Source organism: Magnolia sinica, chromosome 3 (assembly GCF_029962835.1).
Source record: "Magnolia sinica isolate HGM2019 chromosome 3, MsV1, whole genome shotgun sequence".
Lineage (NCBI taxonomy): Eukaryota > Viridiplantae > Streptophyta > Magnoliopsida > Magnoliales > Magnoliaceae > Magnolia > Magnolia sinica.
The window spans coordinates 34746039-34816266 of NC_080575.1; the positions used below are offsets into that span (position 1 = coordinate 34746039).

The window sequence follows — 70228 nt, forward strand, 5'->3', positions numbered from 1 at the left end:
ACTGTTATCATTTCAATTGCAACCGGCCAATTTAAGAAAGCTTAAAGGTCACTATGGGGGACTCATCACCTCGCATAGGCGGACAACTCGAGCATAGTGTCTCATACCACCATCCCCGGCTCATGAGACTCCAACACTAAGATGTTTAACGGTAACCTCCTCAACTATTGGCCAATCAAGTTCAATAAGTGGAACTTACCATCGCATGGTTACATAAAAATAATCCATCAAGCCACTTAAGGCAAATATCAAACCGAAGCCACATATGGCCAATATCAAATCAAAGCCACAGAGAGTAAATATCAAATCAAAGCTAGATAGGCACAAACATCCACAAATGGTAAGCCCGCATCAATATTCCATTTAATCCATCAATCAAGGAGCCACTAGGTCAATGGTCCATTATCATAATACTCAATCAAGTTACATCCCAAGTCTGGACATACATGTAGTAATTCGAGTTCAAGAAGCAATCCACGAGTATGAGAATATATTCAAGTGCAACATATAGATGTTTATACAAGATACATGTTAAGTATATAATTCAAAGATCAATTCCAATAACTAGTATCAGTATTCATGAAATATAGATATCAATTATCAACCAAAATTAAAATAGAAACTATCACTTAAGCTAACAGGAAAGTGGAAAGCTCAAGGGAAAGAAGTCATTACCTCACACGTGAAATCCCTTAGACTGGTATATCCTCCTAAACTCAAACCAATTTGGGGGTCAACTCACACGGCTTAGGTGATAGTGTATGTAGACCAATGCCACCTCTATGATCTCTGGCTAGAATTTTAATTCAAGGATCGCCCAATGGGGACCAGCTTTCTTTGATGACAAGAATCCTGGATCAATTCATTTGGTTTAAAATAGCCTACTACTAATGAATGCACTAATTAAAATGATTTTGGGTGAATTAACTAAATCGACTCACTATTGACTCGGCTAACGGTCTTCAACACCCTCTCACAAAGACCAGATATCTTGATTTCATGATGGTACATGGTCGTTCACCCTGAACTCACCAACCATGGTAGCAAGAGGAGCTACCCAGCGAGTTGACTTGGTAACGAGTCCTTGCGAGGGAGTGCAAGACTCAACGTTCATTCAAGTCTGTGCCACTGGGTGGGATTAATAGTTACTAGTTGACAGTAGCAGGGCTTCACCAGCCTCGAACCCAGCCCAATTCAGCATCAGTTGGGGTGAGTCAACTTGGTTTGGGCTAAGGCAACCCTCCTTTAACTTCCTACCTCTCTCTCTCTCTCTCTCTCTCTCTCTCTCTCTCTCTCTCTCTCTCTCCCCCCCCCTTCTTTATCTTTCCCTTTCTCTCAATGTCTCTTCCTGTGGAGGATGCTCAATAAAACCAAGGAGTCCAACCAATGAGTCGGGAGGCTTATATGAGTTAGGCTCTGATAGATTTGGAGTCCTCTCTCTCTCTTCCTTCCTCTCCCCTTCTCTTTCTATTTCTCACCTGCTGGTTTTCGCTGTGAAGGGCACCCAACCACTGTAGTGAGTCGGGAGGCTGAGTCGCACCTTGCAGCTCGGCTCCCTCCCTCTCTCTCTCTCTCACTGTAATGCCCTGAATTTTGAGGGTCGAGCAAAGCTCTACTCCCGAGATCCAATACATCACTTATGCAACATGGATAATGATGTTCAAATTTCATCCATATTAATGAGTTAAACATGAGTGAGATTATACTAAAATAGCATATCATACTGTAGACATAATTAATTTAAGCAAGCAACAGACTGAAACATATATATTTGAACAGGGAAGTGTTTCAAAACCTCTAGAGTATGAGTATGTAACCGAGATGAATATACACATGTATTGTTTCAAAATATACAAAATGTGAGAATGTAAGATGTCCAACTAAGCCAAGTATCCCCGTATTCCCGACGAATCAGTATGAGGTCTACATAGGCCTGCCTAAGAGCTAGAAATAGGAGCTCTTCCTCCCATCCATGAAGTTGTGCTCTGCCGCATAGACTTTGCCAACACCTGCATCTAAACCAAAGTCTGGTTGGTGTTTTAAAATACCATCCCGGGGTGGGAGTGAGTGATCAACTCAGTGGTACTATAAGGCAAAGGTTAACATATTATCAAGTCAATCAAGCAGTAATGATAAAGTAACTTAGCAATCACTTCATAACTACTCTTGTTAATGCAGGAATAGAGTGCAAGTAATGATGTATGCCCTCGGATCAAAGCTCCCTCAAATAAAAGCGATTCTGACAACCAATTTCACATATGATAGCACTCCCTCAAAACAGTGCAACTTCAACACCAAAAGCATGCCTAACAAATGCAATGCAATGCATAGTCGTGTTAGCCGAGTACTTAATTAAGCTTATTCATATAGCACATTCGGGAAGCTAAGGTGCATCCCTTTATATCATCAACCCGAACCAAAGGATCCATCTAGGGTCGTCAATCCTAGTTAACCACATAAGATAGGCAAGTTGTAGGGCATCACTCTTAATGAAAAGCAGTCGATAAGAAAATTCAAATTTATACTTAGTGTAGGTTGATAGCACGAACACGGTGTCCCATACCACCATACTCAACTCACGAGTCTTGGTTACTAGGGGGAGGCTCATCACCCTAGCATAAGCCAACAGCTCGAACACGGTGTCCTGTACCACCATGCCCGGCTCATGAGTCATAACAGATTGTGGTACCATGGTTCGAAAGAGTCTTTACATTGGGAAAGGGTATCTTAGATTCAAGCAGTGGTGTCCATCATGGTAAACACACAATAGGCCAATTGGTTCATTAAAAAAGTTTGATTGGTGCGAGCGCACACTGACTAAATCGACATGGAGTGCATAAGCACTCCTCGTGGCCTAACCACTGTTGACAATCATCGTGCAACTCGGATTCATCGAATATATCCAATGTGGCGAGACTAATTCGACCACCCGAATGAGAACTATTACCAATTGCTTGGACTACGTTGTAGCCCCAATCTTACTCAAATGCAATAGGTGGACACATGTGATAATCATGTCAACATTTAACAAATAATCTAAATAAATTCCTCATTTAAGCATTTCATCAAACACATTGATCGTATTACCTAACACTTGCATTTTATCCTTAAATCACGTAGCAGCAAATATGATTACATGTAAGAAACTATACATATGATTAAGATAATTGAGAATCTTATCTTAATACTCTTAATAAATATAAATCTTTGACATTTTCTCATTCAGACAATTCATCAAACACTTAGGCTACACTTCATCAAATATATAGACTAGGTTAGTTACAACATGTATTTTTGTAAATCTTTATACAAAAAGGTCAGCATGCATATGATAATGATGAATCCTAAATTAGTAGCCATGGCAGGCACGAATTACATTTACATGCTCATTCAAACATTTCAACAAACACATGAGAGGCATATTTTGTTCAACATAGTTCACACATGTATATTATATCGAAAGCGGCGTATCTAAGACAATATGGCAGCAATCAAGTCAGACATAAATCATTAGCTAACATTGAAAGCATTGATAACCATAACCTAAACGTTTATAGTCCACACCTTTTGTCAGAATACTTTATTCGGACTCGGTTCAAACTATACGTTTTCGAAAACGGAACGTCGAGTACTTAAATGGTGAAACCGGTTAGCTACGTTGACAAACAACCATTCTAGATCTCAACTACGGTTTTGGGTTAGGATTTCTTACCCAAATCATAGCCGAAACAGGTCGTGTAGCGAAACGAGAAGGTGATTCAGTGCATGGAGTCGTGGGAGAGAATCACTGCAACGATCTCCCAAAAGCCTTCCACACTCTTTCCTCTTTTCTCTTCTTTTCTCTCTCTCTCTCTCCCTTAGGGTTTTAGAGAAATTCATATACGAGAGAGGTGGGGAGGTACAAGGGTATAGGCCCAGAAGTGATGCAAACGGCCCCAGGGCCACTATATACATGGGTTATACCCTTTGGGCAGCCGTTTTTGACAAACATGGCTTACAGGGAGGCCTACTACTCACTTACATCATAGGGTAAGTTCCCTGACAATGGATCTATGTCAGGATGTGGTTTCGGTTCGATCGAATAGGCCGATCAACCGTGGAGGACCTATGTCAGATCAACGGTCATACTTACTCGATTGGGGCCACAGTTATACGGATATGTGCAGGGAAATTTTCTTTTTCCATTGGTAAAATTTGGTCAAAAATTAACAGTCCGAAATCCTCAATTTCACGTGTGAGCAAATGGCCCAATTCACTTAAGTTCCATTACGTTTTCTAAAGATATTTGCGTTTCTCACACACTTCACTCAAAGCTCAAGTTGTGCATTTTTGGATACCATCTGGGCTCAATTCCCACGATGATTGTCAAGCCCAGTAGGATGGACATAACCTTATAGTTTCGTAGTCATCGGACTCTCGACGTACAGTCTAGGTCCAATACGGAGTTTCAATGTGTTCCCGAGAGTGACAGGCTCTGGGGATTTCTCCTAGGTCTTTAAGGGACGTTGAGTAGTTCTTAACTAAATTTTGCCTAAATTACAACAGGATACTATCCTTAGGTGATTCTGCCTGAGGTGATACTCGGGTCTTTGTACGGATTTTCATAAGACGTTATAATTAACCTCCCCTTAAAGAAAAAATTTCATCCCCGAAATTAGTACCTTTTCATACTCCTCAAGGATCTGAGGGTAGTTCTTACGGATTTCGGCTTCTGTTTCCCAACTTGCCTCTTCCTCAATGTGGTGTGTCCATAATATTTTCACAAGTGCGATAACCTTGCTGCGTAGCACTTATTCCTTCCTATCTAGGACATGCATTGGTCACAATACATAGGTAACATCTTCATTTAGTTGCACTTGCTCTCATTTGATAATATGGTTAGGGTCAGGAACATATTTCTTCAACATCGATACGTGAAATACGTTGTACACGCCTACAAGTGGTGTGGGTAAGGCGAGACGGTATGCTACCACACCCACTCGGTCTAAAATCTGGAACGGGCCAATAAATCTTCGCATGAGTTTTCCCTTCTTACTAAAATGAAGTACTCCTTTCACTGGGAAAACTTTATGGAATACATGGTCCCCAACTTCGACTTCTAACTATTTCCGTCTCGTATCAGCGTAACTCTTCTATCTACTCTGGGCTGTAAGGAATCAGCGCCTGATAATATCAATCTTTTTTGAAGTCACCTGAACCAGGTCTAGGCCAACTAAGCTCTTCGAACCAACTTCTGCCCAATAATGTGGAGCTCAGCAAGGGCGCTCATACAAGGCTTCATAAGGAGCCATGCCAATGCTTGCTTGGAAGCTGTTGTTATAAGCAAACTCAACATAAGGGAGACAGTCATCCTAGCTGTTCTTGAAGTCAAGCATGCACGCTCGTAACATGTCCTCAAGTATTTGATTTACCCGTTCCGTCTACCCATCTGTTTGTGGGTGGAACATTGTACTGAACTTCAGTTTCACTCTCATTGCTTCTTAGATTCGAATCCAGAAAATAGACGTGAATTGTGTGTCTCGATTCGACACAATCTCTATAAGAACCCCATGCAGTCGCACTATCTCCTTAATGTACAGCTTAGTCAGGTCATCTGCCGAACTAGAAACTCTGATCGGGAGGAAATGAGTCAATTTTGTCAACCGGTCCACAATCACTCAAATGAAGTCATGCCCCTTTCTTGTCTTTAGTAACCCAAAAATAAAATCCATAGATATGAAATCCCACTTCCACTCAGCTATGGGCATGGGCTGAAGTAAACCAGGGGGTCGGTGATGCTCGGCCTTGACTTGCTGGCACGTGAGACATCGGGATACAAAGTCTGCTATTTGGACCTTTATGTTGTCCCACCAGTACAAACGCTTCACGTCTTGATACATCTTTATACTACCTGGATGCATTGCCAACTTCGAATTGTGTGCGGCTTCTAAAACTTCTCTCCTCAAGTCGTGAAGGTTCAGGACGCATAGGTGACCACGATATCGCAAGCCTCCATCCAAACCAATCCTCCATTTAGATTTTCACTATTGCTTGCACATTCTCTCATCTTTACCAACAGTTTATCTTCTTTTTGGGCCACAATGATTCGGTTATCAATAAGTGGTTACACGTGGAAGTATGCAACGCTCTCAAATGTCTCCTCCACTGTCAGCTTCTGTTCGAAATTTCTCACAAACTCCACCATATTCCACTCTTCTATCATCAGTGGGGCTGCAAATTCTATAGTTTTCTTGCGGCTCAACGCATCGGCCACAGGGTTGGCCTTGCCAGGATGGTAGGAGACTTCAAACTTAAAGTCTTTCAAAGTCTTCATCCAATGTCGTTGCCTCATATTCAGGTCCCTCTGCATAAAGATGTACTTAAGGCTCTTGTGGTCGCAAAAGAGCTCCAACTCCTCTCCATAGAGGTAATGTCTCTAGAGCTTTAATGCGAAAATGACTGCCACCAGTTCCAGGTTGTGAGTGAGGTACTTTTCTTCATGTTTCCTCAACTGTCGTGAGGCATAGGCATTCACCCTATCCTTCTGCATAAGTACACAACCCAAATCGACTCAAGAGGCGTCGGTGTAAATAGTATATTTGACCCCTTGCTCAGGCAGTTCTAGCACAGGTGCAGACGTTAGCTTGTCCTTTAATTCCTGAAAGGCTGCTTCTACTTTCTCGTTCCAAGCAAACTTAAGATCTTTCCGAGTAAGTTGCGACAACGGTCGGGCTATCTTGGAGAGGTCCTTAATGAATCAACGGCAATAGCCGGCAAGTCCGAGGAAACTCTTCACTTCTGTAACCGAGCCGGGCTGCTCCCAGTCTTGTACTGCAGTCACCTTGGCAAGGTCCACGGTGATTCCTTCCTTGAAAACTACATGCCCTAAGAACTTGACTTCTTCTTTCCAGAAGTCGCACTTTCGGTACTATGCAAACAATTGGTTTTGCCGAAGAGTATCAAAAACTGCTCGCAGGTGTTCTTTATGATCCTTCCGACTCTTCAAGTATATCAAAATGTCATCTATGAATACAATGACGAATCGATATAGATACGGCCGAAATACCCTGTTCATGAGATCCATGAATACGACTGGTGCATTTATAAGTCCAAACGGCATCACGAGGAACTTGTAATCACCAAAGCTGGTTCTGAATGTTATTTTTTGCACGTCTTCATTCCTGATGTGCAATTAATGATACCCAGATTGCAAGTCTATTTTAGAGAAATACTGTGCCCCCTTCAACTAGTCGAACAGGTCATCCATCCTAGGAAGAGGATACTTGTTCTTTACTGTGATGTGATTTAACCTGTGATAATCAATACACAACTGCAGCGATCCATCCTTCTTTTTCACAAACAACAAAGGCGCTCCCCAAGGAGATATGTTTGGCCGTATTAAACTCGAATCCAATAGGTCATCAATCTGTTTCCTCGGTTCCTCCATTTCACATGGAGGCATACGGTATGTCGGTAAAGAGATAGGTGTTGCGCCTGGCATAAGGTCGATGGTAAAGTTGATCTCATGCTGAGGATGTAGTCCAGGGATCGTTCTGAACATGTCCGTGAAGTCTTGGACCACTGAGGTGTCCCTAAGTGACGGACCATCATAATTCTCAAACATGGAAGCGTAACAACTAATGCGGCAGGGCCAACTAACCTGAACTCAGAAAGTGAAAGTCATGCCCTCGGGCCCATGAGCTGTCACTAATCTAGTCTCATAGTCGATCTCTACCTTCATTTTGGTGAGCCAATCCATGCCGAGGATGACGTCGTAATGATATATCGTGGTGACAATGATGTCAATGCACGCCACTCTACTCCCTAAGTCTATCAGGCAATTCTTACAAAACTTTCCCTGTTGTGGCGATGACTCTCACCCCAACCATAGGTGTAGTGTCCAGCCCTAATTGCTTGACTGTAGAGTATGGTATCATTGTTATAGTAGACCCGGTGTCCACCAACAGAAACACTGGTGTACCTTGGATGTAGACAGTGACTTCAAAGGCTAGCGGTACTGCAACTGCAAATTCAGACGCTTCGGCGATGAGTGCATGTACTCGAGCTTGTTGTGGACGGTTGGGTTGAGCTGCCATGGTTCGTGGAGGCGGCCTATTTCAAGATACGTGAGGTTGGGAGAATGGTTGTGCCGGTGGTGCAAATCGTAGGAGTGAAGCTAAGATAACATGTGGTTGCTGGCGGTTGACCTTCTAAGGCGGCGTAAAGTCATTGTCCTTCATCTTGGTAAAACAAAAGGGGTCTGTATGGCCCCCTTTGTTACAATAAGTACACCAACAGTCAATTCGCCTTTGCTAGGCCGACGGAGCCATTGGTCTGGGAGGCGAGTCCATACGCAGCCTCCTACCGAGAAAGGGCCGGTTCTGTAATTCAGACCGAGGCCTTGGGCCCATTGGCATGCGTGTCTAAGACACTCTTTCACCATCCTGCTCAGCTCGCAGGGACATGTTCACTAACTCAGCATAGTTGAAAATGCTAACTTGTAATACCCCGACTTTTCAGGACCCGAGTATATGACCCGTGTCCGAAAAGCCCGAGTGTTAACTTTAAAGGATGGTCAAATTGGAGTGGACATTTTTTTTCCTTCATCAAAGTAAGCAAATGAGCATAGTGTGGACAAATCGACATAAAGAAAAATTTTATTATCGTTCAAATATACAAGAAGCTGCCCATAATGACTTATACAAACCAATGTCTCTGAATTTAAACAAGTACAAGATTTACATGATTTAATACATGAAGAATAACAGAAAGCATATAAACATAAGCCGTGAGATCACACAGCTCCTCTAAGCAAATACAGTCATGCATCCCTGGTGATCGTACCCTACTCCTCATCAAGTCTGAACAAGCATATTACTTAAGCTACCTGTATTACCTGTATGGTTGTATATTTGATGGATGAGTGGCTAACTCAGTGTGAATTTTCCTCAAGATTACACACCGCCGCATTAGGTAAGAAATAGTATAAAATATTCAGACAACCAAAACAGAGTAAATGCAGTCTTATTAGATGCATGGATGCATGAATGCAATCATGGACCCGGGAAAAACATCCAGATGGTCTGTGCCCCGAAAAAACATCCAAATGGACTGTACCTCGGGAAAAACATCCAGACAGGCAATGGGGTCGTCACCCAAGGATGTGACTGGTCATCAGCGCAACACTCGGCGTAATCGCATGGGCATGAAGAACCAAGTCATCATCATAAATCGATCAGCTAGTCATTAGCGCAACACGTGGCATAATCGTATAGGCATAATGATCTAAGCCATCGTAGTATGCTATGCGTGCAAGATTTGCTAGCCCATTATTAGTCCAATTGTAATCAACCATTTTAGAATAAGCTCACGGTCACTACGGGGAGCGCAGGGCCCAACATAGGCCGACAGCTCGGGCATAGTATCCCATGACTACCATCCCCGGCCCATGAGGCTACCATCTTGGGTTGTTTAATGGATACCTGTCGACTAGTGGCTAATCATATTACAGTATATGGGGCTTACCATCACATGGTTGCAAAGTATAAAACATTGAACCCATATAGGGAAAATATCAAAACAAAACCATATAGGGTGGATATCAAAATATACCACAAAGGGCGAATATCAAAATAAGCCACGTAAGGCGAGTACCAAAACCATGCGACAAAAGACCATCCTTGAAAACCATTTAGACACAACAACACTGGATGGTAGGCTCACATCCATAATCCATTTAGACCATCACTTAATAACCACTAAGCCGAAGGTCCATTTTAATTACAACCAGTCAGGTTACATCCCAAGTATGGGTGTACATTTATAGGTGGGAGTTTTCCACTAATGTATCAGTTTAAAGTCTATAAACAATACATAAATAATCTACAAGCATGAATAAATATACAGGATGAACATTAAGCAGGCAATGTGACAATTCAATTTCTACCAGTTAACACATGTGATTATAAGAGAGAGATATCAATTATAAATTTAAATAAAAACTATAACTTAAGCTAATGAGAAGATGGAAAGCTCAAGGAGAAGAATCATCACCTTATTTGTCGACTCACCTTACAATGTTATTAGGAAGAGCGCACACCCTTAGACTTAGACCCTATCACAAATTGTAAGTTGTATGGTTAGATCCATGTTCTATGTACTATTTATGGTTGTGATTATAACCTAGGGTTTGGATTACTTATTTTTGGAATTTTGGTGTAAAAATTAGGGTTTTATCCTAGAGCTTAGTTGCAACCTTAACTCTAGGGTTTGAATTGTAGTTGAAGTGTAATAGTCTACAAATGTTAATTTAATAGTTATAAAATATTTACTAACATTAGTATTATAGTTAATATTAGTTAATAATCATTATGATGATAATTAATATTATGATATACTATTTACGATTAGACAATGCATTAGCATTTAATAATGATATCACTGTAATTTATTTTATATAATAACTATTACTAGAATAGATAATTTATTAATGGTCATGCATCCTAATATTTAACAATCCTATTAACAATGGAAATGGTAACAATGTTAACCTAATAATTAGAGAATAACTGCTACGTTGCAATTAATTACTAGTTAATGTAGCAAGGTAGTCATTATGGTGACAGCAATGACCATCCAAAATGAATATTTAAGAATGATAGATAAGATGCTACTATTTAATAATTACATTTTGTTTATAATAACTTGTTTAACATAATGATCTACTAATGGCTAATCTTTGCTAATATTAATAATCTTAATAATAACGACAGTAACAAATAATAACAGTGCATCGAAACAAGGCTAGAATGGGAGGAAAGTTGACTCACCTTAATAACTCGGTTCGAACCGAGTTGACTCGGTTGCCACCAACACATCTTCTTTTCTTCCTCTCTCTTACTTAGACCCATGCACCAGCAGGGTTGCTAGACTCAAACACCCAATGGATAACGATCTAACTCGGTCCCAAACCGAGTTGATTCGGCTCAACCCACACTTCTTCCTTCCTTCTCTTTTTTGTTTTCCTATTCCTTTCCTTCTACTTTCCACCTGCTGGAAATCCAGTAAAATCTGGGCCATACTAAACCCAACTCGACTCGGCGACAAGTCAGCCCACAACTCAAGCTGAACTCTCTCACTCTCTCTCTCCTTCTCTTTTTCACATTTCCTTCTTCTTCTCTATCTCTCGTTCTCTTATCTCTCACCCTCTCTCAATGCCATCTTCTCCTTTCTTTCTCTTCTCTTTCTCCCTGGGATGAACCGGACCGAACCAGGCCCACCATTACTTTGGTCCAACGGTGGCCGATTTTGGCCCTGATTGTTGCCAAACCGAGTGGGCCTGGCACCGTGAATCTCTCCCCCATCTCTGATTCTTTCTTTCTCCCTATAGCGTTGCCCCTGGCCCGCACTGCCCCAACACACTCCGTTTCCAAACGGTTGTCTTGGAGCAGTGCAGCACCGTGCCTGGCAACAGTCGCACTCCCCTACCGTTCTCTCTCTCTTTCCTCCCACTCTCTCTGTATCTTCTCACACCTCTTGTTCTCTCTCTTTCAATGGTGATTACGGGCTGCACTGACCCGTCTCGATCTGATTTAGACGGCTTGACCCGGTGCAGTGCGGCACTAGAAATTTCACCCGCTCGGCTGTTTTCTCACTCTCTCTCTCTCTTTCCTTTCATTCTGGTGTGGATCCCAAGACACAGCAACGGCTTTTTATAGCCGAGAGAAAACCCTAGCTCATCCTAGCCAACGGTTGAGCTTTAAACGTCCTTTGCAAGGGCTGTTTTTGAGAGACCGCTAAACGTGGGGTCCATCCAATCACGGGGATGGATTCTGGGTGTTGAGGCCCACAGGAAAAGCAATCTGGATCAGTGGATGGTGTCCACATAATCATGGTGGGTTAATCAGTTTAACGGGGAAGATGACGTCGCCTCTAATGGCGTTTTCGTATTGGTCGGCTAAAACGGCCATCCAATCCATCTGGATGGATCAGATGGGGCATGACATCAGTGTGGGGCCCACTTTTGGGCCTTAGATCGTGTGTTTCGATTATCTCGTGAGAATCTCCGTCGACCGCTCCTTCTCACAGGATGAGAATCTTTATAAAGTACGTACACTTCATAGTGTATATATATTTAGGTTGTATTATTCTTTATATTTATATTAAATTAAATTACCTGGTAACATTCAAGTACTGGAAAGTACGGGGTGTTACATAACGTAACACATCTTGGTGTGGATATCAGCCCGCAACTCTTTTAAAAATTGCTGCATTCTCATCGGTTTGTTTGCCAAAATCAAAGGAGCATATCTAGCCGGCTCTATGAAATGATTCTCATATTCTGCCATAGTCATTCCCCCCTATCAGAGGCGAAGAAATTCGCCCTCCTTTTCATTTCGGTAAGTGAAAGGGAAATACTTCTCATGGAAGTGTACTTCGAATTCATCCCACGTTCACACAAACCCTGCGAGAATGGTTCAAAGAACACTGTTCCACCACAGGGTAGCTTCTTTCTCAAACATATATGTGACTACCTCAACCGGTTCCACCTTAGTACAGTGCAATGGCCTCAACATCTTGGAAATGCAATCCAACCAGTATTCAGCCTCCTCGGGCCTATGAGTACTTGCAAAAGTGGAAGGACGAAGGTGCTGAAAGCGTTCAAACGAGCTGCTCGTAGTCATAGCCCCAGTAGGCTGCACGGGTGGCATCGGTGGGGCTACACTCATGTTTTGTGCGATGGCCCCGCTATAGTGGCCAAAATCGGTTGTTGTTGTTGCATTAGGAGCATCATTTGATCCAACCTATCAGGGGGAGAGGCCACCTGAGGCATGTGTGGTGTCGACAAAATTGCACGGTTCTGACCTAAAATTGGTGGTGCACTCGGTGTTGGCCCATTTGTGGGGCCAGTGGCCGGTTGTGAATTCAGCATCATATTGCTACTCGAACCCAAATTAGGGTCCGCTTGGCTACCACTTGGGTGAGGGGCCTCATCAATCATTCTGCCAAGTGGGAGATGTGTCTTGTTTTGAGTATTTTTAGGAGGCATTCCCTATATACAACATAAGGTGCAACATTTATAGGATTAGGATAACATCATTCACTTTTTCCAAACATTCTATACATTTCTAAACAAAAGAAGCTTCATGCATTTCATTTAACCAAAATTTATCACAATACATGTGATGTAGCATTACATGAATTATGACAGAGAATGCATGTGAGCTAATTTAACAAAGGCTTCATCACTTACTAACCTAACATCTAAACTAAGCCTATTCAAGGCTATATAGAAAGCAAGAAAAACAAACAACTACAAATATATGACTAGTCCTCCTATTCTGGTGAAGGTAGAGGCGCTCCCTTATCCTGAATATAGCACAGGAGGGCCTTTAGGGTGTGAGACATTTTTTAAAACTTTTATTTCAGGTGGGCCTAGTTCTCCTTTAGCTTCTGCTTTAAGTGGGCCTGATTTTCCTCAATCCTGGCCATGTGGGCTTCTAGGGCTGCCCGGTTATGGCGGTCCTCAGGAGCGGTAGGAGGTCCCCCGTCTAAGCCCTGGGCCTCCTCTTCTTCTTCCTGTCCCTCTTCTTCACTACCTTCCTCTTCTTCACTGTCTTCTTCTATCTCATCCCCGTACTCATCGATTCTGACTTGGCATTGCCTGAGGCCTATCTTCATATTATTGAGTGTAGTCTTACTGATGAAGTGGATAAGCGCAAGGTTATCCATGTGAAGCCTAAATATGAAATTTCGGGCGATCTTGCAGATGAGCCGTCCGAATGGGAGGAATGTGTCCTCCCATGTAGATCGTGCAATATTGATTATCTGAGATAAGGCGAGAGCAGGCAAGCACACTTTCTCTCCCTGTCCAACTCTATACAAGAAGTCCACCATAAATCGAGTACATTCTGTGCAGTTACTCCACCTAGGATATACGTTGACGTGCATATATGGTGGAGTAGGCGAAAATCTTCCATCATACGAGTCGATGCGAGACTGTTCCCTCACCTCCAACCAACAAGCTGGCCGCAAAGGAAATGTGTGTGACGATTCCTCTCCCGTTCACTAGCGAGATGTCACACCCCAAACTCAGAAACTGGGCTCATAAAATTCCTGATCGCCGAATCTAGCGCCGACAGCCTCCGTAGTACCCCATTCTCGACTCCCAGCGCCTATTCGCCAGGTTCCGATCCTGGGATGGTATGAGGAAGATTTTCAACATCAGTTTGATTCGTAATGAGCATAACCAAAGGCATAACCCACAAACAACAACCAAAAACTCTATCACATTTCCATTATGATTAAAAACTTTACAAGTACAATGAGTATAAAGGGAAATACAATGATAATGGGCAAAAAGCTCCAAACTGATCTAATATACACTCCTACCTCAGCACTGCTGCGATCCAATGTCACCTGCACGCAATGGTCGTGCATAAGCTTATGGAAAGCTTAGAGGGTGGTGTAAATGTGTGCGTAAGGTAGTAATACAATTATGCAGTATCAGACGAGATTAGTCTCACTGACATACACCACACCATGTTCTATCCCCATAATACATGCCATGAAATCCACATCGACCCTAGTTTCAGTTCTTCCCAATGGTACGGTAAACTGGAGAGGCTCGAGGGTTGGGTCTCGAATGTGTGCGTAGAAGGCTCGTACAATGCCCTCACTAGCATGAGTTTTACCTTCAAACATGGGACCCCACCCCTTCTCCAGGAGAAGGTCGATTATTAGATACAACCCAAATAGCTTCTCATTAATGTGAGCTTCAAATAAAACCTTGTGATCATGGAACTTACCAAGTTTGGCACCCACTGGTAAAGACCTCTCTATCAGGATTTGAGGGTAGAGATCCCATTTTGACCTTCGCTCGGCGCTTGCACTTATCTCAGCACTCGTCTTCTTCTTAGAACGGCTTGGACGGCTAGGCCCAGCCTCATCCGGGGCCGCTCTCTTCTTTCCCATAAGGGAAAGGAGCATTGAGATGGAGAAGATGGCAGTCACAATCTCAAAGAGAGACATTGAGATGGAAAAAGCTTTAAGGATGAAGGGGATTTGAAAGTTTGAAGGTTATGAGAAACAAAAAGAGGATTTTGTGCTTAAATGGGTGAGAATAAGGGAGATTAAGAGATGTAATAGATGGTTCTAGAGAGATAGAAGTGGATGGGTGGAGGATATAAAGGAAAATGGAAGATTTTAGTGTAGGGAAATGGAGATTTGAGAGAGAAAGAGAGTCTTTGGAAGGTTTGGAGGTGTTTGTGGGATAGGAAAAGGGTAGAATGAGGGGTTAGGGGTGTTTAGAGGGTTAAAAGGGGCCCCCCACACGTGGTAGGGACCCACCTACGTTAGCCTATGACGGCGCGCCACCGCGTCCCTTTGGACTGGCCGGCGGTGCACCGCCAATCCCGCGGTGCCGCCGCACCCCTCTAAGTTGTCCGACTGTGGCTCCGCCCTAGGGTGGTGGCCACCCCCTCGTGGGGTCTTGTTTTGATGCGTGGGACCCCCTGGGCCCCACCAAGTCCCGTGCTTTAGGGTCTTAGGCCCACACAGTACATTTTCTTGATCCAATGCACGTGTATTTGTACCTTTTAGATCCATTTCGAGTTCAAAAAATGCTAAGAATGACTCAAACCTGTCAACTGACGGCCTAAAGGTAACTGAGATCAATTCACGTAATTTAAAAATACGTGGTGGACCCCGCAACTACGTTTGGTCTTGCCTGTCGGCAAAACATTGGGATCCTAATGTGGTTTCTAAGTTTCATCGCCCCCTTCCTATGTCAGAGTGCGTCAGAGTGCATTGTGTTACATATAACCCAGGTCCAGTTTAATCCAAATCATGCTCTGATACCAATTTGTAACGCCCTCAATTTCAAGGGTCGAGCAAAGCTCTACTCCCGAGATCCAGTACATCACTTACGCAACATGGATAATGATGTTCAGATTTCATCTATATTAATGAGTTAAACATGAGTGGGATTATACTAAAACAACATATCATACTCTGAACATAATTGATTTAAGCAAGAGAAAGACTGAAACATATATATTTGAACAGGTAAGTGTTTCACAACCTCCAGAGTATGAGTATGTAACCGGACTGAATATACACATGTATTCTTTCAAAATATACAAAATGTGAGAATGTAAGATGTCCATCTAAGCTAAGTATCCCCGTGTTCCCGGCGAATCAGCATGAGGTCTACATAGGCCCGCTTGAGAGTTGAAAATAAGAGAACTCTTCCTCCTCATCCATGAAGTCCTACTCTATCGCATAGACTTCGCCAATGCCTGCATCTAAACTAGAGTCTCATTAGTGTTTTAAAATACCATCCCAGGGTGGGAGTGAGTGATCAATTCAGTAGTACTATAAGGCAAAGGTTAACATGTTATCAAGTCAATCAAGCAGTAATGATAAAGAGACTTAGCAATCACTTCCTAACTACTCTTGTTAATGCAGGAATGGAGTGCAAGTATGATGTATACCCTCGCATCAAATCTCCCTCAAATAAAAGCAACTCCAACAACCAATTTCGTAAATGACAGCACTCCCTCAAAACAATGCAACTTCCATGCCAAAAGCACGCCTAACTAATGCAATGCGATGCAAGGTCGTGTTAGCCGAGTACTTAATTAAGCTTATTCATACAGCAGATTCGAGAAGTTAAGGTACCTCCCTTTATATCATCAACCCGAACTGAAGGATCTATTTAAGGTCATCAATCCTAGTTAACCACATACGATAGGCAAGTTGTAAGTCATCACTCCTAATGAAGAGTAGTCGATAGGCAAATTCAAGTTTATACTAGCAGTCACTACGGGGAGGCTCGTCACCTCAGCGTAGGTCGACAGCACGAACACAGTGTCCCATACTACCATGCCCGGCTCATAAGTCTCGGTTGCTCATTAGTCACTATGAAGAGGCTCATCACCCCAACGTAGGCCGACAGCTCGAACACGGTATCCTATACCACCATGCCCGGCTCATGAGTCTTAACGGATCGTGGTACCATAGTTAGAGAGGGTTTTTACATTGGGAAGGGGTATCTTAGATTCAAGCAGTGGTGTCCATACATGGTAAACACACAATAGGTCAATCGGTTCATCAGACAAGTTCGACTGGTACGAGCGCACGCTGACTTAATCGACATGGAGTGCATAAGCACTCCTTGTGGCCTAACCACTATCAACAATCGTCGTGCAACTAGGATTCATCAAATATATCCAATGTGACGAGACTAATTCGACCACCCGAACGGGAACTGTTACCGATTGCCTGGACTACGTTGTAGCCCCAATCTTACTCAAATGCAATAGGTGGACACATGTGATAATAATGTCAACATTGAACAAACAATCTAAATAAATTCCTCATTTGAGCATTTCATCAAACACATTAATCGTATTACCTAACACTTGCATTTTATCCTTAAATCGCATAGCGGCAAATATGATTACATGTAGAAACTATACATATGATTAAGGTAATTGAGAATCCTATCTTAATACTCTTAATAAATACAAATCATTGACATTTTCTCATTCAGACAATTCATCAAACACTTAGGCTACACTTCATCAAATATATAAACTAGGTTAGTTACAACATGTATTTTTATAAATCCTTATATAGAGAGGTTAGCATGCATATGATAATGGTGAATCCTAAATTAGTAGCCATGGTAAGCATGAATCACATTTACATATTCATTCAAACATTTCAATAAACACATGAGAGGTATATTTTGTTCAACATAGTTCACACATGTATATTATATTGAAAGAGGCGTATCTAAGACAATATGGCAGCAATCAAGTCAGATATAAATCATTAGCTGACATTGAAAGCATTGATAACTATAACTTAAATGTTTATGGTCCACACCTTTCGTCGGAATACTTGATTCGGACTCGGTTCAAACTATACGTTTCTGAAAACGGAACATCGGGTACCTAAATGCTGAAACTGGTTAGCTACGTTGACAAACAACCATTCTGGATCTCAACTATAGTATTACGGTTAGGATTTCTTACCCAAATCGTAGCTAAAACAGGTCATGTAGTGAAATGAGAAGGTAATTCGGTGCGTGGAGTCATGGGAGAGAATCACTGCAACGATCTCCCAAAAGCCTTCCACACTCTTTCCTCTTTTCTCTCTCTCTCTCCCTTAGGGTTTTAGGGAAATTCGTATATGAGAGAGGTGGGGAGGTATAAGGGCTATTTATAGGCCTAGAAGTGATGCAAACGGCCCTAGGGCCACTATATACATGGGTTATACCCTTTAGGCAACTATCTTTGACAAACATGGCTCACAAGGAGGCCCACTACTCACTTACGTCATAGGGTAAGTTCCCTGACAATGGATCTATGTCAGGATGTGGTTTCGGTGTGATCGGATAAGCCGATCGACCGTGAAGGACCTGTGTCAGATCAACGGTCATACTTACTCGATCGGGGCCACAGTTATACGGATATGTGCAGGGAAATTTTCTTTTTCCATGGGTAAAGTTTGGTCAGAAACTGATGGTCCAGAATCCCCAATTTCACGTGTGAGCGAATGGCCAAATTCACTTAAGTTCCATTATGTTTTCTAAAGATATTCGCGTTTCTCACACACTTCACTCAGGGCTCAAGTTATATGTTTCTGGACACCATCTGGGCTTGATTCCTGCGATGATTGTCAAGCCCAGTAGGACGGACATAACCCTATAGTTTCGCGATCATCGGACTCTTGACGTGCGGTCTAGGTCTGATACATAATTTCAATGTGCTCCCGAGAGTGACAAGCTCTGGGGATTTCTCATAGGTCTTTAAGGGACGTTGAGTCAGTGGTATTAATGGTTTTTGGCTTCCTCATTTATGAAAATGGTAGCCCGAGCTTAATCCACCAATTATTTAGTTTAGTTCTTAACTAAATTCTGCCTAAATTACGACAGGATGTTGTCCTTAGGCGATTCTGCTTGAGGTGATACTTGGGTCTTTGTACGAATTTTCTCGAGACGTTACACTCACCCTTCCTTCATCTTCCTTCTTCTCCCTCTGTTCCCCCCTTTCTTTCTCCTTACTCTACCTTCCTCCATTTCACGACTAGACAGTCCAAATGTTTAGACTTGACTCGGACACTGCCCAAATGGATTACTCGGGCAAGTCAGTGTAGTGCGGCACCCACCACGAGCATGAAATTATGGTAAACTGCTAATTGAAGTATGAAATTATCCCCAAGTGTCCTAGAGGGAGTGAATAGCACTTTTAAAACTTTAATCCTACTTAAAATTAATGCTACTAATTTAAAAAGAAGCAAGTGGGATTAATATAAAACTATTCACACTTAAAAGAAAGAATAATGAAATATACAATAGTTGCAATGCATCAAACATGTAGTGAGCGAAAATTAATTATATTATGAATCAACACAACATAGACAAAAGCATGCATCACAAACACAGTGATATATAGTGGTTCAGATACGTGCCTACTCTACTGCCGACTGACGCACTCATCCTCATGAGTGTACCGAATTTAACTATCCAATGGTTTTAAAATTAGGTTAACCATAAACCTTTACAACCTATACAAGGTTAGCTAGGGTGCCTACACAAGACAACCCTATGTGCCTACATAAGGCAACTCACAATGCCTACACAAGTCAACTTCTAGGGCCTACATAAGGCAACCTATAATGCCTACACAAGGCAATAGGTCCTACACAAGGACTTTACACGTATTCTCCTATTAGAGGCCTACGAAAGGTCTTAGTGAGTTTAAGAACCAAACTCTAAATCTCAATCATATACAAGGAAAGGGCTTCAGACTCAATGCACTCTATTACTTGTAAGTGAGTGAGCCCCATTAAACACATGTTAATGATGATCTTCTTATTGATGAAGCGTCTTCAGGTCCCTTGAATCGCAATAGCTTATAGATGCTCCAATCGAGTACGAGATTGTTGGGTTAGGATTTGGTTTGATCTTCTCTAATTTATGATGGGTCTTTAAGAGCTACAAAAGACTCCTAGAAGCTAAGCATTCAAGGATCCCAGCACAATGATTTGCCATTAAAGAGTGTTGTCGGATGATCAATGAATGTCAGAGTTCATTCTTCAATCCAAGCTATGAATATACCAATAAATGCCTTTAAGCCATGGATTGAATGATGAACTCCTATGGGAAAGAGGGCTTGAGAGGAAGGGTAATAACTCAAGTAATAACTCTCTCAAAGCTCTCTTTAATACTCACTCAAAAAGCCAAGAAGCAACCCAAGTGTTTATATAGAGTCAAATCCCAATGGTAAAAAAAAAGGTAGAAATCTGATCAATGTCATTGAAGTTTCATTCGATCGCATCGACTTCTTGCAATAAGGTTTTCAAATAAGTGTAAAACATATTATGTCTGAACCATCAAATGGCCCTTCAATGTCATCGAGAGATGGCTCAATGCCATCAGAATTTTTCTTAAAAATATCACTTTGGTTGCTAGACAGATTAAGCCGAATTTTGTGTCATCAAACATGCTTTCTATGCCATCGATTACATGTCGATGCCATAGTGAATAAAATGATTTTCTTATGAAAACTCTCTGAACTGTTTGGTCCATATTTTGATGTCATCAAACAGCCTTTCGATTCAATCAAAATTTGAATTTTGATGACATTGAGTGGCTTTCGATGCCATCGAGAATATATGATTTTCCTTGAAAGCTTGCTTGACAAACTGGTCCCATTTTCAATGTTATCGAATTGTATTCGATGACATTGATAACTTACTTTGATATCATTAAAAGGGGTTCGATTGCATCGAGTATACTTAGAATTTTTCAAAGCTTACTAGAGATATTTGGCCTTATATCGATGTCATCGAAGTGTGTTAAATGCCATCGAAACTTAAGTTTCAGTTGCATCGAACTACCTTCGATTCCATCGAACTTATCCAGGATTTTCACAGTTTGGTTGCTGGATTGTTAGGCCAATAGTTCAATGCCATCGAACAGTTGTTCGATGTCATCGAAGTTGCTCAATTGCACTTCGATTACAATCGATAGAACATGAAATTTTCCTTTTTCTTCTATCTCCATAAACTTTAAACAAACTCTGATCTAAGCTTACTAAGGGTTTTACAAATATGGTTTTGGGCATTAAGTGGGTCTTTTACCTGATAGAGTTTGGTTGGGAAGTGAGGTTTAATATACCTATACAGCACACTCAACTTCTTCAACTTAGTGAATCTTTGGTCTTGTAGTCTTCATGTGGTGCTCACTTGACACTAGGACTCAACATTCACGTACATTGACAAATAAGGACACTTTCGGAGCAGTGGTTGCCCGATTCTCTCTCTCTCTCTCTCTCTCTCTCTCTCTCTCTCTCTCTCCTGGAATCTTGGCAGTAATCCTGAGACCAATGGGCCCTTTTTATAGGCTTAGGGCTAGCTCCTGACAGTCATTATCTGCTACCGCGAATGGCTAGGTTGGGGTGGCCACACTTCCCATTTTTCGATTGCATGGGGACAATCCACCACGTGGGACGAATTTCTATCATCATGTCCCACAAGACAAGTGCCTAAGATCGAGAAATGGGGCCCACATCATCATGGTGGGTTTCGGAGAAGAAGTTGCAGCCGATCATGGCACTTTACAATCTACGGCCTAACTCTCCAATCCGCTCATTCAGGATGGATCGGATGGGTCCACTGGCCACAATGGGCACTAATCCCATCCGAAATCACCCTTGCACAGCCGCACACTAGAAATTTCATCGCGGCTATTTTATCGTGCAAGAAGATTTCCTCGGAGGATTTGTCCCCCTAACGGCTAGGGTTGGGGTTGCCCTAGCTTGAGTGGCCGAGATTGATCAGCGAAGCTCAGGTGGAAGGCTCGAATTGTGCAGGCGCATGTTTCCCAAAGAGGAAGGCATCCCACCACCTTTCGTCCATCAGCGGGTTGTTTCACCTCCCTTGGCGCTGGATGTAGGGCTGAGATGACTCCCAACGAGTGGCCGAGATTCACAAAGGAAAGACCTCAGTGCGGATTGCCATCTTGGAGAAGAGACATGCTTCCATTCATACTGTCCGACTGCCCTTTTAGGCCAATCATCGTGCACGCCCAAGTTTTTCAATCCATGGTTAGCTTTCATGTCTGCTCCTAATGGATGGTTCCAATCGTCGATCTTGATGGCGAGTGTGGTCCACTAATCAAACTAGCATTTGCACATTGTTTATTTGAACGACGTTCGAGCAAGAAATGTTGTCGACTCGCGTTTGATCAGGCCAACGCGATTTGACTGCCTTCGCCGATTCAGTGTGTTGTGGGCATGCACTCCTCTATGCTCGCACGGCCAAACGTGGGGGCCACTGTGATGGGATTTCTAATCATCGCCATTCATGCTCCTACGAGGCCCCAACCTAGGCCTCTACCTGAGGATCAGTTAGATACAGGGCCCAAAAATGCCACACCAGGTAATCTACATCTAAGTATTGAGATTTTCATCAATCCGACAGTCAAATCTCCCCTATGTTAAACGTTAATGGCTATCAAGGCACCTAGCCCAATCTTGACAGAATTTTTACGGTCATCTATGTAATTAGGCGGCCGAATTAAATGATTGGGCGAAGAATTGACCAATAAGGTGTTGCGGACATGATGAATGGTGGATCTCGAGATCCAGGGTACTAAATCTAAGATGGTTAGTTATATTTATCTACTAGTGAAATTAAAATCCTAGGAATAAGCTTTTCTTAACGATGAGATGGTGCATTTGAATAACGACAGGTGGATAGTTAGCCAAAGTGGATGGGGATTGCCTTCCACGATCGGATCTAGACTATAATGAAGGTGAATGTTTAAATAAGTTAGGTTACATGGTAACACACGAGTACTGAAAAGTACGGGATATTACATGGGTGTATGCTTTGAGACATGCTGATATAAGCACAACAAGTCCACTAGAAACCCTAGCTTATTAGTCATTGATTTATCATAAGGATCCATACAGCATCAAGCATCCCATACATGTACCCTACACTTGATTGTTTCAAACGTATGCTCTGCGGCGCTTCGATATAGTCAGATCCTACTCACTGAAAATTTAGATTAATCAATCACTAATATCATTGCATCGCATTACATTTTCTACGTACGAGATCTACCACTATTCTTCATAAATTAGTCAGATCTTATGAAGTAAAGACCATACATCCATACGGGGAGAATGGGTGCCTAACACCTTCCCTCTATGTAACCACGATCCCTTGGAATCTCTAGAAGTAAACTCACGAGTCATCTTAGGGTAAGGATCTTTGGTCCTCAATCTTAATCGTTTCTAAGGGGTATAACTGACTGTAGAATCGTAACAATTTGTTAGTTACGTGGTCAAATATAACACTTTTACCCCCATCACAAAAGCTCTCGAGCAAAGCAACCAAGTGGAAAGAAGACAATAGATCTCCCGCACCCTAGGGGAATTTGCCCTCTAGAGTCCACAGAGTGCAACCTTGAAATCTGAGTCAAAAAAGAAGTAGAAAATGTAGTGGTTAACCATCTCTCTCGACTTGTCCTATCCGATTCCATAGAGGCAATACCTATAAATGACATGTGCCCTGATGAACAACTTTTTAAAGTCTCCTATGTACTTTGGTATGCTGACATTGCTAATTATTTTGTCATAGGTATAAATCTTATTCATTGGACTGCCCAAGATAAGAACAAATTTTTTACTGAGTTACGTAAGTTCTTTTGGGATGATATATATCTTTTCAAATATTTTCCAGATCAAATCATAAGGAGATGTGTACCTGATCATGAACAAAATAGTATCATCTCCTTTTGTCATTTATGTGCGTGTGGTGGCCAATTTTTTAGCTAAAAAGACCACAACAAAAATTCTGCAGTGTGGCTTTTATTGGCCCACTATATTTAAAGATACGAATGAACTCTGCAAAGCGTGTGAGAGATTGTTAAAAATTAAGAAGATTATCTCGTTGAAATATGATGCCTCTAAACTCTCATTCTAATCATTGAAGCATTCGATTGTTGGAGCATCGATTTCATGCTATCTTATGGAAATATATAGATTCTTCTTACCGTAGATTATGTCTCCAAATGGGTCGAGGCAATTCTGTGCCAGAGTAATGACAATCTCACGATTATTAAGTTTTTGAAAGAAAATAATTTATCCAAGTTCAGAACACCTTCGAGCCATTATAAGTGATGGAGGATCTCACTTTTGTAATAGACGATTCAAGTCATTGATGAAGAAATATGGTATTTCGCACAAAGCGAGCACTCCCTTCACCCACAAACAAGTGGCCAAGCTAAAGTATCAAATAGGGATATTAAACAGATTATTGAGAAAAGGGTTTACCCAAATCATAAGGATTGGGTGGAATGGAATTGTATTTGGTCCCATGCAAATTCCATCCCTCGTTTGTGGAGGACGGGAAGGGTTGGGATTAAGTAGGATGGAATTGTATTTGGTCTCATGTGAGATTTTTTATGGATTTTGAAATCTACTACAAATGTGGGCCCCATATTAATGTGTGTACTTTATCCATGCCATCCATCCATGTATGTCATCTACGCATGTACAAGTGACTGACACCCGTTATAAATTTGGTTCATTGATTACAATTCCAATGTCCATTAAAAGAAGTTTTGTTTAATCCAATTTTTTTCCCCATAGCAAGAATTTTATCCCAAACATTGAGAATTGAATGCCAAAAAGGATCATGGTATTTCTAGACATATAATCATTATGCAATAATAGTATTAATCCCATCTAATATAATTTCATTCCATTTAATCTCACGGACCAAATAGATAACCCATGCTGGATCTTCAAATTACAAAGGAAAGCTCACGCTGGATTTACAAGCATAAAAAAAAAGATAGAACCAGGACTTTGTGACATCCCTTTCACCTTCTTCAGTGGAGAACCATTCAAGTTCTACCCTACCCATAAGGTGTACTCATGCTAGCGTGTTGTATCGTGTTCACCAGGTGGGCCCCACCCTCTGCCTGAGATCCTACCATTGATGACTGCACCCACCAGCTGAGCAACTCAGATCTCACCTGGCAATATTCCCTCAGGGAGTAGAAATTTAGGGTTGTCAATGGTCCACGCTCTAAGCAGGACAAAATCAATATTTGAGTCGACTCAGCCCAGCAGTTCAGATCTGAGTTGAAGTAAGAATGACGTAGCTGCTCTCGTCATTAGAAACAGCACACAGCCCTTTGCGTGGATGTACTGCGGATAGCCCATTCACAGATAGTGTACCTCACACCGGGAGCGGATTGGCTGGTGTACCACACATCAGCTATACAGTCGCTGTAGGTACGGGTCGTGCGAAGACGAGCACTGGCGCTCCTCGAGCTTCGAGTTGTAAGGATGGTTTAAAGGAGATCAAAGTTACATGCCCCACGATGATGTATTTATTATATATACGTTGTTCATTTATTTTTAGAGATCGTTTTAGAGCATTATCCAAAAAATTAATCATATCCAAAGATTATCTACACCACACTACAAATAGCAGTGGAGATAATGATTTTCACAGTTAAAAAATTCGTAGGGCCCACCATAACAAACGTTTATTTTACATCCAATCTCTAAATAAGGTCAGAAATACCCGAATGAAGAAGAAAAACAAATTTCATATTGATCTAAAACTTTTGTGACCTCAAAAAGGGTTTCAATGGTATAAGTTCAATTCCCCACTGCTTTTTTTCATGTGATCCACTTAATAGTTATCTGTCTTATTTTTCGTCTCAAGCCTTAAGACAAGCTCGCAGACTGGATGGACGGTTTGGATATAACACATACCTCATGATCATACCTGCAGTCAACAACTATATAGCTAGTGTGACGTTCACAAGCCAATCTGCTTCCACCTCACACTAGCTGTAGGTATGTGTCGTGCGAAGACGAGCACTAACGCTCCTCGAGCTCCGAGTTGTATGAACAGTTCAAAGGAGATCAAAGTTACATGGGCCCATAGTGATGTATTTATTATATCTACACCGTTCATCTATTTTTAGAGGTCATTTTAGAGCATTATCCAAAAAATGAATCATATCCAAATATCATCTGGACCACACCACAAATAGCAGCGGAGATAATGATTTTAACCGTTAAAAAATTCGGAGGGCCCACCATAACGTTTATTTTCCATCCAATCTGTTCATAAGTTCACAAAGAGCTGAATTAAGAGGAAAAACAAATTTCATATTGATCCAAAACTCCCGTGACCCCAAAAAGGGTTTCAATGGTAGACGTTCAATCCCCCACTTCTTTTTGCAGTGTAGTCCACTTGATTGTTAGATCTATCTTATTTTTCAGCTCTAGCCTTAAGACGATCTCGTCAAATGAATGGACGGTTTGGATATAACACCACATTGCCAAAAGAAGTGGAAAATTGAAAGTCTACCACAAAAACCCTTTTGGGTCACAAAAGTTTAGGATCCATATGAAATTTGTTTTTCCCCTTCATCCAGCTATTTGTAACATTATGAACAAAGATTCCCACCATTGAAATCTTCGTAGGGCCTACCGTGATGTTTATTTGTCATCTAATCCGTTAATGAGGTCAATTATACTTGGATGAGGGGAAAAGAAATATCATGATCCAAAACTTTGTGATTCTAATTAGTTTTCAATCGTAGACGTTGAATTTCAATTGCTTTCTCTGGTGTGATTCACTTCTCATCTACTCTGGTGTGGTTCACTGGTCATCTAATCTGTTAATGAGGTCACATAAACGTTGGATCTGCCACATTTTTTAGAGCATGCACTAGAATGATATCTAAAAATCGATAAATAGCGCAGGTATCGCAAATACATCATATCGCAAATACAGCATGATGAGGCTACATGACACGGTGACGTGAAGACAGTGGTGTGCGGCACAGCAGGCAGTTCATCTGATAGATGACAATTGACAGCTGCTGTCGGAGACGAGAATATCAGGCCCACGTGAAAAAAGTTTGGTCACGTGCCTGGTGCCTGGACCAGCCGGACATGGATTGAGTCCTATATAGCTGATGTGTGGTACACCAGCCAATCCGCTTCCATCACCGACGTGCCCATGGATCCCACGCACCCAAGGCACTTGGAACGCGGATTAGCTAAGGACAGATTGAGTAGCGAGACTCGCTACTGAAGTTACGTCACCAAGATATGTGGGCCCGACGTATGTTTTGTATCCACACCATTTATACATTTTGAGAGATCATTTTAAGGCATGATACAAATAATAAGGCAGATCCAAGGCTGGAGTGGACCCACCACAGAAAACGGTGGACAGATTGACACCCCCACCATTGAAATCTTTCGAAGGTCCACCATGATGTTTGTTTGAGATGCGACCCGTTCAGGTGTTAACGCAGACATGAAAGGAAGGAAAACACATATATCAGCTTGATCGAAAACTTTTGCATCCATTAGAACTTTTTAACGGTGAGCGTCACTCTCCCCACTGTTTTCTGTGGTGGGGTCCACTCAAGCTTTGGATCTGACTCATTCTTTGGATGATACCCTAATATGATCTCTCCAAATGGATTGACGGTGTGGATACAAAACATACATTATGGCGGGGCCTACAAAAGTTGATAAAGTCACTTCAATAGAGAGTCCCACTTATCTAATCCGCGCTTATCTAATCCGCGTCCAGGCACAGGTATACCCGTGTGGGGAGCGGATTGGCTAGTGTACCTCACATCAATTATATGGCTGCTTTATTGACGTAAGCAAGTTCCATGGGTCTAGTTAATGAGTATGTGTTATATCCAAACTGTACATTCATTTAGCATGCTCATCTTATGGCTTGAGACGAGAAATAAGACAGATCTAACTATCAAGTGGACCACACTGCAAAAAGTAGTGGGGGATTGAACGTCCACCATTGAAATCCTTTTTGGGGTCACAAAAGTTTTGAATCAATATGAAATTTGTTTTTCCTCTTAATTCACATCTTTTTGACCTTACGAACAAATTGGATGGAAAATAAACATTATGGTGGGCCCTACGAATTATTTAATGGTGAAAATCATTATCTCCGCTACTATTTGTGATGTGGTGTAGAATGATCTTTGGATATGATTTATTTTTTGGATAATGCTCTAAAATGATCTCCAAAAATAGATGAACGGTGTAGATATAATAAATACATCACTGTGGGGCCATGTAACTTTGATCTCCTTTGAACCGTTCGTACAACTCGGAGCTCGAGGAGCGTCAGTGCCCATCTTCGCATGACACGTACCTACAACAGCTATATAGCTGGTGTGTGGTACACCAGCCAATCCACTTCCACCCATGTGACCTAGGGTCATAGGTAGGGGTGTACATCGAGCCGAACCGAGTCGAGCTGGCCTCAGCTAGGTCACCAGGCACACCCAGTTTGAACTCGGCTCGACTCAGTGACCGAGCCAGCATCTCCAGCTCAGCTCAGCTCGGACAGCAATCAGACCAATTTGAGCCGAGTTCAAGCCAGTTTCGAGCTCTCAGGCCGAGTTTGAGCTCGAGCTTTCAAGCTGTGTTAGAATAATGTTTTTCCCTTTTGGTGTGTTAGGACCTAACAATGAGATTTTGTTCTCTTTATTTAATAGGCATGATACAAAAAATGAAACAAAAATCTACCCAAATCAAACAAAAATCTGCAACTTATTCAAGCAAATATGCCCAAATCAAACAAAAATATGCAGATTCTAGTTCAAACAGGGGTAAGGGCTTGTGGCTTACCGACGGTCGGACTCGGATTGGTGAGTTGCAGCAGTGGCAAGGGCGACCAGGCAGGGGAGTTGCCGTAGTGGCAGGGGCGACCAGACAGCGGAGTTGCAGCAGTGGCAGGGGCGACCGGACTGGCGAGTTGCAACAGTGGCAGGGACTTAGGGTTCAGGGAAATGGTCGAACGGCGGCCGTGCGGGTAAGGGAGGACGGAGAGAGTAGAGAGATTGGACAGCGACTGTGCGGCCGTGCGGGTAAGGGAGGAGGGAGCGAGTAGAGAGAGAGAGAGAGGGAGGAAGGGAGGGTTAGCCGGTTAGGGTGAGACTGATAAAGAGGGAGGAAGAGAGGGTTAGGGTTCGTGCGGGCGGGTAAGGGAGGCTGGGACTGGGAGGGGTTTTTTTTAAAAGTAGGGTTATGGGTTTTTTTTTTTAAGGGTATATATACCCTGCACTGAGTCGAGCCAAGTTCGAGTAGGATTCGATCCGAGTCGAGTTGAGCTGGGGCAAGATCGAACTCGGCTCGAACTCATTTTCGAACTCCAAAAATCAGCTCGACTCAGTTCGAACTCAGCTTCAATCCAAGTCGAGTCGAGCATTTTCGAGTCGAGTCAAGTGAGCCAACCGAGCTAGCTCGGTTCATGTACACCCCTAGTCACAGGCAATCCACTCCATGGGACAAGCCCCAGGATATTAAAACGTGGCATGTCGTTCTGGCAAAGGATCACGTAAAAAATAAATCAGGCCAACATTTGGGGGAAACGGATCGGCTACTCACCGTGCCACCAGCCAATGGCTGATGATCGGTGCTCTGTGGTCTCCACCATAATGTATGTATTTCATCAATGCCATCCATCTATTTTTCTAGATCATTTTATGGTATGAGCCCAAAAATTAGGTATATCCCAATCTCAAGTAGACTACGTTACGAGAAACAGTGTTAAATGAATGTAGATCATTAACAACTTTTTGGGGGCCATAAGAGCTTCAGATCAAGCTGATCTTTGTTTTTTTTATTTATTTTTTTCCTTCGCCTGGTTCTTTCTGACCTAATCAACATATTTGATGTCAAATAAACAGTACAGTAGGCCTAAGGAGGATTTTAATGGTGGATCTCCAATCACTATTGTTTTCCTATGGTGTGGTCCACCTGAGATTTATATCCCTCTTATTTCTAGTATCAATCCCTAAAATAATCTGTAAAAATGGATGAACGGAATGGATGAAACACATGCAACATAGTAGGGGTTCATAGAGCACCGACCACCAGCCACCGGGCGGGTGGCAGGGGGAGTAGCCAATCCGTTTACACATTCAGGCTATTTCAAGGGACGCGGATTTCCGCCTAACCCTTCCACAGTAAGTTCCTGTTTTCGAAACCTTGTTGGGGCCCGCTGTGATGCTTGTTAGAAATTCACCACGTACATCCATTTTGTCAGAGTATTTCAGGACATTAGGTGAAAAATGAGCTGATCCAATACTCAATAGGGCCGGAAAAATGAGGATTGAACGTCCACAGGTGAAATATTCATGGGCTCACAGAAGTTTTGAATCAGGCTAATATTTGTGTTTTCATATCATCTCATTAGGAATGACTCTATGAATGGTACATGGATGGCATGTAAACATAACTGTAGACCCAGGGGGGTTTCAACGGTAGGAATTTCCCTAACCACCTTTTCCTTTGGTGCGGACCACTTAAGTCTTAGATCCTAGCCAATTTGGTCTCAAGTCTTAAAATAAGCTTTAAAAACAGTTGAAGGGGGTGGATTTCTAACAAACATCACGGTAGCCCTACTTAGGTTTCCAGCGCAGGAACTGGAAATCCGCGTCCTATTTCAAGGTTGTTCACTTTGACGTGGCCACCTCTGTTTTCGATTGAACTGAGTTTTAGGCCTAGGGATTTTCTAAGGTGACGACGTGTTGGATGGTGAATACATCACGTAGACCTCACATCTGACCGGTGCCACTGGATAATGCAGACTATATGCATACCGAAAAGTAATTTGCAGTGGAAAATTTTCACGTGATTGGTTGATGGGGTTGTCGATGGGCTTAGCTCATTCGTTGCAAAATCAACAATTTCAATAGGCTCGGCCCAAACACCTCCCATACGGGCCGAAACCAACACCGGGCCAGCCCGTTGACAACCCTACTCTCGTTGCGCAGGCTGGCTATATACACAGAAGATGTTAAAATCCGTCATGATTGTTTGGTGGGAGATGCGTGTTGGACCGCAAGAGCGGATTCGGCGCGACTCCTCGTGATTGTGTGTGGGAGATGCGTCTTGGACCACGGGAGCCGATTAGAATTGGGTTCGGCGCAGGCCTAACCCAACACGTTGCGGTCCTTATCATGGACCCAGCTGGTTGTATTTATCCAATACCCACGCCGTCCATCCGTATTGCAAGACCATTTTAATGAATGACCCCAAAAATGAAACAGATCCGAATATCAGGTTGACCATGCTGTAGGAAAAAGTTGTGAATGAACTGTCCATCATTAAAAACTTCCTACGGCCGTCCAATTGTTTTAATAATGCTTATTTTATATCCAACCTGTTAATAACGTCACACAAACATCTATAAAGAAAAAAACAAATATCAACTTCCTCGAAAGCTTTTGTGGCCCACAAGAAGTTTCTATAAGTCAATCACCACTGTTTCCTATGGTATAGTCTACCTGAGAATAGAATCCGTTTCGTTTTTGGGCTGATGATCTACTGAAAAAACGGATGGACGGCTTAGATATAGAGTACGTATAACAAGGTGGGCCCCGCATAAGCGCCGCACCGTCGTGGGTAAGACCGTAGCCGCACCTCATCCGCTCCTCCGGACTGCGCCAAATGTAAAAGATATTTTCCTGTTAGTAGTGGAAAGGTCATCCAAGCGCGACAGAAAATGAACGCGACAGGCTAAATAATGCATTAAGGACAAATCTGCAAATCATATCCCCCGTGCATGCATGTGGCTCATCTGCACTCCAGAAACAATGACACGAAGGACAAAACTCCAAATCATATCCCCCATGCATGCATGCATGTGGTACATCTGCACTCCATGGATTCCTTTTTCAAGTACGTCGTGATTCAAGTATATGCACCATGCATCGCCCTGTATTTGCAAATATGCCCTCATGGATGGAAAAACCTCCTGTCTTCTATCACTTTTTTTTTTCTTGTTTGTTTGTTTTTTTTGGGTTAGCTTGTTAGTACACACCCATGTCAGTACACACACCCCCACGTTAGCCACTCCCACTAGGGATCCATACCAAAACCTCAAGTGTTGAAACGAGGTGTCTCCAATCAGTCTGCCAGTTGAGCTATGGATCTGGGTGTGTCGTCTACTATCACTTGTTGTGCATTGGAAGTAGGATAACCATCACAGATGATATCTAACTATTAATATAGACCGTTAAGGAGATCATTTTCCCATTAGAAACCACAAATGAAGCGTCACTTTCATTAAGCAATAAAGCGATTGTACGTTGCCCCATATAGAATATCAGCGTAGAAGATGAACGGTTATGATCATCCAACCTACCTAGGGATTGGACACTAGTTGTAAAGTACATATACATGGCGTCATGATCAGAACCGCTAATTTTCTCCATGCGACTAGAATTTAGTACATCGACTTACCATTCTTCAAATTTTCAAGGCTATCCGGATCGGAAGCGGATTGGCTGGTGTACCTCGCACCAGCTATATGGCTGTTGTGCTGACGTCAGTAAGTTACGTGGATCTGATCATGAGGTATGTGTTGTATCTAAACCGTCCATCCATTTGGCGAGCTGGTCTTAAGGCTTGAGATGAAAAATAAGACAGATCTAACTATCAAATGGACCACACTTAAAAAAGAAGTGGGGTATTGAATATCTACCATTGAAACCTTTTTTTGGGGTCACAGAAGTTTTGGATCAATATGAAATTTATTTTTCCTCTTCATTAAAGTCTTTGTGACCTTATAAATAAATTGGATGGAAAATAAATGTTATGGTAGGCCTTACGAATTATTTAATGGTGAAAATTATTATCTCAGCTGCTATTTGTGGTGTGGCCCAGATGATCTTTAGATATAATTAAATTTTTTTGGATAATGCTCTAAAATGATCTATAAAAATAGATGAATAGTGTAGATATAATAAATACATCACCGTGGGGACATGTAACTTTGATCACCTTTGAACCGTTCGTACAACTCAGAACTCGAGGAGCGTCAGTGATCGTCCTCGCAGGACACGTACCTACAGTGGAAACGGATTGGCTACTCCACCAGCCACCAGCCCCGTGGCTCGTGGTCGTGCTCTGTGGGCCCTACCATGATGTATTTGTTTCATCCATTCCGTTCATCCATTTGAAAGATTATTTTAGGGCTTGATCCCAAAAATTAGAGGTACATAAATATCAGGTGGTCTACACCGCTTGAAAACAATAGCGATTGGATATCCACCATTAAAATCCTCCTAACGCTCAATATACTGTTTATTTGATATCCACTCTGTTGATTAGGTCATACAGACCCATATGAAGGGAAAAAAAAAAAAATTAGCTTGATCCAAAGCTTTTATGGCCCCCCAAAATGTTTTAATGGTCGACGCTCATTCAAAACTGTTTATTGTAATGTGGTCCACTTGAGATTGGGATATACCTCATTTTTAGTATCATACTGTAAAATGATCTGTAAAAATAGATGGACAGCATGGATGAAACACATACATCATGGTGGGGGCCGCAGGGCAGCGACCATCAGGCAGTCCGTTTCCACCGACAGCAGCTATATAGTTGGTGTGTGGTCCACCAGCTAATCCGCTTCCATCCGGATTGCCTAATGCGAAGGAAAGTTCAGAGCCGTCGCTTCTCATTGGTCGACGTCATCGCCGATGACACCGACTCTCAAAGCAGGCCGACTTACTTGACCGAATAGCTTCCATAGTACACAACTAACTTTTAACATGCAGAAGTTATTTGCCCCACCATTATTTATGTGTTAGATCCACACCGTCCATCAATATTTTCAAATCATTCGGTAGCATGAGCCCAAAAAATAAGGCACCTTCAAAGCTCAGTTGGACCACACCACAGAGATCTGCTGAGATTAAACGACTATTGTTGAAACCTTCCTTAAGGTCCCCTGAGAGGTTTATTTGCCATCTAACCTCTTCATAAGTTCCACGGACCTGGCTTGATCAGATCCTTATGTGAGCCCAAAATTTTTTCAAGTGTAAGAGTTCAATCCCCACTGTTTCCTGAAGTGAGGCCCACTTGATCCTTGGATCTTCTTAGCATTTGGTCTCATGCCATAAAATGGTATGAAACATAGATGGATGGTGCAGATCGGATACATACATGACTGTGCTGGGCCCACATAAGTTTCACATTTCAACACTTTGGTTTTCTCCTCTCTGTAATGTGATGCACCACACGGCAAGCAACGTGTGAAATTCGAGTGGCCCATGATGATGTATTTTTTTAGATGTACAAAGTCCATCTAATTTTAAGATCATTGTAGAATATAAGTTTAAAAATAAAGTAGATTCAAAGCTAAGTGGACTACGCCACATGAAATATCAGGAATTAACATTATCGTTTAAAACTTACTCAGGTATAGAAGGCTTTGATGAAGCTGGAATTTGTGATCTACCTTTATATAGGTATACGCACGCTGCCTTTATGAACAGATTAGATGGCAAATAAATTTTATGGTTTGCCGTAAAAAAAAAAAAAAAAAAAATGATGGACGGTCTTCTGTAAGATAGAAATTGGGCGTCATCGGAAATGACGTGGACCAATGAGGGGACGGCGGGGGACTTTCCTTTGCTTTCAAAATAGACTATCGGCAGTTTAGATTTTTGAAATTGAATATCAACCATTGAAAATTTCTTATGTATAAAGAATTGCATCCATTCCGTAAAACACGCGATTTTCATTATGGAATCCATCATGCACGTAAGCCATTACAAGCAGGTCAGGCCAAAACTTGTGCTGACAGATAAAAACGCTGGGCGTATGCACTACCTACAATGCTTTGTAGGTTAGACTTAATCTACAACGCCATGTTCGGGGGCCAGTCTAAAATATAAATGAAATCTAATCCGTCCATCATGTGTTACTGCTCATGTTTTCCTAGGCATCCAAAAAGGCATGGTTGAGAAAAAAAAGAAGAAAAAAATTACTCGAGTTCTTTTTAACATAGTTTTACATGGTATGGACACCTGACTTTTAGATGGGCTTGAATTCATGAAATTCAGATTACGAAGAGAAAATTGGTGGCAGAAAATGATGGACGGTCGGATATTGTGAATACATCACGGCGGGCGTCATATATCGCGTTTTAAGTTAAGTTCAAGGTACAAAGGTTTGCAAAGGGTCCGGCCGGGTCCAAACAAAAGAAACTCCAGCTAGAAAAGGGGAAAAGCATCTCATTTATCGTTTCAAGAGCAAAGTTAGTGATGGAAAGCCACAAGACGGAGCCTCTTCTGTCGAGAAGAGGGGCTAAAGATGGAGAAGTAGAAATAGAAAATAGCAGCTTTCCAACTACTCTTGAATCCTTCACAAAAGAAGGAGACATAGAACACATCAAGGGAGTGAGAGATTTCTGGAGAGAGTTTTTGGTGGAATCAAAGAAGCTTTGGCACCTCGCCGGTCCTGCCATCTTCACCTCAATATGCCAATACTCCCTCGGCGCCATCACTCAGCTCTTCGCTGGCCATGTCGGGACTCTCGAGCTTGCAGCCGTCTCCATCGAGAATTCTGTCATCGCCGGCTTATCTTTTGGGATCATGGTAAATATGAAATGAAAATCAATAAGATTAATATTTCCATTTTTTCCTCTTTTTTTTTTCTTTTTTTTTTTTCTTTTTCCTTTAGAGAGAGAGAGAGAGAGAGAGAGATTTGATTTCAAAAGATACTACTGTAAACCTGTCAGTTACTATGCTGCCAATAAATGCTTTTATATGGGTCTTGAAAGGAAGTGAGGATCGAGACTTAGAATCAGATCACGCCGTCCATATGTAGGGAGGACTGTGTGACCCGGTTCCTGTCGTCCCTACCAGATACTTGATAAAATGATCTAAACCGTCCATATCAAATGCCGGCACATAGCCACCATGTGTGGCCCTCTTTTAAGAACATTAATGTTACAATTTCGTAAAAACAGACGCGCCCTCATGCTGTTTGATTTTTTGCGGAACAGTTGGGGATGGGAAGCGCACTGGAGACGCTCTGCGGACAGGCATATGGAGCGGGGCAGCTCGACATGCTCGGAGTCTATATGCAGAGGTCATGGGTCATACTCAACACTACATCTATCATCCTCAGCTTTCTCTACATCTTCGCAGCCCAGTTGTTGGAACTGATAGGGCAGGACCCACAGATCGCCAAGTCAGCAGGGACCTTCGCAGTGTGGATGATCCCACAGCTCTTCGCTTACTCCATGAACTTCCCGATTGCCAAGTTCCTGCAGGCGCAGAGCAAGATCATGGCGATGGCGATTATATCGTTAGTGGCTCTGCTACTCCACACCTTTTTCAGCTGGCTGCTGATTATGAAGTTGGGGTGGGGTCTGGTGGGTGCTGCTATCGTGCTCAACGCATCGTGGTGGTTCATCGTCGTGGCCCAGCTTGTTTACATCTTTAGCGGGACTTGTGGGAGGGCGTGGTCTGGGTTCTCCTGGAAGGCGTTCTCTAACTTGTGGGGCTTTCTGAGATTGTCCCTTGCGTCAGCCATCATGCTCTGGTAACGTCTTTTTACCTTCTCCGGTAGAGAGCCATTCAAATACTACTCTACCGATAAGGAGCTCATGCTGGCGTGGTGTATCGTGTGAGAACGCGGATTGCTTGCGACCCTTGTTGCCGGAAGTTGTGTGGGGTCCACAGATATACTGGTGACAAATCCACTCGGTCCATCGGTTTTTCAAGGCCATAATAGAATAGGAATCTAAAAAATCAGACAGATCCAAAACTCAGGTGTGCCATACTGGGAACGGAAACGTGCACCATTGAAACCTTCTCGGAGCTGATTATGTTTGTATGTCATCCAAACCGATTCATAGGATCATCACCACGCAGATAAACTGTAGGCACAAATATCGTTCTGATTCAAACTTAGTGGCCTCATAAAGTTTTCAATGTTGGGTGTTTAATCTCCTCTGTTTCTCGTGGCATCATAGCTCACGTGAGTCTTGGATCTACTCGATTTTCAGAATCTTTTCCTGTTGTGGTCAGGTAAAACTGATGAACAGAGTGGATTTGTCACGGTCATCTCTGTAGTACATGATGGCAATCGGTTTCCATTGTATTTACCAAGTGGGCCCACCTTTTACTTAGGATCTCACCACTGATGACTGCACCTACCAGCTGAATGGCCCGGATCTCATGGGAGACTAGTATTAGGGCTGTCAATGGGGTGGAAGTGGATTGACTGGTGTACCTTATACCACCGACGTGGCTGGTGTGAGTACGTGTCGTGAGAAGACGAGCGTTGACCCTCCTCGAGCTCGCCGTTGTACAATGAACGGTCTAAAGGAGATCAAGGTTATATGGACCCACAATGGTGTATTTATTATATTCACACCGTTCATTCATTTGGAGAGATCATTTTAGAGCACGAATCCGAAAATAAGTCATATACAGAGCTCAGGTGGATCACACCAGGAACACGAGCGGAACAATGATTTTATATATTAAAACATTAAAACATTCGTAGGGCCACCGTCAAGTTTATTTTGCATCCAATCTATTCATAAGGTGACACAGACATGGATGAAGAGGAAAAACAAATATCATATTGATTCAAAACTTACTCGATCTCAAAGGATTTCAAGGGTAGACACTCAATCTCTCCGTTCTCTTTGCAGTGTGGCCGACTTCATCTTTGGATCATCTCAATTTTTGCCTCAAGACTTATGATGAGCTCGTTAAATGGATAGTTGGTTTGGATATAATACATATCTTATGATGGACCTACAGAATTTGACGACGTCAATGCACCAGCAACCAGGTTAGTGTTGCGGTACACCAGCCAATCTACTGCCCAATGGGCTGGATTCGGGCTGAAGATTGGCGAGTGTGACACACACCACTGAGTTGGTTGGTGTGTTGATGTCACCAAGTTATGTGGGTCTCAATAGAAGGTATGTGTTATATTCAAACTGTCCATTCATTTGGCGAGTTTGTCTTAAGACTTGAGCTGGAAAATAAAATAGCTCCAAAGATCAAGTAGACCATACCACAAAACACAGTGAGGTATTGAACCTTGAAATCCTTTTGAGGTCATAGAAGTTTTGGATCAATATGATATTTGCTTTTACTCTTCATTCATGTCTATGTTACCTTATGAATAGACTGGATGGAAGATAAATGTTACCGTGACCCTTTAGGATGTTTCACTATGAGAATCATTGTCCTACTGATATTTGTGGTGTGGTCCACTTAAGCTTCGGATATGACTACTTTTTGGTTCTGTGCTCTAAAATGATCTTGCCAAATGGGTGAACAATGTGGAAATAATAAATAAATCATTGTGAGGCTATTTAACTTTAATCTCCTTTTAACCGTTCGAACAACCTGGAGAATGCATCAGAGCTCTTCGTACAACACATGCCCAACCAGCCAAGTTAGTGGTGTGCGGTACACCATCCAATCTGCTTTAAGTAGGGCAAAATCAATTTTTAAATCGAGGATTGGCTAGCATACCACACACCCCACAATAATATATTTATTATATCCACACCAGTCATCCATTTGGAGAGATTGTTTTAGAGCATAAACCTAAAAATGGGTTATATCCAAAGCTCAAGTGGACCACACCATGAATATCAGTGGGAACAATGATTCTCAACGTTAAAACATTCATAGAGCCTACCATAATGTTTATTTAACATCAACCATGTTTATAAGGCCACACAAAAGGAAAAACAAATATCATATTGATCCAAAACTTTCTGACCCCAAAAGAGTTTCAATGGTAGACATTCAATCCCTCATTGCATTTTGCCGTGCAATCCACTTGATCTTTGGATTTGTCAAGCCTTACAATGAGTTTTCCAAAAAGACAAACGGTTCGGACATAACACAGATCTCGCAATAAAAATCACATGACTCGGTGACATCAACACACCAGCTTGGTAGTGTGGTACACCAGCCAATCCGCTCCCCGAATGAATATGCCTGGCCCACATGTTCATAATCTAAGCATATCACGAGGCGGATTGGCTGGTATACCACACACAACCAACCTACCTGGTGTGGGTAGGTGTTTTGCGTAGGCTAGCATTACCGCCGACGCTCCTCGAGGTCCGAGTTAAACGAACGATTTAAAGGAGATCAAAGTTACATAGTCCTCACAGTTATGTATGTATCATATCTACACCGTTCATCCATTTGGCCATATCATTTTAGATATTTCTTCCAAAAATGAGTAATTTCCAACGCTCAAGATAGCCACACCATTCATAAGGCCCACTGTAACATTTACTTTCCATCCAATCCGTTCATAAGGTCAGGCAGACCTACATAAAGAGAGAAAAAACAAATATCATATTGATCCAAAATTTCTGTGGCCCCAAGAGGGCTTCAATGGTAGACGCTCAATCCTCACTGCTATTTACAATGTGATCCACTTAATTTCAATGGTAGACGTTCAATCCCCCACATGAGCTCATCAAGTGGACATACGGTTTGGATATAACTCATACCTCTTGATGAGACCCACATAAATTGATGACATCAACACGACAGCCACATCAGTGGTGTGCGGTACATCGGCCGCTTCCAGCAGCATTCACGACTCCAGGTAAGATGCGTGTGGCTGCTATCATCATTGCTAACAACAGCGCACAGTTCTTATTTTGGACGCGCCTTGGATAGCAAATGTACACACGCAATCTCCGAAGGTAGCACACAAAATTTCCACATGGATACTGTCCTTGCTTGGACTGACGCCAGAGATCAGGCCCACAAAAAAGACGTTAAATGGCCCTGTTCGTGTATGCAGGGACATTAATAAGGACGGGGGCAATAACCAATCCATTCAATGCCATCCACCGAGGTGGGTGAGATCGCTGACTGTGGGGCCCACCGTGATGTACGTGACTTATATTTCGTCCATTCGTTTTTTAAAACTCACTTTAGTGCATGAACCTAAAAAATAAAGCAGATCAAAATAGCAGGTAGACCATAATACTGAAAACAGTCGTAACTGACCATTAAGAACTTCTCATGGCGACAAAATTTTTGAATCAAGCTCATATTTGTATGGTCTCTTCATTCAGGTCTTCTTCGCCACCTTCTCAACGGGTTAGATGAAAAGTAAATATTTTAGTAGCTCTACTGAAGGATTCAATCACGACTATTTCATGTGGCATGGTCCACCTAACCTTTAGATTTATTTCATTTTTTGAATCATGCCCTAAAATAAGTCATAAAAATATATGAACAAAGTGGATGTAAGTAATATATATCACAATGAGCCCTACAGTTAGCTATCCACCAACCTAAGTGCATCTGACGATACATCATAACTGGCCTTAGATTTACTGCCAGTAGATTAGGTGAGACCGGGGCCTCACCCAAGACTGTGGGCCCTCACCGTAGGGTTATGGTGGGGCCACCTTGATGTGTGTATCATGTATCCATGCCATCCATCCGTTCCTCCGTACCGTCTTAGGGTATTATCCCAAAAATGAAGCAGATCAAATTACCAGGTAGACCATACTGTAAGAAACATTGGTGATTGACTATCATACCATTAAAAACTTCTTAGGGCACATCTTAATTTTCCATAGGGTTTACTTACCATTCGATACGTTGATAAGGTCACATAAGCCTGGATGTAGGCAAAAATCAAATATCAGATTAATCCAAAACTTTTATAGCCTATTAATAGTCAATCAACACTATTTCCTATGATATGGTTCACCTAATAATTGGGTCTGTTTCATTTTTTGGATGATGTCAAAATGATCCAGGGAAAACCGATGGATGGCTTGCATAGATACTACGTATATCAAGGTAGGGCCTTGTAAACCCACGGTATGAACCGCACCATCTTAAGTGAGGCCGGGGTCTCACCTTTGGAAGCGGATTGGCTGGTGTGCCACACACCAGCTATATATCTGGTCTATTGAGGTCAGCAAGTTCTGTGGATCCCATCATGAGGTATGTGTTATATCTAAGCCATCCATTCATTCATTTGGCGAGCTCGTCTCAGGGCTTGAGCTGAAAAATAAGATAGATCTAAAGATCAAGTGAACCACACCGAGAAAAGTAGCGGGGGATTGAATGTCTACCATTGACACCCTTACGGGGTAAAAGAAGTTTCGAATTAATATGGAATTTGTTTTTCCTCTTCATCCATGTATTTGTAAGCTTCTTAATAGATTGGATGGAAAATAAACGTCAGGGTAGCCCTATAAATTTTTTAACAGTAGAAATCACTATCCTCACTGCTATTTTTGGTGCGGTCCATGAACACTGTGGATATAAATGCAACTTTGATCTCCTTTGAACTGTTCGTACAACCTGAGGAGCGTCGGCGCTCGTCTTACCATGACATCGTATCTACACCCGCTACAGAGCTGGTGCAAGGTACACCAGCCAATCCGCTTCCCTCATCTTAGAAACGGATTGGCTACTCCCCCTGCGACGGTGCTCTGTGGACCCTACCATGATGTATGTGTTTCATTCACGCCGGCCATCTATTTTTCTAGATCATTTTATGATAATGTACCAAAAATGAGGTATATCTCAATCTCAAGTGGACCAAATGACAGGAAAAAGTGTTGAATGAATGTTGTTCATTAAAAACTTTTTGCTAGCCATGGTAGTTTTGGATCAAGTTGATCTTCTTTTCTTTTCTTTTTTTTGTTTTTCACTTCATTTGAGTTTGTATGATGTAATCAACAGATTAGATGTCAAATAAACAGTACAGTGAGCCTTAGGATGATTTTAATGGTGGATATCCAATCACTATTAATTTCCTGTGGTGTGGTTCACCTAAGTTTTATATCCCTTTAATATTTGGGATCAAGGCCTAAAATGAGTGTAAAAATGGATGAACGAAATCGATGAAACACATACGTCATGTTGAGGCCCACAGAGCACCGACCACCAGCCACCGGGCTGATGGCAGGGGTGGTAGCCAATCCGTTTCCCCTCATCCTTCGGGTCCCCGATGTGACCGAGTATCATTGGTGTGCACATTCACGTAATAAACCCGGAAAAGTTGATGGGCCTATTCTAGTCGACGTTCATTCAATACACGTTTCTTGTAATGTGGTCCACTTGAGATTGGGATATACCGCATTTTTTGTATCATAGCATAAAATGGACTAGGAAAATAGATGGACGGCATGGATGAAACACATACATCATGGTGACGCCCACATAGCACCGACCATCTGCCATTGGCTGGCGGCAGGGGGAGTAGCCAATCCGTTCCCCTCTAACAGCTTTTTGACTGGAATGAAATGACACCAGTGTTGTAACACGTAATCTACTCCCAAGACCAGAGGTAGGAAACGGATTGCGTGGTGGTGTGTTCAGTCACCTAGTTCTGTGGACCGACGATGATGTATGTGTTATATCCACACCTTTCATCCATTTTACTTCATTTTTTGTTCTTAGTCTAAAAATGAAGCAGATTGGAAGCTCAAGGAACCATGACACAAAAAAACAGTAGGGATTGAATGTCTACCATTGAGTTTTGGATCAGTTTGACATTTTTATTTTATTTTTTTTTCTCTTTCGTTCATGTCTTGGATGACAAATAAACATTATGGTGGGCCCTAAGAAGGTTTCAAAGGCGGGAGTGGTCCCACTGATTTATGTGGTGTGGTCCATTTGAGCTTTGTATCTTTGTTATTTTTGGGTTCATGATCTCACCAAATGGATGGACGATGTGAATATAACAGATACTTCTTCGTGGGCCAGAAAACTTAGTGACCTCAAAAAACCACTTAGGGCCCGTTTGGCCAGGTGGATTAGAAGGGATTGAATGGTGTTAGGGTGGATGGCATGGATTTCAAGGTAATGATGGTGTTGTCAGTGAATTGTCTTGAGATCCATGGGATTGCTATATCGAGTCTGTTTGGCACGCCAGCCCAATCCCGGGATTAAACCTTCCCATCCCTTCCAATCCCTTGAACCAAACATGTCACGGGCAAATTTGAACCGATTAGGGTGGATTGGATGAGATTTAAAGGTAATGATGGTGTTGTCAGTGGATTGTCTTAAGATCATGGGATTGATAAATCCAGATCACCCAGTCTGTTTGGCACGGCCGGCCAATCCCCGGATTTAACTTCTAATCCCTTCCAATACCATCCAATCCCTTCCAATACCATCAAATCCCTTCCAATCTGCCTGGCCAAACGGGCCCATAGCTCACCATGCAAACAAATCAAGGTTTGGGACAATACAGGCGATATAAGATGATGCCCATATACTAATTTCAAACCTTGCTTACAGTTGGTTTGATTTATTTTACTTGTATTACACATATCTCTAGTGCACACCAACCATCACATTTTTGGATTAACTCAAATTAAATTTAAGTTGTGTAAATTGTGGGACCCACATCTATACATTATTTTGTTATTTTGGCAAAATATGAGTTTGCTTCTATGATTCCAACCTCTTGCTGATTATAATTCCTCTTCTGGATTGTGATCATTGCCTAATTTTATATGGACCGTCCAAATGCCGAACAACAATTTAAAATATAGATTCTTGCGTCTTTGGGTCTCCAACCTACATGCTGGTACCCCACGCGTATAATACCTTAGGTCTGCCAATATAAAAAAAGATTTTAGGTTCTGACCAGGACAGCTACCCAAGGCATAAAAAAGTGGCCTGTCATTCTGACAACATATCACGTGAAAGATGGAGTTATAAGACTCAAACTCAACAAACCCATACAAGTTATGGCCTACTCATATGTTAATTATGTTAATTTCTAACCTTTCATGCTTTAGTAACATGCAACCCTTACAATAAGTTATTCCTACAGGAGATTAACCTTTTGCAGAAATTAACCATAAGTGGACCATATTTGTATGGCTGTATTTATACATTTGTTTTTCTTTTATGATGTGGCCCACTTGATAAATAGATGCGGATGATTTTTGTACCAAGTAATTATTATGGTGGGACTAAACTATTGAAAGTGTTGGAAGCCACATGCATTTAATAAGTTGGAAGTCATCCTCTAGTGGACTTAATGTGGACTGGTTCTCTCATGAGCAATCTAATTTATTAATAGGAATTTTATGAAATGCCTCTCACTAATTTATTAATAGGAATTTTATGAAATGCCTCTCACTTTTTTCGTGTACAGACAAACAAGATTTAAAACTTTTTGTTGGATGTTACCCACCCATATTTTTAGGAATCTTTGTATTTTTCCATTTTCATTTAAACTTAAGTCCCAGCAGTTATTTTATTTATGATGTTCATGAAAATGCTCCTCAAACGTGGTACCTTTGGACAAGTGGTCCAGTTAGTTTAGAAGTAGGTAGACTGATCTAGACTGTTAGAAGATGATGGACAGTAATCTAGACCGTTTCACACTAAGTGGTTAATGATTTAGATAATTCAAAAGTAGTTGGACAACTATATGAACCGTTCAAAAGTATATGGTCTTTGATCTGGACCATTCTAAGATGGTGGATAACATATCTAGACCATTCAAGAGTAGTTGGATAATGAGATGGACTGTTCCAATATGGTGTACAATTATCTGGATCGATCATTCCATTAGTGTACGCAAGATACAATCACTTTTTCAGTGTATGCAAGATATGATCACTTCTTCAATGTATTTTCATCATTTTTTTTTAGAAATAGGTTAACTGTTGTTACTTGAATTTTACTGACAGTGGTCAAGAAAGGGATCCTTCGAAATGTTGGTGCTGTCAACTAAATAATTTGTGGATGGTTATGTCCAACAATAGATTTCTTAAATTACTATAAGTTATGGTTGTCTTAACTGTAATTGGACACTCAGACATTTGGATCAATTGATCCAAACTATTCATTGTCGTTCAACCCATATTTTCTAGGCTACCACGCAAAATATCATTATCAATTTGACAAATATGATCCATTTGATCAATGGTATTTAATATGAATGGTTCAAATCACGTATAAAAATAGGTTCATATAACATTTTGATCCATCTCTTTGTGTGGCCTATATGAATAATTTATGATTATAAAGAATCACTATTTTAATCAATTGTAATCATCCCATCCAGGGCTTTGAGGGCTTAGAAAATAGATGGATGTAGAAAATATATGGATGTAGAAAATAGGTCCAAATTAAAAATGGATTGGTCAGTACTTTTTGTATGGTCGTATAAATTGTATCTTGAAACTTAATGGACCAATCAAATAGATCAATTGAACTGTCCATATATACTAATACAATAAGGAGCACTATGAACTATAGTGTTTTAAGAGAGGATTAAAGCAATTCTCATGTCTAATTATGTATAACAATAGGTGGCATTTTATAAAAGTCCTTTAGATGTAAGACGGATGATCAAATGCATGTTATGGTAAATTTCATAATTTAAAACTTAAAAACTCGACTCTGTTCAACATCTAGTCAAGTTAGGTTCACTCAAAAACCTTGAACAACTCTTTATTTAACTTGATGTGTTATTTAATATTAAATTAATATTATTTATAAATATTTTAGATAGTTATATATTAATAAAATATAAAAATAATTGAAGAATTAGCATGCAAGTGTTGCTTGTCTTGTTTGTTAAGAGCGTTACTCCTCTTGTTTGAGGTTGTAAATTCAAAACTATTTTTTGCTAAAAACAACTCTAAAGCGAGTGACACATTTCAAGTCGCCAAGAGTCAAGTCGATCATCTCAACAAATTGACTCTACAAGTCATGCCAACTTGAAGCTGAGTTAACTTAAAATTAAGTTTTACAATGACTCAGTTCAATATCTTTCCAAGTCAAATTGACTTAATTAAGTTTCAAGTCAAGTTATTGAGTTTTCAATTTAGAGTAAACTAAACCTACAACCTTGTTTTTCTCACCCACATATCATTTATGTAGCATATCACAGTTGTGGACATGGTGGGACATGCTACAAAGTTGCACAGAAAGCCGATTAGCTTGTTTTGCATGCCACAGCCAAAATCAATGGACGTTTAATGATTGATCCATAGGTGTTGCCTACTAAGGGTCCTTTTGGTTTTTCAATTTCCCTAATAAATCACCGTAAATAAGAAATTATTATTTTCAATGATAATTTATACACCCTTCCCCAATGTGATGGTGACAGGAGCTGTTTGAAATTATCTATCTCCAAACCCGTAGGAAAAAACTATGGGGCCACTGTGATGTATATGACTTATCCATGTCATTTATCCCTTCCGCCTCCTCATTTTAGGGCATGAGCCAAAAAATAAGGAAGATCCAAAGCTCAACTAGACCACACCATAGAAAAAAGTGGACATATAATGTCTACCGTTGAAAACTTCTCGAGGCTCCCATAAGTTTTGGATGAAGCCAATATTTGTGTTTTCCCTTTCTTCATGCATGTGTGACCCTATGAATGGATTAGATGACAAATAAAAATTAATGTGGGCTCATTGAACGAAATACCATTCAACGATGGATGTTACTTGGAGCATTGTTTCCTATGGTGGATAAGTCATATACATCATGGTGGCTAGGGCCTTCTCAGACCAATTTGCAAGGTGGAAGAATTTCATCTCTTTGCAAATGTATGCTATAATTAATAATGAGCCCTTTACAGGTATTTACCAAGAATTTTGGTTGGGGCCTACTGAACAAGTTAAGTGGCTTGACTTATGTGCAACTTTGTAGCATCCCACCATGTCCATGACTTGAAGATTCATCTTCATGCCACTTGGCAGGAAGGGGCCTATGTGCAAACAAATTACAAATGTATGTTAGTGACCCATATATCTAATCTATTTGATCCAACCACATTTTGTCAATTCATGCAAACAATGCATAATCGTGTTTAATATTTTAATACTAATTTTAGCTCGTAAAATATTTGACTTTCGTAATATAAAATCACTTATCATGATGTCAAATATAAAGTTAATAAGATATTATTATTATTATTATTATTATTATTATTATTGCTATTATTACTAGCGTGTTTATGCACGGACACATATATGTGTTTGTAAGTCTAAAGTTGAACCAAAACCACAAGTTATGGTCTACTTAGTGGATAAATAAAACCTATTAAGTGCAAGTGACATCAAACCCTATGAATAGATTGGCCCACCATGAAGATCACCTAATGAAAAAATTAGCTCTGTCTAGTAATTTGGTGGCCCGCACTATAGAAACAATAACTTACTTGTTTAATCGATTGGACTTAACAGGGATTTTAGTCATTGGCTCTCTCCGCTGCCTGCATAAGTCTAAACATGTAATTACCTTCGTGTGTGTGTGTGTGTGTGTAAAGGTATCAAGTCAACCAGTTGGACCACAAGTTATGATCCACACAGTAGATAACTTCTAACTTATTATTTGCAAGGGACATCCAAACTATTCAATAAATTGGCCCCACCACGAGGAGTACTTCATACAAAATACAATCTATCCACTCATCTAGTGGACCATACTTTTATTTTTATTGTTTATCAATGGTTATACACTGTTTGTGACTTATTTTTGTACAACATATTAGGAAGATTAGATGTGATAATCACTTAATAGGTTGGATGTTATTAACTAGGTGAATCATAAACTACAATCCAACTAGTTGGACTTGAGACCCTGTGTGTGTGTGTGTGTTAACTCATTCAATAATCAGTAGAAGATTTTTATTTAACACTTGGAATGGTACATATAGATAATTTACAAGAATATATGTATTTAATATGTGACCATTGACATAATATTTACATCATATCACGATATGTATTCAATATGTGACCATTGATAAAACGTTTGTATCATATCACCCATTTTTAATTTCTAACCTAATAAAACTCTTATGTGATCATGAGAATGCATAACCAAAATAATGTCATTAATCATGATTTTATCATAGAATGAGGAGTGATGATTCTAATTTCTAGAGTATAAACCTCATTATAACTAACTGATTTATGAGCATCGAATAGATATCTCCATTGATATCCTTTTAACCTAATTAAATTAATACATTAGCTTACATGATTAAATCGTTTATGAAATAAGTCATATCCATGTTAGTTATGTCTCATCGTATTTGACTATACTACATATAAATTACCTACCAAAGTGTATATGATTACATGCATATATTATTTATTTTAATATAATAAATTAGCATATTTACAATATTTTATATATGTAAAATGAAACATCTATATTATGCATGAAAAGTATCACAGATATAGTCGCATATCATCTAACAACTACAAAACATGAAATTCTAATGCATTTGTGAAATATTCACTGAGCATTCTAAAAAAGAAATTCATCAATGTGAAATCTCAATAATCTTTATAGCTTTAAGATGTAGTATTTTATAACTTAATTTTTTCTTTTTCATTTTTTAGCCTTGAGATGTGGTATTTTACGGCTTTAATTCTCTTTGCTGGATATCTCAAGAACCCTGAAGTCTCGGTGGATGCCTTATCAGTATGGTATGTTACTTCATATTTTAACATGATAACTGCTTTAAGAATTTTATTACATTTTTCTATAATTTTTTTTTTAAAAAAAAGAATTATAAAGTCTACAAAGCTTTCAAAAATAAAATTATGTGACAATCACCTAATTTTTCATTTAATTATAAAAATAATTATTTAATAATTTTTTGTCTTTTCAAACTTATGATGGATAATATTCACAAATAGAGTTATTAATTAGATTCATCTAACTTGTATAGAAAATTTTACAAAGAATAATCAAAAGAAATTTAAGTCGCAATATTAAAATTTATAAAATATAAGTAGCATCATATTTATGATTGTTAAGAATTTGTAAGTTTTATTATCACTTACGAAAAATATTTATGCTCTATTATCACAAGTTGATAAATAATATATGTACATAAAATTTAAGTTGATAAATAATATATGTACATAAAATTTAAGTAGAATCATATTTATTTATTTTATAGAAATAAAAATCATTCATATCAACACATAAAATATAATATAATAATTCATGCCTATAAAGATGGTTCTCTAAGTATTCTCTTAATCTAATAATAATAATCAAAGTAGTCGCTTAGTTTAAAATAAGAAATTTTCTTCATTACTAAAATTATTTTTAAACTCTAGCATGTTGTCTTTGCAAAATTCAGTTCATTAGATTTTTACAATAAAATTTTATTTTAATGTTAAAATTTTACATTGTAATAACATTATACAAATGATATAACATACACAATAAAGTATACCACATTATTATAGTAAAAGGAAAAACAACCATGACCATGCTAGTAAAAAAATTTATCTTTAAAAAAAATCAAAATGTATTCTTAGTTATAAAGTCAGAGAAAAATTCATATCATAAAGAATAATACAAATTATTATCGATAAAATAACTTTAAAATATATATGAGAAATAATTCTTAAATTCTAAAAAATTAATTCATCTTGCTATCATTCTTTCAGCATACTTAAATACATGTTAATATATTCTATTTCACATGCTTTAACTTTTTTGTGTCATTGTTTCCCATCATACTATAAGGGTGTTAAGTTATAATAAAAATTATTATCGTTCCTTGTCATTTCATAAAATATAATAAGAAAAAAAGTATTTGTATTTTGATTTTTACTGTTGGTTAATATGCAGCATGAATATATTGGGTTGGACAGTTATGGTAGCCTTTGGAGCAAATGCAGCGATAAGGTTTTTCACAAGACTAACCTTCTACACATCTTAACATAAGCTTTTATCTTTTATTTTTTTTGAATCAATAATTTGATTGAATTATTAGCATTATAATTATTATTTTTAATCTTTACTTGCAGTGTGAGGGTATCAAATGAACTAGGTGCAAACCATCCTAGGATTGCAAAGTTCTCAGTGGTGGTAGTGGTGATAACTTCATTTCTCATTGGTGTTTTACTTTCACTAATTTTAATCATCACCCGAAAGCAATACCCATCAGCATTTACAAGTAATGAAGACGTGAAAAAACTTGTTTATATGCTCACCCCGTTACTTGCATCCTCAATCATTATTAATAATGTGCAACCCGTACTTTCAGGTATGATTTGGTTATCCTATTCTACTATGTTAACTTCTTTTTATTACATCTAATATCTCATTATTTTCACAAATAATAAAACATGTTTAGCTAATAATGGTGTGAAATATATTACAGGAGTTGCTATCGGTGCAGGCTGGCAGGCAGCAGTTGCTTACATAAACATCGCATGTTATTATATATGTGGCATTCCTTTGGGTCTTATTTTGGGTTACAAGCTTGACTTAGGTGTCTCGGTAAAAACATATACTTTTCTTTATTTCAATAAATTTCTTTCAATTAAGATGATTAGAAATAAATGATGACCTTCAATAACATATCTGTTTTACAAATAAAATAATGTTTAATAAAACTTTTAATTATTATTTTAAAATCATATTTCAATTATTTATTAAAATTACAATTCGTAATCTTATAATTTGATGATGCATTGTAACTTAATGTCACTTTTTATTTATATTTGATGATCATAACTTAAATTAATACATTTTAGAAAAATGACATAATGGGATTGAATTTAAATTTCAGGGCATTTGGTATGGAATGCTTTCAGGCACATTGCTACAAACTTTGGTCCTTTTTTGGATGGTTTACAGGACAAATTGGAATACAGAGGTAATGATAATGACATAATAAATTAATAATAATTGTTTATGCTATGATAATATTTTATTAAGTATTATTTATTTTTTACTTAACCTAGACATGAACATAAATCTATATATTTCAACTATGGATTAATATTATTAATTAATTAAATTTATATTGTATTAATGAAGTTTATTTTATATGTTCCTTGGCAGGCTTCCATTGCTGGTGATAGGATAAAACTTTGGGGAGGAAATTCGAATGATGAAGAAAATGAAGCTGAAAAATAAATTATTCATGTATAATTAAGTTTTTTAATTTACTGGTATTTTTTAACCTTGATATCGTAAAACTAATGTATTTTTAATTCAATCTTAATAAGCGAAGCTATCGAATGTATTCCTTTTTTCACTACTCACGAAAGTTTAGAATCATACTATAAGCATCTCACTGGAGATAGGAGAACCTACCTTGCTTAATCTGAATTATCAATTAAAGCCGATTATTGAACCACCCAAATCTTATATATGTCAGCTCGAAAAACTCTCTTGCCCCAACAAAGGGCCATAATTTTATTTTTTATTTTTTTAAAAGGTGACTGATGGATATCTAATTCTTATCGGTCAACCAGAAGCTATCCTGCATCTGGAATGCCTCAAAATTCAAGTTCAGTATAGTACCCAAAATCAATTCATGCTACTATTTGTCAAGCTTGAATCATTGATTCTCTATTTAAAGGATAATATTTAGATTTTAACCAAGTTAACTCGACACCCAAAGAAAATTCAAACTGTTGGAAATAATTAGATTCTCGTCAGCATCTCTATAAAAGGAGGCTTCTACCCTCATTTGATGGAGGATAGTCTTTTAGGAGGCAAGTGATAAAGGTTAGAGAGGAGAGTGGTAGAGGTAAGAAGAGAGAGGGAGAGAGAGAGAGAGAGAGAGAAGAAGAAGAAGAAGAAGAAAAGAGGGAGCAATCCAAGTCAGTCCACACAACTTCACATTAGTCCAAGCCTTCCCAATAGTTCAGATTAAGGGGAGTAGAAGTAGATCTTGTGATATTCAATCTTTTATTTTATTTAGAGTGTTAAATCACTCAATTATTCCCTTAAATCTTCTAATACACCAAGTTATATTTTGATTTCCATTTGTAATATTTCATTTGCTTATTCATCCACATTGTAATTTTCTTTTAGTTTTTTTTTTTTTTTACAATAACCGTCTCCTCGATCATGATCAATGTCGAGTGCTCTGTCTTCATGGTCATGATTATAGTAGAGCTATGATTAGCTTTACCTTTCTATAATTGAATTATCTGAAGAAAATAAATCCTTAAATCTTATAAAGTAGAGACCATACTTTGGTACAAACAAAGAAATGTGTATAATCCATTCTCCGTCACCGAGGCCCTTAGTAGGAATCAATCAATTGTAGCAAACCGATCACAGGAGTCACTTAAGTTAGAGAGTTAATTGCTCGATATTATGTGGACCTATGGTGTCTAGCCTACTGTAGATTTCTAAGAATAACAGTTATTGGCAACTCTAAGTCAAACCATATCATCCACAAGTAAATCGCTTGACATTCCCAGCAAGCATTTCCATTGGCCATGCACATACTGTAAACTAGCAAGCTCATTAGGGATGTCTGCTGACCACTAGCCAGGCCAGACTCAAAACATGAGGATTTTTTTTTTTTTTGGCAGTATTAGTGCATTTACATTTAAGCATTTAAGTTTTAATACTTTCTGTATCTTTACTTTTCCTACATGCATTCTCTTGTACCTGGAAAAAATCGCACCACTAGCATTCATACCACATCACCACTTGCCGCATAAGAACCTATCGGGCTTGTAAGGAACTCCTTTCTAGTCTTGCCGTCGAGGTCTCCCAAAAAGCATCCCCTAAGCATGTAGATATGACTGGTTTGCCTGACCCAAAAGGCATATCACATAGGGAATTTATTAAAGTCGGAAGACCGTAGTTGCATTCATATAACTACACTCTCCCTCCACATTATAAAAACCTAAAAATATAAAAATAAAATATCACAAGAAAATAAGAAGAAAGCAGGAGTGCCCATTACTATCATTAGGATAAAAATTATCCTTACATACAATGCCCTCAAAGGTCAATAGTGATCGTTCCCCATATACTAGTTATCACTCAATCCAGTGCAGTCATGGTTGTTGACTGTGAAATATTTTATATTTTTTCCTTATTGTGCATTGGTTTTATACACATAAGTATGCTCAATCAATATAATTACGTGTATTTTGCTATGCGAGGTGATTTAGAGAGCTAAGATGAAAAGAATAATTAAAGAGAATATTTAATGCTTAAAGAATGAGTAAGTGAAGGATTGGGTCTATGGAAGTCAATATTGAAGAATTCAAGTACCAAAGATACAAGAAAACTAAGTGCAAAGGAGAGAGAAATGACTGAAAAAATCACAAAGTCCATTAACAGAAATAACAGATTGTTTGGTCCACTTGAGGTTAGTTCGGTTTGACCGAATGTACACAGAACACTCTAGTGAGAAATTATGATTTTCATATGTAATTCGATTCAACACTTAGGTGTGACCGAAGTGATGTTCGGTGCCACTAAAGGAGTGTTCGGTGCAACTTGAAGGAGACAGACTTTGGATAGATTTTGATGAAATTTGGTTGCAACCGGAGGAATATTCGGCTAGACTCAGTGTGACTTCGATGTGACCGAAGGTGATCGTCGGTGTGATTGAAGCGTAACAAAAGTACGTAAATTCAAAGTCAGTGAGGATCTCCCCATGTTCAATTCGTATACCGAGAGAGATGATAGAGGATGTACTTGTCAAAGTTGATAAATTCTACTATCCAATAAACTTGATTATTTTGGATACGCAACCCATCGTTGATGCTAGCACTTAGATTTCTGTTATCCTTAGCCGCCCATTCCTAGCCAAATCAAATGTCATAATCAATGTCAGAACGGAATTATGAAGTTGTCCTTTAGGAATATGACATTTGAGCTGAACGTTTTTAATATGTGCAAACAATAAGAGGATGATGATGATGTCCACGAAATTAAGTTGATAGATTCATTCGTAAAAGACAAGTCTCTTTTGACTTTGTACTCTGACACTCTAGAGGCATGCTTGGCCACTCCACTGATTTGGATGATGATATGATTCAGGAGATGGATGTCGTACTAGATGCGGTGCCAGTTCTTGAAATTAAACGATGTAGGCTTGAATATGAACGATTGCATTTAACTGACTCAAACCCTTTACAGTCTAGTGTCAAGGCACTAAAGCTTGACCTAAAACCTTTGCTTGCTAACCTTAAATAAGCTTATTTGGGTCAAGATGAGACATGTCCAGTTAGAGGTGGACTTCGAGTCGAGTCGGACTGAATTCGGTCCAACTCGATTCGATCCAGTTTTTCCAACTCCCAGACCTGAACTCGATCCAACACGGGACCGAGTCCAACAGGCCTGACTTGATCCGAACTGATTCTTAGCTGGGCTAATCCGAACCAAGTTCGACTCAGTTAGAGAAACCGAGTCGGATCGAGTTGGGTACGATTTGGATCCGAATCAAATTTATAGCCCATAAATCAACGATTAAAGACAAAGCACGTGGTATATATTTAAAGAGAGAGATTTGAAATATCAGAAGTGATAAATCTTTTGCACAGGTGGTTTTTTCGCCCAGCGATTCATCTATAGTGTGACCCATTATATAAACGGTTTAGATTATTTAAACATGAATTCAACGGCTGTAGTTCATTTCCTTTAACAAAAGAAACCCTAAGGAAAAGAAAGGAAGAAAGAAAATGATTCTATTTCTTCTTCTTCTCTGCAATCCAAAACACACCAAAATCATAGCTTCTGTAGAGAAACCAAAGGAGGAGAAAATCATTGCTCTTTCTTTTTTGTTTGTCATATTTCCTTCCGATCGGGTTATATACGATGCCGGCTCGGGTAGGGTTAGGGTTCGGGTAGATGAAGGGTAAAGGTTTTTTTTAAAAAAAAAAATTAACTTTATAGTACCCGATTCTGAATCAGATTAGGTTTCGGATCAGGTTTCCGATTGGATCCGACCGGATTGAATTTCGGATCAAATCGAGTTACTATGTGACCCGAACTTAACTTGGTCGGGCTTTGGATCCGAGTGGGTCAGCTCAATCTGACCCGACCCTAACTTTCGGTTTAGGTCGAGTCAGATCCGACCGATTCGATCGAGTTGGATCCTGCCCACCTCTATATCCAATGGTGATTTCTTCCCACTTAGACGAAAGAACAAGAGAGTATATTGATTTCTACTCTCAAATAACATAAGCGAGCCCTTGGATGGACTATTACATACATAAAGGGAATTGACCCTCTGATTTGTACTCATCGCATCCACATTGAAAATAATATGAAAAATCTAGACACCCACAACGCCGTCTAAATCAAAACATGAAAGAAGTGGTTAAGGTTGAGGTACAAAAGCTATTGTATGTGGGTATCATATACCTTATATCTAATAGTCAATAGGTGAGGCCAACTCAAGTGGTGCCCAAAAAGTCTGAAATTACCATCATAGCCAATGCAAATAATGAATTCGTGCCAATTAGGGTCACTACTAGTTGGAGAATATGCATTGATTACCAGAAGCTGAATATCGTCGCGAGGAAGAACCATGTTTCTTTGCCCTTTATTGACCAGCTTTTAGAAAGGTTAACAAGTCATTCCTGCTATTGCATCTTGTACGGGTAATCAGGTTACAACCAAATAGATATAGTCCTTGAGGACTAAGAAAAGACTATGTTTACATGTCCCTTTAACACTTTCGCTTACTGAAGGATGTCATTCAGATTTTGTAATGCCCCGCCGCATTTAGTGATGCATGTTAAGTATTTTTTCTAATATAGTGGGGCAATTTTTAGAGGTCTTCAGTGAGTGCCTCGAGCACTTAAAATTAGGGTTGAAGAGATGTGAAGAAAAGAACCTTATGTTGAATTGAGAAAAATGTTACTTCATGGTTCAGAAGGGAATAGTCATTGGACACATCATATCATCCAATGGAATTGAGATGGATAAAGCTAAAATCGGCTTAATCTCTAACCTGCTACCACTCAAGAGCATACGCGATGTGCAATTCTTCTTAGGACACTTCGAATTTTACCAAAGGTTCATAAAGGACTTTAGTCTCATCTATCGTCCTTTGTGTAACTTTCTTCAAAAGAAAACTCCCTTTGAATGGAGTTAGGAATGCTAAAAAGATTTCACAAAGCTCAAAGGAATGTTAACAAGTGCCCTCATTATGCAACCACCCGACTGGAGTATACCTTTTAAAATCATGTACGATGCAAGCAACTATGCATTGGGGTGGTGTTAGGCTAAAGAAAAGAAAAGAATCACTATATTATCTACTATGCGAGTAGAACTCTAAACTCCGCCCAGATGAACTAGTACACCACAGAAAAGGAACTCCTAGTCATAGCGTTCACATTGGACAAGTTTAGTTTATACTTTATCAGATCCAAGATAACCATCTTTACTAACCATGCGACGTTGAAGTACTTTCTTTCCAAGAATGATGTTAAGCCCTACTTGCTGAGATGGATTCTTCTACTTCAAGAGTTTGATCTAGAAATCCGAGATAAGAAAGGAGTAGAAAACGTTGTGGTTGACCATCTCTCTTGGCTTGTTCTATCAGTTTCCATGGAGACAACATCCATTAATGACATGTTCTCTGATGAACAACTCTTCAAAGTCTCCCAATTATCTTGGTACGCTGACGTTGCCAATTATCTTGCCACGAGTATAATTCATACTCATTGAACTACACAAGAAAAAAAAAATTCTTTACTGAGGTAGGCAAGTTCTTCTAGAATGATTCTTACCTTTTCAAAATTGCCCAGATCAAATCATAAGGAGATGTGTTACTAATCATGAGCAACACAGTGCCTGTGAGATTTGACCCTAGTTTATATGTGTGTATGCGTGTGTGTGTGTGTGTGTGAGTATGTATTCCATCTATTTTGGTTCCACGGTCCTACCGATCAAATTCCGGCGACCCGCGACCCTCAGATTGTGTTTACGGTCATCCTTGAGTCCAGTCACGTAGACCCGACTCAGATCGACCCTAGACCTATGCCATCCCGATCGTATCATCGTTGCGGTTCCAACGACATGTCTTGTACATCCATCCGACCTACAGATCAAAAGTTATGAACATTTCATCACTTTTTGTACATGGGCCATTTCTATGGCACAATTTCCCGTGCACACCACACACACACTACACAATTGCATGAATTGAACACCACCCACTCTAAACACCACCAAGCCTAGTCTAAGCCTAACAACTTTGTTATTTTCACCATAAGTTATGATTGCTTTCTCTAACCAAGGAGGGAGAGCAATGATGACTCTCCTACAACCCTTCCTCTATCTCTCTCCTCTCTCATTTCTCTCATTCCACCTCTCCTCCATATTTCAGCAACTCCAGCCTATTTTCTCTCAAAAACCTCCCAATCTAACCTTTGAAAAGTGATCTCAACCATAGATCTATAACCCTTGGAGCTTAAGAAGCTTAGAGATAAGAAAATCTTGGAGATCCATTAAGGTGGGTGATGCATTGAAATTCTTTCCTTATTTCTTCTTCTTGCGTGTTCTTTTCTACACACTTGGGAGTATGTAGGATCCACCAATCAATGGTGGAGGTCCTACATAGCTCCATGAAGTGAGACCAAGGCCCGCTATATGCATGTACGTTTCCATGGTGGGTCATTCTCCATAGACCCACCATGATGGATTTTCTCTTTAAATCTAGATCATTTGGGTCATTTAGACCTGAGGTGCATGGTAGGGATGGTATCCCCACCTCAGAATTTTATGAATTTGTATAGATCACATGCATGCATGATTCATGTAAGATGTAGGTGTGATTGTAATAGTGGAGGATTTATAGTGTCGGAATCCTCCATGGCCGTTGATATCTTTCCCTCTCTCTCTTCCTTCTATTTTTTTCCCTATTTTTCTCCTGATGTTGGTGGCCCACTGATGTAATCAAAAAAAAAAAAAAAAAGAGTCCCAGACCCATCAGATTTTGGGACGCCCAAGCCCACTAGGCTGGATGTCCATATGCATGTATGATGCATGGGTTGGATGGCCCTATAAGGCATGATTTCTTAGAGATTCTTAGATGAATTTGGGTCTGGAATTTTTTTGGTCCATCTAGGTGGACCCCACTTGATGTATCTAACCATTTATCCCTCGGGATATTTTTCCATGGGCTGGAAATGGACAGTATATGCTGCTGTCCAAATTTCAGGCCCATTTGTTGCATTGTTTTTTGGCACTGTTTTAGGCCCATTTGTGGGCTTTTTATTCCTGATTTCTTTAGGGTTTTTCTGATACATGGACCCCACCTTGATATAGGATGGGTCCCACATCATTTAACCCTTGATTGAGGCCTATGGGATGGGCCAAAGTAGGCTGGACGTCCAGAAATTTCTTGACAGTTTTGTACCTTGAATTTGGGGAAGTGGGCCACTCCAGTGGACCCCACCTGCTATCCATACATGGGAGTACCAAACCCACCTATTTTCTCACTGATATGAGAGACCTATGCCCACCCCATGAGGTGTCAATCATGGGGACAGCAACATTGTGCAGTAACAGATTTTCTTTGGAAAACATTGTTGTTTGGAATTTATATCAATTAAATAAAATACTTCTACCACTTCAAAAATTCTAAAATTTTGTAGCAGGATGGCCCATCTATAGTAGGACACACTTACAAAATTTCAGGGCCAATAGACACCTGTACACACCATGAAAATAGCTGAACCGACCCATTATATTGTGATGTCCAGATTAGGCAAAATCTCAGGACAGATTGTATTCTTAAAATGAATTAAAATATTTCTAATTGTCCAAAAATCCTGAAATTTTTTAGAGAGGTGACCCACTCATGTTAGGACTCACCTAAAAATTTTTGGGGCCAATGGACCCCTGTGCTCACCATGGTGAGGGCTGGACCGGCCCACCACATTGAGATGTCCAGGTCAGTCTGATTTTCTAGATAGACTGTTTTCTTTAAATTAATTAAAATACTTCTAGTTATCTAAAATTTGAAAAATTTTGTGAAGATGTGGTCTACCCATGGAAGTGTCACCATACAAAATTTCAGACTCAACGGACATTTGAACTGACCGTGGTGCAGCCGGGAGTGGCCCACTAGGCAGGGATGCCTAGGCTAGGGTGTCCAACCTGGGCTGGCTGTCCAGCCTGCTTCGTGGGCCCACCTTGATGTGTTATATATCCCACCATCCATCCATGTGGGATTCTTAAGGGATTGATCATCCTCCCTTTTTTTGAGTATTCAATTGGGGGCCATTGGGTGGATTTTTGGGCCAAATACCCTAGGCCCATAGAGCTGCCTACACATGGGACATCCCTGCCTTAGGCTACTGCTGGGCCTGCATTCCAACGGCCTGGCCCACTTGATATATGTGTTGCATATCCTCTCTCATCTGATGGGGTCCACAGTGATGTGTGTGGGCCATTAAGGATTAAATATACTAAGAAATACTTTTATTGTTGGACTCTAACCAACCCAGAAATTTGGATGGGCTGGAATTTGACAATGAGCCCAATGTTGCCACCCATAAATGATTTGGGGCAGCATGGCCCTCCAGATGTGAGGAGGACTTAGATCAGTTATCTTACCCTTTCTCTACAGCATTTTGGGGTGTGATTAGGGCCTAGCTGAGGCCCACCCAAGTTGAGTTTTATTGGAATGTTGCATGTGATTAGTTAACTAGTTCCTTAAGCTTTATGGACTAGATCCTTTTAGTAGGCCCATTGACTTTTGGGCCTATACTCTTCTACCTATTGTGATGAGTTTAAGGGCTCCTGTATGCAAGTAGTTGGGCCTTTTCGCTACCCACTAAATTGACCTTATACTTGGGCTAGGAAGTGAGGGCCAACTTGCTTGTGTTAAGTGCAAAATGGCCCATGTGAATGAACTACTGGGCCGCCCATGAGGCCCACCACAATATGTGGACTTATGATGGTTGGGCCCAAACCTTGCTTGAGGGCCCACCATACTGTCTATGAGTGGGCTCGTGTATAGCCCATCAGGTCACGTATTGCTTAGGCCTTAGACCTTACTTTATTTGCATAGTGGGCTACCTTTTGGGACCCAGTTGAGGTTGGATGTCCTCCTAAGTGATCCTAAGGTAGGCCCATACGTTTCTCTATGGATGGTTAAAGGCCCACCATAAACCCTAGGCCGTTTATTTGAGGCTAAATATAGATGTATGTGGATCCTACCTCAACGTGTGTTGGTCCAGGCCATTAAAGCCTTAGATTGCCCAATCATGGAAGCACTCTCTGCCTTGGGTTGCTGCTGAACTCACAATCTAGTAGCAAGCCCACTTGATCTTTTTATGATATATTCACACTCTCCATCTGATGGGGTCCCCCAGTGAGTTTAGTTGGCCTTCATGAGATTATTTCCACATAGTTAACTAATTTTTGAACCTTAACAGGCCCAGGACGTCAAAAAAGGTCAAAAGTTTATCAAAGGGACTTAAATGTACAATTTTATGCTTAAAACTTTATTTGGCTGTGGGGCTCATCATATTAAGAACTTGTGAATGCGTTACATGCTCATGTTTTCTTATAATCTTTGGGCTTAATCAGTACATTCTTTTGGGTCACCTTTAGTGATCACATGAGGACCCCATCTTAATCAAATTTTTGGGGCATCCTATGGGCCCAGAGTGGGTTGGGACGTCCCAGCTTGGCCCAACCATATATTGGGCCGACTTCCACCATTTTGATGGACTTGTGGGCTGAGATAAGGATAGTATTAGGCCCTTGGTTGCCTACTTAAATTGCTAGTTATTGGGCTGATATAGTTGGGCCCATTTCATCCAAACTTAAACTTATTCTTTTGGGCCGTGTATTGTGTACGCGGGCTGCCCACCAAGTCCAACTTAATGCATGAATTCTATGGCTATTGGGAATTGAGCCTTGGACCTTAATTCCCCTCTTGGAGCCCATGTTGTTAAAAATAGTACTATATCTTTTTATGGCCTATTATGAGGAATATATGTATGTGGTTACCTTTATTTTTATCTTAAATATAGGCCTTGGGCCTTCTATCCATATAGTTCATGGTTGATATGTTTTTTTGGGGAATGGTGGTTAAATATCCCCATTATAGACCCATTTAGGCCCGGTTATATTTAAGAGTGATTGAATACTCATCTTAGACTCTTGCTAGGCTCATTTGTATATTACTTAGACCCATAACTTATATACTTAGTCTCATGGGCTACCCCAGGTAAATGGGCCCCCACTAGAAGTTGGATTCTTTAAGGATATTATCTAAGTACCTAGTCTTGGTTCCTTCTTGGATCGGAGGAATGTAATATACATTGTATATCGCCATATAGTATGATTAAATTCATCCTCATGACCTATGTACACATTGTATGATTGGTTGACACTGTGTGTATGTGGTCATATTGTGTCATTGGGCATTGCATGTTGCCTTCTCCGAGGGACATAGTATTCCCTTTTGAGCACGTTGGATGCTTGGAATTGATGCATGGTTGATTGTGTGATTCATGCATCTGACATTGCATAGCATATGGACAATTATCGCCCTTGCTTCATCAGGGCTATAGCCTCCATAGATACATCGTGGATGGCCATGTTTGGACACTGAAAATGTTACTTGAGCATACCAGGTGCATAGGATGCCCATGGGTGAAATTCTCAAAACTTTCATGGTACCAAGGATCTGCTCCAACGCCGTGACCGGATGGAATATATGAGCGTGCGAGAGCCTTATACCGTTGGCCGCGACTCCCACTATCGTGTAGTCGGTTGGATAGGGGTATGGCCTTACTCGCCTGATGTAAGGAGGCATTGCTAGGCTAAGTCTGACCAGCTCGTGAATGGGTCCGCTACCGTCAAGCCTTGCTGGTGATTGGTTGTCCACAAGCGGGTAGTGGGGTCTCCTACGCTCGTTTGATTGTACGAGGTCTATAGAGCGGCAGTCATCCAGCAATGTAATGGACTCCGGTGATTTTCTTATGATAGAAATGTACTTAATATGTGGATTGGATATGAGCACTGGCATTACTTCACATTGCATTCTAGTACTCATTACATTACAATACTTATTGCATTATATAGCCTTGGTATGGCTTCCTACATTATTGTACTGCCTTGGTATAGTTTCTTGCATTCATGACAGCCTTGGTAAGGCTGGTGGTGTTGGTTTTGATCATGTTTCCTTTCTATATCTCCTATTATTCTTTTGTGCACTATTATCATACACCTTCACCACCCTCTAAGCTTCTATAAGCTTATGCATGATTGATGCGTGCAGGAGATCCTAGGCAGGAGTCGTAGTGGCAGAGCATGGAGTAGAGTTGAGCTTGAAGACCCTAGTGTTGCAGGCCTTCCTTTCCTTTTTCTATTATCTTATGTATGTTCTTTTGGACCTTATGGATACTTGTAAAAGTTCAAATTCATAGTGGATTTTGTGATGTGTGTTTTTGTTATTCTCAGATTTACTTACTATGATCTTGGGTATGCTCGTATTGGAATGATTATACTGTTATGGAAATCCTCCTTGTAGGATCCCAGGATCGGAACCTGCCTCAGGAGCCGAGAATGGGGTGCTACGGAGGCTGTTACGGTCAGAACCGGCCTCGGGTTCCTTGTGAGTCCGGTTATCGGGTCTGGGGAGTGACAGTACCGTCTCCTTCTACCATTTATATATGTGTGTGGTTACCACTTATCAGCTAAAAAGACCACAACAAAAATTTTACAATGCGACTTTTATTGGCCTACTATGTTCAAGGACATAAATGAGTTTTGTAGAGCGTGCGAAAGATAAAAGAAATTAGGTAGAATATTTTGTCGAAATATGATGCCATTGAATCTTATCTTAATCATCGAAGCATTTTATTACTGGGGCATATATTTCATGGGACCATTCCCCCAATCTTTTGGAAATCTTTATATTATTATCACTATTGAATATGTTTTCAAATTTTACTGGGGCATATCTTAATGATCATAGCACCATCACTAAATTTCTGAAAGAAAATATTTTGTCTGGTTTCAAAACACCTCGAGCCATCATTAGTGATGGAGGATCTCACTTTTGTAATAGACGATTCGAAACATTAATGAAGAAATACGGCATTTCACAATAAGTGAGAACCCCCTACCACCCTCCAATGAGTGGCTAAGCCAAAATATCAAATAAGGAGATCAAACAGATTTTGAAGAAAACGGTTAACCCGGATCGTAAGGATTGGTCACTTTAACTTACCGATGCACCGTGAACTTACCTTATAACCTATAAAATTGGTATGTCACCCTATAAGAATGCTTGTCACTTGCCAGTGGAGTCGGAACATAAGGTGTATTAGGTTATAAAGAATTTCAATTTTAATCTCGACAAAGTTGGCTCGCTATGCAAATTACAATTAAATGAACTTGAAGAAATCTAAAATAAATACTACAAGAATTCACGGGTATACAAAGACACAATGAAGGTGTTTCATGACAAGAACATTTTTTGAAAAAAAATAAACCACATCACAAAGTCCTTTTGTATAATTTGAAATTTCATCTTTTTCTGAAAAATTGAGATCTCGTTGGACCGGTCCATTTATAGTCAAAACGGTTTATCCTCATGGGGTTATCGAAATAAAAAAATCCAACGAATGAGAATATTTTCAACATGAATGGTCACTGGCTTAAGCCATTTGTTGAGAAATTTGATTCAGAGAATATATTCATCCCTCTGAATGACCATGTCTATTAGGACTGACCTTATAGTCTGATGAAGGTCCTTCTATCTATTTACTGCTTTCATAGGATTATAATAGAGTAGTTTAGGCTTTTTGTTAGTTTGTTTTGTCTAGTGGAAACCCCTTTAGATGATAGAGACTTCATGACATTCCCTTGATCTGCCTCAGGTACTCTCTCTTACTCACTCCTTCTTTTTTTTTAATTTTCGTTGTCACGTGTTATGATGTATTTATATCTTTTTACATTAAGGACCATGTATATTTTAGGTTGGGGTGAGATTTAATGGAATCATCGGTATTTTATTAATTTTTGAGTAAATATTTTTTCAAGATTTTCAATTTTCGTATTTTAAAACTCTTATTTGAATATTGATTTTCTATGTAATTGAGTATGTTTAAGTATGGAATGATGAGATATAAAGTAATCTTTGTAAGTCTAGAGTTTAATTGATTAGTAGATTTTTTTAACAAGTTCTTTTAATGAATTGAATGATAAGAATATTTAAACATCAATTGAAACTAATTCACAATTCACATTTGACTCATATTCTTTAAGGTTAACTTGAACTCCTAGTGTTTAACTTGATGATTTCTCAAAAATGTTAGGAACCAAGCATGGAAATCCTTATCTACCTTGGTATAAAAAGAAGAAAAATGACTAGGTAAAAAAGGAGTAGAATTGAAAATGATTACCTATTGCATGTGCTTAATGAAAAAAGAAAAGAAAACAATGAAAAAAAGAAAGAAAAAAAGAAAAAAAGACAATAGTGTGGAAGCCGTCGATGAAAAAATCAAAAGCTGGAAACATAAGTGGAAAGTGAGATTGGTTCAGAATCAGTAATTCATGTTGATCAGACCACTTTGAAGTAATCATCATATCTAATATCATGGAGGGAATGATGGCTTTCATGGATTATAAGTTGGAATTCACTAACCACACTAGGAACTTGATGTTTGAATATATTCTATTAGTTGATTGATTAAGAATAACTTAAGTTTAATGGTCTACTAGTGACATTAAGTTCTAGACTGACATATCTCTAAATTCCATATAAATGTGCATAGGATTACACATAATGTTATTTCTCTAAGGGCGTGTTTAATTTTTGAATACCTGTGTAAATACCCTTGAAATGGGTAATTATTACCATTTCACCCGTTTAAAAATTCATCGGACTTTATACATTGGAAACCAGTTCAAAAGAGTTATTTTAAATTTGTGGACCCAAGGTAATGTATATGATATATCCATTCCGTCCAGCCGTTTTAACACAATATTTTAAGGCATGAGCCGAAAAATGAGGTAGATCGAACACTCGAATAGCCCACACAAAAAGAAACAGTGGCCCTGAGAGGTTTTTAATGGTAAGTGTTCGATTCCCTTGTTCCAGTGGCGTGGTTCACTTGAGCTTTTGATATACCTCATTTTTTGGCTCATGCCATAAATTCATCAAGCATAATAGATGAACGGTGTGGATAAGCGATATGCATCATGGTGGGACCCACAAATGTATTGTGGCGTTCTCGATCTTTGTGTCAAAAATGCATGTGGTCAAATCAAACATTGGAAAGAGTGAGGTAAATACAGGGGAAATAATTATTACATATTTACACGGTATCTACCAGTAAATTGAAAAATCAAACAAGCCCTAAGAGAGGTTTATAGTTTGGCGTTTGAAGTTAATTTTTCGCATGTTTTGCTTAGGACTAGCAAAACGTTGGTTGGGGTATGTTGAGTATAAAATATTATATATTCTCTCTTATTATGCATTGGTTTATAAGCATAATTGTACTTATTTAATATAATTATGTGTGTTTTGTTATGTGATGTGATTTGGAGAGCTAAGATGAAAATAATGATTAAAGATAAGATTTAATGCTCAAAGAATGACCAAGTGAAGAATTGGGTTTATGGAGGTCAATATTGAAGAATTTAAGTGTCAAATATCAAAGAAAACTAGGTGCAAAGGAGAGAAAAATGACTAAAAAAATCATAAAATTCATTAACAGAAATAATAGACTGTTCGGTCCCACCTAAGGTTGGTTCGGTCTGATGGAATGTGCACAAAACAGTCCAGCGAAAAACTGTGATTTTCAAATGTAATTCTGTTCGACAGTTAGGTATGACCGAAGTGATGTTCATTGCCACCGAAAGAGGGTTCGGTGTGATGTGAAGGAGACAAACTTAAGACAGATTTTAATGAAATTTAGCTGCAGCAGAAGGAATATTCTGCTGGACTCGATGTGACTTTGGTGGGACCGAAGGTGATCGTCGGTGTGACCGAAGCGTAACAAAAGTGCGTAAATTCAAAATCAGTTAAAAGTCGGTGTGGGTTTTCCTTATTTAAAAGGATGTTTTAGGCTCTTCTAAATATGATTTAGGATTTTAGAAAGAGAGAAATGAGTAGGGGAAGCATCTACGGAGCCATTCTTCTTTGCCAATTTTTCGGTTCCAAGTATATTTTTCATATTTTTCTTAGAGTTTAGTTCAATCATGTCTATGATTGGCTAAATCTCTTAGCTAAGGCTATGCGGTAAAGCTTGTAGTGATTTTTAATGTTCTAGTTTACTATGATTGATGTTATTGGTTTGAATGTTGAACAATTCATTGATATTAGTTTAAATAAAGTTTCAATTTTAGTTTACTTTGATCCATTATCGACTCCGGACACTTTGGATGCTTAAGCAAGATAAGATTGATTGCTTATCTATTTTGCAAGAAATTGATATGTAAAATTTATGGATATATCGTACACTAAGGGAACGATAAATGCATTAAATTTCCTGTGATCAATACTTTGACAATTTACGTGGGAACTGAATCAATTGAAGTTTAAATCTATTTTAGTTTGTGAACGATGGATTAACCACTTTATTATCTAACTGGATAGAATAGGAATTCGATTGCAGTTGAGTTATCTAATAGAATCATGTCAATTAGACATTAATAATGGCTATAAACAGATTATTGGCACTTTATTGTTTTGCTCTATTGATTTTCTTTTAAAATTATTTAAGTTTCAATCATTACTTCTTAAAATTCAATTCCATAGTTTTAATTTTAGTTCTGATTCTAGTTCTAAAGTATTCTACAAAATGCACAAATATAAGTTCATGTGGATTCAACCTCGGTCTCACCGAGTTAAAACTACATTGTAACCCTGCACTTAGGGTTGTCATCCTTTGGATAGATCAATAGTAGCTTAAAAGAACGTGCTTGTTTCCCTCCCAACTCCAAAATCACCCAAACATCCAGTTGATAAATTCATAGCAAACCCTTCTATTGTAGACATGGCTTTCAACCTCGAAAGGTTTGAAGAATTGATGACACGATTTCTCTAAGACAGGGCTACATTCCTGCCCCAAAATACGTTAATGCAACCATCGAGCATCCTAGTTAGTCAACCAACATGGTTTTCTCCAGTTCTTACCTGATCTCCTACTCCAGTCATTTAGTTTTCCTTCTACCCAATTCCAAATTTATCCTCCCTTTGACAAGCACAAGTACTAGCATCATCCCCCTAATGGGAGCTAGTTCTATCATCCTTCCCTTAACCGGATATAGTTCCAAGACCTCCCCCTAATTGAGCTAACCTCCCACAATTGGGAGCTACGCCTCTTAACCATCCCTTAATGGGAGCCACATCCATCATCGCCCTGATGGGAACTGACGAGGTTGGCTACTATGAAGAAGAAGCGACCCACATAGGGTCATATGAGACAAAACTCATCCGGTCCAATTCATTTGAAATCGAGCATCTCTAAGAACACTTACAAGAGCATCTTCGCGCTAATAAAAATAAGTTATAAAGACAGCAAGGGGTGGACCTCCCTTCTACAAAATTTTAGGACTTTTATTCCTTTCCAGATGCATGGGTACTCATGGTTGAAAATTTACATTTTTAGTAGACTTTCCTTCATTTTTGTGCATGGTTTAGCAAAGAAGACTGTAGTAGTCATGCATTTAAGGTAATTTCATTCTTAAAATTTTTAAATAGGTGTATTTTTCATTGTTTCTACTTCCAATCCAATCTGCTTATCATGTGCACCTACTCATGTTCACCTTAACTTCCGAAAAACATGTTGTCCGTACCAGAGAGAACAAGTCAGATGGAGACACCCAACAGTAAAAACTTTCCACATTGTGTTAGTTTGCTAATTTTTTTATACACCGTCCAATCAATTTTGAAGATCTACCCAACAATGTTGAATGTACACACCACAAATCAGGCATTTCCAAAACTCGGGTAGGCCACAAACCCCACCTGCAGATCTTGACAACCCAAACCCACCACAACCCAAACTCAGGTTGGGTCAATCATGTTTGGGTTGACCCAACCCAAGTTGCAACTTTCAAAAGGATCATTCTCATGAATAGAATGTTGTTTCATGTGCATTGAAACATCACATTCTGAACCTAATTGTTTAGGATGGATTGGAAGCAATACGTGAAGTGACACATAAAATGCGTGAATGGTTAAATCCCACAACCAAGGCTACAAAATTCAAAATTCATGATATTCGATATTAAACTTTCACTATCTTTAGAGAAATATGGAAATGCAAGATCATTTGCATTTGTCTAAAGCTATTTATGATGTCACACAATCATTGACTAAATATCCTACTTCAAGTTAGATTTTTATGAAGATACATAAAATTCATTTGAAGCTTAGAGAATGTGCATTTCTGGAAACTTTTTTAATTAGATCAAAGGCTTTAAACAAAGAAAAATTCAACAAATATTAGAAGAACACTTGCTTGATATTCACAATAGCTATTACATTAAAACTTTCATAAAGATGATGCCAATAGAGTATTATTTCCTGACGACTTTACGACAATGAGGCTAAATTAAGGGGGAAAAAATTATTTCTCATGGATCAAATAGTCATTAAAGCCAATATGCTATACTTGATTTTGATTGTATTAGGAGGAGACATTAGTATGAATTTAAAAGTAACTAATGATATGTTAGTGGAGTTATATAATAATGATTATGATGATGATGATTTGGATCAATTCCTTTAAGAGGGCTTCATCCAATAAACAAAACAAATAAAGTTAGACATGGAGATGTATTTAGCTATGCAGGCCCTACAAAATGGTTTAGATCATGACTCTTTCCAAATCATGAGCTAGTGGAGTATATAATACACTAAAGTACCCAATCGTAGCTCAGATGGGTCATGACATCTTAGGGATTACTTTTTTTTTCACCATTGCACCTAAGGCAGCATTTAGCACAGCCAGTAGAATACTTGATCAGTAGTAGAGCTCAATGCCTAGAATTGGTTGAAGGAGAAAATAGAAGTTAAAATATTTTTAATAATTTTCTAATATGATTTATTGATTGCAGTAAAGGAAGCATTTAGTAGTGGAGTTCAATGCACCCATGCAGATTGATATGTGCCCAGAATTGGTTGAAGGAGAAAACAGACGGTAAAAGAACTTAAATTATTATTAATTATTTTTAATAATTTTTAAATATAACTTATTGATTATAAACTTTTATATTGAATCTGTTGTTCACATTCTGTGTTCTATCCTTTGCATTATCCCATGAGCATTCGCTGTTTCTACAATGTCTTCTATTGTTGATGATAACGACAACACAAATGACATGGAAATAATCACTCCTTAAAATTTAAAAATGAGCAACGTATCATGATGACGTTGATGATTTTCAATGGCACTTTTCCAATAGGTAAATATAGTATATTAATTATCATACAGAATTTTTAATATACTTTTCATAGTTAATTTTTAATATTTGATGTTTTTTTTCTCGTTGTGGCCCTCCCATTCTGTATTGGCATGCACTATACATTCATACATACATGTGTTATATATATATATATATATATATATATATATATATATATGGGAAAAGGTACTATGCGCTCGACCTCATGATAAGCTCTCGTGAGGTCGAGCTGTGTGGGCCCCACCGTGATGCATGTCGACCATCAACACCGTGTATTTGATGGGTCCCCTTTAAATTATGGGATATCCCAAAAATCAGCTGTATACGGAACTCATGTGGGCCATACCATCTAAAATCATGTGAAGACACCGTTAAAACATATAAAAGCACTTGGTGAGGCCCACCTGAGTTTTGAATGCTGCTGAACTTGGTCTGAACCCTCATCCAAGTGGGACACACATAATGGATGGGCTGGATTTGCAAACCACATCTCAGTGGGCCCAAAAAATGATTATGAATGTTTTAATGGTGCAGGGCCCCTCCCCACTTCTATATGTGGTGTGGCCCACACAAGTCATGGATTGAATTGATTTTTGAGACCTAGGCCCACGATGGATGCACCCTCCCCACTTCTGTATGTGGTGTGGCCCACACAAGTCACGGATTGAATTGATTTTTGAGACCTAGGCCCACGATGGAATGGTGCATCTGACTGACGGGTTAGATTTTCGAAACGCATCACTGTAGGGCTCACACAGCTCGACCTCATGGGACGGACTAGTGAGGTTGAGCGCATATATATATATATATATATGAAATCTAACGAGTTGAAGGTAGTCATTGTACATGTTTTTATGATCCAGGACTTCCTATTTTAGTGGATTTTAATAACACTATAATGAAACTCATGAATGGTTATGTTACTTTCTACACTTCTACCAATTTTAAATTCATTATAAAAGTACCCATGTAATAGTTTTTTTTTTTTTTTTTTTCCATGAAACCATAGTTCCCGAACTTTGCGGGTCAACCCACGACTCGGACAAGTTCAAGTTACCAACAAGTCTTGGACCCGCCGAGTAGGCACAGTCGTGTACTGATGGGATTTTCAGAATTAAAAACAGAAACCATTTTTTTTTTTACACATTGCCATTTCAACCCCCCCTCTCTGCCCTAGCTACTCCCTCATTTATCTAAGAA

The 70228-nt window shown here is 39.7% G+C and overlaps 1 protein-coding gene across 2 annotated transcripts; it reads left to right on the top strand.

Moving 5' to 3' along the window:
- Positions 1 to 34908: 34908 nt before the first annotated feature.
- On the top strand, positions 34909 to 50907 carry LOC131239807 (protein DETOXIFICATION 29). 2 transcript variants are annotated; one of them, XM_058237682.1, is made up of 8 exons: positions 34916 to 35473; positions 35884 to 36425; positions 48244 to 48330; positions 49493 to 49549; positions 49672 to 49910; positions 50028 to 50146; positions 50439 to 50525; positions 50714 to 50907. In XM_058237682.1, exons 1-8 carry the CDS (start codon positions 35141 to 35143, stop codon positions 50786 to 50788), a joined length of 1539 nt encoding a protein of 512 aa, XP_058093665.1. In that variant the 5' UTR covers positions 34916 to 35140; the 3' UTR covers positions 50789 to 50907. The 2 variants fall into 2 exon arrangements, with proteins under 2 accessions (XP_058093666.1, XP_058093665.1); XM_058237683.1 differs by lacking the exon at positions 48244 to 48330 and having other exon boundaries at positions 34909 to 35473.
- The last annotated feature ends 19321 nt before the right edge of the window (positions 50908 to 70228 follow it).

Coding starts and splice junctions, on each gene's coding strand:
- LOC131239807 (XM_058237682.1), top strand. CDS start 35,141: ATGGAAAGCCACAAGACGGAGCCTCTTCTGTCGAGAAGAGGGGCTAAA. Junction 36,426..48,243: donor GCGTCAGCCATCATGCTCTG/GTAACGTCTTTT, acceptor TTCATTTTTTAG/CCTTGAGATGTGGTATTTTA. Junction 49,550..49,671: donor GGAGCAAATGCAGCGATAAG/GTTTTTCACAAG, acceptor CTTTACTTGCAG/TGTGAGGGTATCAAATGAAC.